Below are 72,089 nucleotides of genomic sequence, written 5' to 3'. Positions count from 1 at the left end.
GCTGGTAGCCCTCCGCCAAGAAGGTTGTTATCAGTGCCTGTTGATTGTCACTTTGTTTGCTAATTTAAAGGATTATGCACAATTTACTTGACGGTTTACCACAAAAACTTGGTTAACAGATTAGGTATGGGTCTTGGAAGAACGCTCTAAAGTTAGGTGTGGATCTGGATCAGAGGGCCAGATCCAGGATTTTTTGGACTTTCTCTAACAATGCGAGATGGGATTCAGAGAATAATTATGGCTCTTGAAAATAACCAGGCATGTTCAGGGGACTGGTAAAATATTTTTTCTAAGGTGGAGTGAATGTACATGCCCATAAATTAAAACCAATTGGAAACATGCACATCATCTTAAAGATTATATATGAGCCTCAGTTTGTAAAACTAGAAGGTAGCGGATACGAAAGTATTACTTCATTCACTCATGCCTTCAGTTGATAAAATAATTTGAAATAGGAAACTCTTTAATTATTCAATGAGATTTAATGATGTACCTACCACCACAGCACTTTGCTGATCCATTATTTTTTTGTTTTTATTGTCATTATTATTCTAATGCATTTCCTTGTGTGATCCCATTGTAAATGTGCCATTTATTTATTTGTTTTACTGCAATTCTGTGAGCCAAGCCCTGCAGTTGGTCCGTACAAGATTGGTATTAAACCCACATGATTACAAACCCAAAATTAAGACAAAATATATTGTGTACAACGATGACTCTTATCTTCTTTTATAAAAACTAGATAGAAGTATGCTATGTGTTCAGTGTGTATGTGTTGTAAAGGTGGGATAATTAGGACTTGGTAAATCCTATCAGATACTGTATTTCTAGTTCAATCAAACATAAAATAATTAAATTTACAGCTGAAATATGGAAATCCTGGAGCCAAATAAATGTCTACTTATCCTTTCATTAAAGTGAACTGAACTTTTAACTTTACATAATGCCATTGCTGGAATTTCATGTGATTTAACGTAGCGTAGGAAACAATGAAATACTCATCTGACCAATCTGCTGTTCACATGACTGTATCGATTGTGCTCACCCCTCATTGTCCAGATGGAATAGATGGACACCGGACATTAGGAGACAAGCTGGGTCTGGCTGGCAAGAGAGATATGGGTCAGGAGGAAGACTTCAGAACAGGTCTGTCTGTCTTCACTCACAGATCCAGGACAATCTTCCGATATTGAATAGATTTTATTTTACATCTTCATGGTACTCTCTCCATCATTTCGAAATTTGGCTGATGTGTAAAGCTAAAACAATGTAGCATTTCAGACATCTTAAAACAACCCAACTACACCCAAGCAAACTTCAGTGCTTCTGGTCATTTTACAGGCCTTCAAATTTTGTTTAAAGTTCACCTTTTTTCTTAAAATACTGATTAATTCATACCAGACATTGATTAGTTAAATTTTATCTGTAATTCCCATCACTTTCATGTTGAACAACTGTTGAGAGATTTGTCCTTGTATGAAGGTATAACGGTATCTGGAGATATTAATTTCCCCATGTGTTGTTACCAGAGCTAACCTTATAGTCTATAGCCAAATTTAGATGACATAAGATTTAACTTTGTTGCTCTTCCTCCACAGGTACCCTAAGAATATCAAATGAAGACCTCATCCACATCATCATTGACTTCCTCTCATACCTCAAACTTAAAGGTATGCTTATCATTTCTGTCTAAACTAACGTCAGCAGAGGCTCAGCACATGCACTCACCGAAGCTATTGTTTCCAACTGTTTTTTTGCTTTTGATGCCAAAATATGAAGAAATGCCTCGACTTACAACTCATCCTCGCAGGATATTAAATACAAAGATACCATTAACTTTGAGTAAGCTAAGGTGGAAATGAGAATCTATGAATGTGATCTGAACATGAACCCATCCAAATATATGGGCCAAATTCATCGTTATAAATCCAAATACAAAACATATAAAACTTCTAAAGGCTTACCAAGCTACAGAGGCTAAATGATCATTATTCTGAAGTGTTGGATTGGAAAACATACTACTATATAAAATATGTCATCAATATCGTTTAAAATCATTTTTCTGTGTGTTTTCTGGTGCGATACGCTCGTGTCAAGCGTAAAAAAATAGACTCGACGCCGAAATGATCGCTGCACAGCGCTAGACAGCCTTGGCGCAGTGCGGCGCTTCAGTGTCCGGTGTGACCTGCACAAAGGTTTAACGGAGTGGATGGGAGCCAGCTGTTATTTAAGGCTTGGCGCTGCGCTTAAGCATCACACCGGATGCTTCAGCATCCGGTGCTGAAGCATCCGGTGTGATCCCGGCGTTAGTAAATAACTCACAATGTGTTGCTTAAAATACGTCACATACAACATTGCTCTGATTGGTTGTAGATCTATCCAATTGAGACAAGAGGCCTTTTTTTTTCTGGTTCGGTTGAAACACAGCCCAATGGAGCGGTATCATACTCACATTCTGACTAGAATTGTGAGTATGACAACGTCAGGCTAACAATTAGGTGTTCCCTTAGTGTATTATTTGGCAGATATTGGTGATATTTGATTCTTAACTGACTTTTTAAACTTGAAACCTTATGTCTGATAGAAAAATACATGTCTAGAAAAAAACTAAGCAGACAACTGTGTATGTGTTACAGAGATGGGAGCTTTGGACACCCTGCATTCCTATGTGACATCAGATGAACTGACCAATCCCTAATGGTTCTGCATCCCTGGTACTCAGCTTCTAACACTCCTGCTACCCAAAAGGTCACCTTACTGTGGTTCCGTCAACATTCTGACACTACATTTGTCCTTGTACCAAAGATGTGATTCCTTAACTCTTCTTTAACTCTATTCCTCCCAATACAAATATCAAATGCTCCTGTGTAAATAAAAGTTGATCTCCACTGTAGATTAGTGTGCGCTTGCTGACTGTAGGTGCATCCTAGTAATAGGGACCTCTCATCAGAAACCTGCACTGTATAATTATCTAAATATCTGATTTAAAAGAATGGAGTCAAATAAACACATTTATTGCACTGGACTAACTTGAATTTCTTTCTCTTTATCATTTACACTTGCATAAAAACAAAATAAAACACATATTTTATCTTGTATTTCATGATGTAACATTTCTGAAATCCCCAATAAACAGTGAGGCTGTACAACAACAATGTAACATTTAAGAGAATGTTGCCCGCAAAATCTCAATGATATTTGTATCTCTATTGATACAAAAGTATCAATAACTACACGTTGTTCTCTCATAGAGTTGTTAAATATCTCAGTATAACAAAAACTAAACTGAATTCCTCGTTTGACGCTAAAAATTAAGAATTTTATCAACATCAAAACTTTAAGCTGTTGTGAGGGTGAAAATAAGATATCACATTAACCAAAGTAGAAGCAATGAAATGGCACTTACTTATAGCACTTTGTAGTTTTACTACATTTTTGAGGAAATTGTACTTTGTTGCTTCTTGTTGTTCTGGGTTTGTACCCTCGGTGTTGGATAAAAGCGGTAGCTAAATTAAATTTTACCGGGAGTGTGGTGTATAGGGCTCGAAAGGGCACATGATCTCCCTTCGCTTTTTCGCCTTGCCCTGTTAGCCTTTCTGTAAAATGAGCAGATCAAGGAAACGAAAAATGGACAATGAATGCCGAGTGTTTAACACGGAGTGGACAACAAACTACTTTTTCACTGAAGTCCAATCGAAGGCTGTATGCTTAATATGCCGAAAAACTGTAGCAGTTTTCAAGGAGTAGAACATCAGCCGTCACTTTGCTACGAAGCATGCTAACTATGCTAGCAAGCAGTCAGCGCAAGAACGGGCGGCTACGGCTCAGAGGTTGGCGGCTAATTTACGATTCAAGAGTCAACTACCAGGGCAAGTTTTTTGGTGGCAATCGAAATAGCAAAGGCTAGCAAGCCTTTTTCCAAAGGCGGGTTTTGTTAAATTTCCTTGCAAATAAATGCTTTGCTACTTGTTAAAGGCGAAATCCTTTCATGTAATGATTTTTCCATGTCATTTATATTAGTTCACAAAAACACCCATTGTGGCCCGCGAGTCAAAAAGTTTGCCCACCCCTGCCCTATCTGCATTTTTGTCAAATTACAAATAAAAAGTCTCTGTGACTTAAATGACAACATTTTTTCCATTCAACAACAAGAGTCTACTGCCATGACCTCTGAAAACATGTCACAACTTGAATCATTTAGACTTTTGGTGTGAATATGGCAAGTTAGACCTGATTTTGAGGCAGTAAAAGACAGAGCGCTATACTGCTGTCACTTTGTTGACACTAAACAGATGCTCATGTAAAACCTATTGTGTTGACACGGTCGCAATAACAAAACTTCTCAGCTACTAAGGACCATCGCAACAAATTATTCCAGCCTGTTTAAAGGTTTATGAAACTTTTTGGCTTCAATAAACACCAATAAATTCAAGGTGCAAAGGGAATTTATGACACATGACACACGGAGCTTCTCTTTCCAGCTTCTCCTTCCTCTTCTCCATTCTTACCACATCAAAGTAATTCATATCACATCAATACATGTTTCTGACCCTTGTTCCCCTTACCCGGAGTCCCTTTGCCTTGTCACCCGCGGATCTCCGACACATCATCATGGATTGCGATTTGTGGATTGCGTGTCGGAGGTCGCGGTGGAGGATCCAGAGTGGTGGATCGTAGTGGGAATGGCGGATCCTTTGTTGCGTTGGTTTCAGATAATGGTGGTGGACCACGACCGAGGAGGCAGCTGATGATGGATCCTAACTGGCGGCAGTGGACAATGACTGTGGACTATAGTGGCATCCGATTTTGATGGTGGATCTTTGTCGTTGCGTGTTCGTTTATCCTAAATATGAGAAGAGCCGAACTCGGTTTGGTTCAATCAAGTATTTATCTAGAAAGCAATGAAAGGTATGAACAGCAAAAACAATGGGCATCCAACACACTACCCTGGCACTATAGTAGCAACGGGGCAGTCTCCAGTAGCATCAGAACGTATCCAACAGCCAGCGTCTGTATATCTTATAACATTCCTTGGTTTTTCCTCCTCGAAGTGCACAGGCGAGTCCATGCCTCTTGGCACTGGAATCCAGGAATATTGTGTTTCTGCTTTATCAAAACAATCTTCTGTTTGTGTAACAACGAAACCAAAACAATGTCAACGACACTCTCACGTTTTTGTGAGCTAAGAGAGGAAATTCTGGTGTTTTTCCGGTCTTCAAAGTTGAAAAAAGCTGGCAAGTTTCTGTCTCTGATAGAAAATGATGAGTTTAATGCCACTGTTTGGTTTTTGAGCGACGTTTTCCACCATTTGAACCAACTCAACTTGGAGTTGCAGGGCAGGGATAAAACAGCCACAGAGCTTGTGGAGAAGCTTCATGCTTTTCAAAGGAAGCTCTTACTTTTCTCTCTTGATCTTTGTCCTGGGAAGATGCTCCACTTCCCCACATTGAGGAGTTCTGGCCTCCAAATTACAGAAATGAAGTCAGGCTTCATTGACCTTTTTCACGATTTAAGCATCCCCAGTGGAATTTGACATTTGTAAAGGATCCTTTCTCTGTGAAGGTTCAATCTGACTTTGCATTGAAAGGAAAGGAGCTTTTATCCTCTGTGAATGAGGGGTCTTTACAACTGGAAACCATTGACATTCATTCATCAGGTGACTTGCGGCAGTCAGGGCAGCAGGCAGGTTTTGAAAAAATGTTGACCCATGAAGTCAGCCGTGCGAGGTTTCCACACTTTTTGTTCTGACAATGTTTGGTTCAACATACACTTGTGAGTCATCATTCTCACACATGAATGCCATTAAACTCACAATCGCATAACCCTAACTGACCAGCATCTACATGACTGCATTGACTGACTTAATTGCTCTTGCCAAGTCAAAAAGATACCATTTCTCTCATTAGATGGCAAATTTAGGCACATTACATGCAAGTTAATAGGCATGTTAGTTAAGCAAGCAATTAAGGTTCATTTTTGTAACAGTATGATGTAATTATGATGTTATTCACCTCATTAATTGTCATGCATTGTTATGTTGTAATTCAATTCAGAGGCCTACTATGCAGTTTTGTTGTGTATTTGTTGGTGCACTTTGAAGTTGTTTGCCAGTTAAATTAATGAAATTCTAAACAACTGATACAGTTCATCTTAACTGAGTGAGGAAATTTGAAACACATTTCCTTGATAGAATACCATGCACTTTTAAGTTGTTGCAATTCTATTCAGTTCCATGCAATGCACTTTGTTGGTGGAGATACATTAGATTCTGCCTGTCACTCAAATCAGTTTAATCTTCAATATTGAGGATAATGACCAGTAAAGTTGTGTTGGTAGAGCTATGTTCAATGCATGTTTTTGTTAGTTAATTGCATTTCTCCAATTGTCTGTTAATATGGCTTGGTTATTGCTCACCTGGTTTGATTTTTGAATCCTTGGGCCTATCCGGCCTCTTGGGCATATGTTGTTAAGCTCTTACAAAATAGAATATATTGACTCTTTCAGTAGGTTGTAATTTCTTTCTTTGTTACCATGATTACTCATATCCTCTGGCCCCTGAATTTGCCTCAGTTTCAAGAGCCGGCCCCAGCTCCAAACTAATTGAAGAGCCCTGTTGTACTCTCTGGCCATCGAGCCTCTGGTCCATAAGCTAAAAAAGGTTTTAAAAGGTGTGTTTTTCCCTCAGTGCAGTGTATCTTTTAAATTATCAGTGTATGCAGATTATCTCATCGTCCCTGTAAATACACAAAAGACATTGATATTTTATCTGACACTGTAAATAACTTTGGTTTTATAGCTTCTGCAAAGGTGAACTGGGGAAAGAGCACTGGCTGCTGCAGGAGCCTGTCCTGTACGGGACCATTTTAGATCACCCCGATGGGCACAAGTCATCCTGTCCAGAGTGCTGCGTGGGTCTCCACGCTGGGCCAGGGGGTGGAGCTAGCCGGGCCTCGACTAGAAGACCCCACAGGGCTGGCCAAAAACTGGGGATTAAATCCAAAAGAATAATGGAGAGGGTACTTGACCACTGGAGGAGAAGACTGGCAGATCAGGACATTTTGCTTTTAAACTCTTTTAAAGATGATTTTATGTCCCCCAATGTGGAGGACCCTTTCCCCGCCACTTTCCTGGCACTGGACGTAAAAGATTGTTCTGGACCTCTGGTGGGGCCAGCTTGCCCGGTCTCCCTGGAGGGAGCTTCGGGTGGAAGCCTTTTTAGACTAATGGTAAAAACTAGGGCTGTCAATAGATAAAAAAAATTAACTTATTAATCTCACATTTTGAAATTCATTAATCTAGATTAATCGCGATTAAAAGTATGTTTTTGTTCTAAAGACTTAAATAAATAACAAGTAATCGCTGCAGGCAGCGTGTATTTTAGACACTTGTTTAATTGTTTTGTTTTTAAACACAAAACTACACACAGAGCTGTGTTTTAAAGAGGCTCAGGCCTATAACTCCAACCTATAAAGTGGAAGCCAGGTATTTAAATATCATGTATGATAAATTAAAAAAAATCCAGCTGAGAATATGCCCAATGTCCTTGGAAACAAAAACACTGCTTCTTTCTTCAGTGAAACATCCAGATTAGTAAAAAAAAGGTGTATTTGAGACACCATTGGTACTGTCATCTTTAACATTGAACAACACACACAACAGCATAACAAGTGGCCTTGGTAAACTGAACTGACATTCAAATCTGTCATTTTCATGTTTGTTTGCACTTTAGTGCAAACAAACATGAAAATGAAAACGGGAAGATTTCTGCTACTTTAACTGAATTGTGCCTAATGATTATTTGACTTTCAGACAATTGCTTAGACAGACAAGCATTTTCATATTTTCTGGAGCAAATGCTGCTCTCCTTTTCTGGACAATATGACCTGAGAGTGAGAACAGCCGCCCACAGGGCATTCTGGTAGCTGGGGTTGACAGGTGTTTCTTTGCTATTCCTGCAAGCTTCTCGTGTGTGTTGCCTCCCTGACCACTAGTTTAGTGGACAGTCCCCCATCTGCAATTTTGGCTCCGCTCTGTAACGGTCCAGAGCTTTGTCAATGGACTCCTCCTCCTCTTCTTCCTCTGAATCTGTATAAGAGGAGGCCAACAAGAAGGAAGACATCCTCTGCTTTTTTGGATCCTCTGTCTCTCTTCTCACAGGTGTAGAACGCATCACACCTTTGTCCCCTAGCATCAGGTTGCGCAGTAAAGCCCACACCTCACCTCTTTCCTCTTTCGGGAGGCAATTAATCCTGAGATCACAAAGTGTTGCAATCTTCAGCATCTTCAGATTGGTATTCTCTTTGCAATTGGCAAGGTCTGCAGTAAAGGTGTCTTTTAATTTCACCACGTAGATGGGATCATCATCAGATGACAGAGGAAAGAGTGGACTTGCCTGCATGGTTCAAATAGCTGCTCCAACTTCTCCACTTTAGCCGGCTCCGGTGCAGTGCTGAGCCAGGGTGGCAGAAAGCGGACCCTTGTTTCGCTGGATCCGTTTGATCATCTCCAAGGCAGAATTCCATCGGGTGGCAACACCTTGGCCTAGTGATTCTTGCTGCTGTCCTTGTGCAGTTTGCTGTGCTCTCAACTCTCGATCATTTGACGGGCTGTGTTTGAAGTGCCCATCAATCTTTCGACAATTAGCCAGGACGTTTTCAAAACGACTGTCTTTTAGGGCAACAGTGATGGTCCTTTGCAGACAGTGTGCCGCGCAGGGTAGATGTTGAAATGGAAGTAGCCTAGCAGCTGCCAACATGTTACGGGCACTATCAGTGCCTAAAGTGGTCAGTTGGCCACTTATCTCACATCTGTTTGAGAAGTCGAGGAATTCCTCTGCACAGTTATCCGCTGTATGTCGCGCCTCTGTTTTTCTTACTGCCAATGCAAAAGATCAATCAACCCAACAATTCCTCAGCTCTCACCATCTTCAACCCGGTCTCTCCTAGCTAACTGACTGCAGGCATGCGGCGGTTTGGTGTAAGGGGTCAACACACACCGGAAGTAAACAAAATATTTTAACGAAGTTAATGCAACTTTATCGCATTAATCTCGGCCACAATAATCTCATAGATCAACGTGTTGATCACGGCAGCACTGGTAAAAATACTTAATATTAATAAAGTCAATGGACGGAGTGACACTCCTTGGAGGAGCTATTTGGTGTAGTCCAAGAATCAGGACCTGAGTGGAGGTCGCTGTATAAACCTCCACTGAGTAAGAAACACGGAGACCTCCAGTGGAGGGTGCTCCACGGCATCATGCACTGCATGAAAAGAAGAGTTTATGTCAGTACATGTCTTAGGAAATTTCTGGAGAAATTTCGGTTAACGGCTGTTCACCGGAATCTGCAGGCAGCACAGAAAACTGTCGGGAAGTCACGCGGGTTTACCAGTTTCTGGCAGTTTTACAAGCCTGAGAATGGTGGGAGGTGACCCCCCCTGCTTCTAAGCCTAGGGGAGGCTTTCACATGCAAATGAAAATGCTCTGCGCTTTACAAATGCAAATCAGGATACTTTCCCTCAGAGTAGATAACACCTTTTTCTAAACTATCTGGCGTAAGTACACCAGGCTTAAAATACATGAAATGAAAAACATAAAACCTGAAATTGTAAATTTTTCTTAAAGGGGACATATTATGAAAAATACACATTTGTAGTGTTTCTACACGTTAATGTGGGTATCTGGCATGTCTACCGTGCCAAAAACTTGGAAAAAAACAACTCCCGCGATTTGTTGTGGTTCCTCTATGCAGTGTTAATTTCGTTGACGAAAACTATGACGAAAAATATTCGTTAACGATCTTTTTTCCATGACGAAGACGTAACGAAAACGGATCTTTGAAAATAAAAACTATGACTAAATCTATTTTAACTTTCGTTGACGAGACGAGACGAGACGAAAATGTTGGTGGTTGACTAAGTCACATAATATTTTAAACATCATCGTATCAGGCCGTCATGAAGTATCAGGAGCGGGCGAGTGAGTGTGTCTGTGTGTGTGTGTGTATGTGTGCGCCCCAGATAGCGCACCGGTCCCGAGGCTCGCCTCGAGGCTCCCCCGCCCCGCTCACTCGCTCAGAGAGACACAGTGAGATCAGAGCTCGTTCACATGAAGAAGCCCCTCACTGACTCACCGGCTGTTTTTTAACTATGGAAACAGTGAAAACACAGAGTTTCTCTGGTCTCAGCTGCTCAGAGATCAGCGCCGCAGCTTCTTGATCAGAGCAGAAGCTGCAGGTGGTTTGTACCGAGCTTAAGTTTCTGTGTCCGCCTCCAGCCTCACCTGCTCTCACTTTTAGTTTTCACATTTAAAACTAAATATATATTTTAAGCTATTAGGCTGCAGCTATATGTTTTTAGTTATTTCAAAATAGGGTACTTCTTATTTCATACATTTTCCACAAATATGGGGAGGACTCAAATAGCCCTACAAAGTTCTGTGTTTAATTTTATTTAACTTACTCTTTTGAAAGTAAAGGTTGCCGACCCCTGCTATAGACTTATGCTGTTAGGGATATCTAATGGACAACCTAAGTACTGCAAGCTAGACTATTATGCAGTTTTAGACACAACACAGGGTCCCTGGGCCTGAGAAGGGAAGAAAAGGAGTTTAATGTGGCAACTAAATGTGACTAAAACTAGACTAAAACTAAGAACGATAAAAATGACTAAATGTGACTAAAACTAATATGCATTTTCGTCAGAAGACTAAAGGCCAATGTATGCTTCTCCGTTTTGACGGACACGGACGGATAGGACCGCCCTCTCCAACGTGGAACGCCCTCTCCGGGCCTCTCCGCGGCTCATCGCAGAGCTTTTTGTGCAGCTCTCATTTTTCTAACTACACGTCGAAATGGCGGACAGCCCACGGAGAGCACTTGGCTGTGATTGGTCCACTAAAAACATAATTTCCGCCCAACGTCATTTCCGGACCTCTAACTTCCTGTTTCATTCCCTAAATCACAATAAACCTAAATCACATCTATGACTCTATGATTAATGTGACAAGTGTGTTAAGCCAGCGGCGTTGTCCGGCTGACGGTGGCTGGTTAGAGCACTTACAGCATGTGTGTACGGTCACATACTTTAATCCCACGGCTCTCATGACACTGTTTCTCAAACACCGTCAGGTTAGAAGCAAACACTTGGTAGTAGCTAGTATCGGGTGTCCGTGCTGACTGTGTGTGGAAGATGGGGGGGGGGGGGGGAGCTAGCTGCCTCCGTGTAGCTTCAAGCTGTTACAGCTGTTTAATTAGCAACGCAGTTTGGAAACAAGACTGGGGAACCGCTGCGCTAAGACACGATAACATAAGCATTATGACCCGCTGGGTGTCACTTTATTTCAGCAAAACGGTCGCGTCATCAACAGCCTTTTTCTGTTGTCATCGTTCACTGTGTGTGAGGAGCCGGGGGGACGTAAATAAACCAGCGTGGACTTCTTCTATATACCTCATGAGGTAGGCTTCTCTAAGCTCGACTTCCGTTGCGCCAACTACTGTTCTGGCGGTGAATTGTTTTCGGAACAAAAAGGCTCGTAGAACTATAAATCAAAAAGTGTCCGTCCGCTCCGTCCGTCCGTTCTACACCTCGGAGAAGCATACAGAGGCCTTAAGACTAAGACTAAATAAAAAATAGCTGCCAAAATTAACAGTGCCTCTATGTAAGAAACTATACGATAGAGTGCGTCGAATGGGAATTCGACGCAGCACCTAAAACAATGCAATCGTAGGCTAACCCGAGTCGTTGCTACTGTGTGTGTCGCCCAGTTGAAACAGCAGGTATAACTTAAAACAGCTGTTTGTGGAGCTTTGTTAGAAAATAGCACCGGAACGTGTTCCAGGACCCCCCGGTCTCCGGCTGCAGCCGACCGCCTCTCCTGTGATGCCCGGGCGGGGCGAAGCGGAGGAGGAGGAGGGGGGGAGAGAGCTGCGCCTTATAACTTTTGTGGCGCGTACAGATTTGCTCCACGCACCCCGAGCTGCACGAACCGTGCCGGTCACCAGCAGCTCGTTGCCGCCTCCGTCGCTCACTTTAAAATAGACTCATACCCCGGGTTTTAAGTGCATTTCGCCGCAAAAGTTGCAACAGTGTTAGCCTCCAAAGCTGTAGCCCCTCCACGATCTGTGTATGTGTGTGTGTGTGTGTGTGTGTGTGTGTGTGTGTGTGTGTGTGTGTGTTCATCGATGAAACTATTGCATGTTCGCTATGTGGCAGGAGGTCGGGATATCCGAGTTACCCTGAACGCAGCACAGCGATGTTGTTAGCAGCTGAACGAAGCAGCCCGGAGCTAAAGGCTGAATTATAGTCCTGCGACTGCAACCGCGGAAGGCCACGCAGCTGCATCGACGGACTCGTTTTGGTTTATACTTCTCTAACGTGCTGCGCGTGTTGCAACGCAATTCACGGCCAGAACACTAGGCGGAGTAACTTTTTTTTTTCAAAGACAAAACACACAAAGAAGAGACGTCTTCTTCTTCGTCGACTGTTTATTTACATCGCCACTCCGGCTCCTCATAGCCTATTTCTGGCGGACAAATCGGCCAGTCAGTGACGGGTTATACAAGTGGTCATACTTTCGGATCTCTTCTGCCAAGTGCTCATCTATTTGGTCCATATTCGTTCTTCTAAATCTTCCGTGATTTCCACGTATTGTGGGGCATGAAACCGGAAACTAGACTCCGGACGGGATGTAGTAAGCAGACCAATCACAGGCCTTGCGGGCTGCGTGAGGCTCGAGTCGCTTTGTCGTGTAGTTAAAAAATTGGCGGACGCACGCAAGCCCACAGAGGGCACGAAAGGGGCGTGTTGCGTGTCTTGTGTGTCTTGTGTGCATGCGTGCATGCGTGCAACCCGACTATAATTCGGCCTTCAAGCCTCCCCTGCTTGCTCGGCTTCATGTCCGCACACGGACCGTCAGTCCACGCGGAGGGGAACCCGGACTGAACCGGGTCTGGGTGAGGGGTTCCGGAGTGAGGACGTGACAACAACCGGACTGAGACGTCAAGAACCGTCAAATCGAACTAGCTCTCAGCGGCTAGCTGGTCTCTCATCGGGGCTTGAGAGTACAGCAGCGCATATTTTGTGTAATGCATGTATTTAAATAATGTACATCTTTATCAGAAGATGTAGTAGTTTGAAAATTGTAGCTTCAATGAAGAAACACAACAAACGTATACAGAAATATATGTGTAGGACAGTGACTTAAAATGATTTTAACAACATTAAATATGCTAAGGGGAGATTTAAGACGTGAAACTGGATGTGCGTGCGTATGTATGCGCTCAGAATATATGCCCTGAATGAATAAATATACACATACAATTATATAGTGTATACACACATATCTAATGTATGTATTTAAATAATGTACATCTTTATCAGAAGATGTAGTAGTTTGAAAATTGTAGCTTCAATGAAGAAACACAACAAACGGATACAGAAATATATGTGTAGGACAGTGACTTAAAATAGTTTTAACAACCTTAAATATGCTAAGGGGAGATTTAAGATGTGTCTGTGTCTGTGTGTGTGTGTGTGTCTGTGTGTGTGTGTCGGGGGCGGGGCGGTGAGAGGGGGGGTGGGTTGTTGGTGAGAGGGGGGCGGGGCGGTGAGGGGGGCGGGGGCACTCAAAACAGGTCAATCTGAGGAAGGCTGTTTAAGACGGGGTAAAAAGGGTGCTGTTTTAAATGATCCTTGTGGTATTTTGACCAAAAAATGTTACAGACATTTCATTAAGACCCCAAGGAGCCATGTCAACTGTGGTGAAATGGGCATAATATGTCCTCTTTAAGTAAGTAAGTGTGCTATAATGAATTACATTGTATACCACGAGCAAAATCAATGCTATGAAAAAAAATTGAAACACTGCACATTATTTCAGCATTTTATTATTATCCAAAACACAATCCTAAATCTCAACCACTGTACAGAGTGCCACTATTACAGTCACTTTTTTAATTGTGCTGGTTAAATGCACAGTGGATGTGTTAGGGTAACCCTAACCCTAACCACACATCTAACAGCAATCCGCTCAACAGGAAGAAATAATGCTGGATATGATGTGGCTGCCCTGTAAGCTCCAAACGTCTACTGGCTCTCCATAAAAATATCTTATTTTCCAAATTACTGGCAAATACAGCACCATATTAAAGGGCACATATTATGCCCATTTTACCACAGTTGATATGGTTCCCTTGGGTCTTAATGACAAAGGGATCGTGGAGGGGCTACAGCTCTGGAGGCTAACACCGCTGCAACTTTTGCGGCGAAATGCACTTGAAACCCGGGGTGTGAGTTTATTTAAAAGTGAGCGACGGAGGCTGCAATGAGCTGCTGTTGACCGTCACTGGTTCGTGCAACTCGGGGTGCGTGGAGCAAATCTGTACGGGCCTCAAAAGTTATAAAGCGCAGCTCTCTCCCCACCTATTCCTCCTCTGCTTCGCCGCCCGGGCATTGCAGGAGAGGCTGTCCGCTGAGCGAGTGCCCAAGCATGGGTACAATGCAGCCGGAGACCGGGGGGGGTCCTGGAACACGTTCCGGTGCTATTTTCTAACAAAGCTCCCCACAAACAGCTGTTTATCTATTTATACCTGCTGCTTCAACCGGAGGCGACACACACACACAGAAGCTACCACTCGGGTTAGCCTCCGAGAGCATTGTTCCTCCACACCAGACCCGAAATGGGATCTCTCCCACCACCTCCCAGTCCGATGCTTCCCGGGTGGGGTGCCACATGTCCCTGTAATACTGCTGTAAAAACGTGCACAAGCAACCATTCCAGAAAGTGCTGCAACTTTTTAAACACAAACCAGCAGCAAGCTAGCGTTAGCTCGCTGCTGCTACCCGTGAGCCGCCGGCTCTGCTCCTCTGCCAGACCTCCGCCTCCGGGGGAGGGGGTGCAAGGTCATGTAGCGAGCTGACTGTGATGTCAATTCAGGTCGTAATCCCATTCGACGCACGGCAGCGTATCGTTTCTGACATAGAGGAACCACAACAAATCGCAGGACTTGTTTTTTTCCAGAGTTTTGGGACAGTAGACATGCCTGATACCCAAATTAACGTGTAGAAGCACTACAAAAGTGGAATTTTCATAATATGTCCCCTTTAACATGTCGATGGCAAACTAAGCTGTTGACTCTGCTGAAATTTCCTCATAATTTGAACTTCTTATTAAACTTTCTCAGTATTCCATTAAAACCCTAAACACTTTTATCCAAAGCGACTCACAATATGTGCATTCAACTATGAGGGTACAAACACACAACAGCAAAAATCATGTAAGTACAATTACTTAACACCAGAAAGAATAAACGGGTCCTCAGTCACATACTTATCCCATATAAAAGTACAATTTAAAAGCTGTTATAACCACTGCTTTAAGATGAAAAGGACATTGGTGAAACTTTACTCTGAAAACCTCACGTCAGTCTTATACGTCATCACCTGATGGGCTCGTAAAATCACAGCCTCGGGAATTCAGCGTCAGTCTCCCGCAGACATGAGAGGATCGTGTTAAGGTTGTTCCATACGAGTGACTGTTTTCGGTGTAAATAACTTGCCGAAGTCGACACAACACTGTTTCCCTGGAGGAGAAGATGAGTGTGTAGCAAAGCCGTGGGCCCAGTGTGGAGGAGTCGAGGCGGAGAAGACGGGCGCACAGTCCCTAAATTAAGGTGAGACCCCGCTAGAGAGCGAAGCCATTGCTAACTGCCAAGCTAACTCTTAGATCTGAAAAACGTGTGAACAACTGTGGGATTAGAGCGAAAGTTGCTAAAAGTAGAATAAAGCATCGAGTGCTTTAGCGGAACTAGTGCATGTTTAAATATGTATGAACTACTTAAATCTAACAGTTTGTTCTCTCTAAGTTTTTTCATAAACGTGACTTTGATTTTTTTTTTGTCTCTTCAATCAATCAATCAATCAAATTTTATTTGTATAGCCCATATTCACAAATTACAATTCGTCTCATAGGGCTTTAACAGGGTGTGACATCCTCTGTCCTTAACCCTCAGCACGAATAAGGAAAAACTACTAAAAACCCTTTTAACAGGGTAAAAATACGTAGAAACCTCAGAGAGAGCCAGATGTGAGGGATCCCTCTCCCAGGACGGACAGAAGTGCAATAGATGCCACGTGCAGGAAAACATTATCAAGATTAAAGTCTTCAAGATTATTAAAGATTAAAGTCTCTAGCAGCATTTGATGAGGGTGGACATCCCGAAGGACAACCCCAACATGACATGCCAAGCAGTCCCGCTGCGATCACAGTCCATGGTCAGCAACCAGCAGGACCACGATCCACCATCCAGACCAGAATGCCACTCCAGTCCTCAGTCACCGTCCACCGCCACCCACCACGAGCTGCCGCCGCGGTCCTGGTCCAATGCCCGTACCCGATGCCAACGCGACACAGGGTCCGCCACCACCACCACGATCAGCCCACACGACACAGAATCCGCCACACTGGGTCCACCAACACGACCCCCGGTGCGCGATCAACAAACGGCAATCCATGGTGCGGCCACAGAGGCCCTGGATCTGCGGGTGATAAAGCAAAGGGATTCCGGGGAAGGGGGATAGGGATGGAGAAGAGGAAGGAGAAGCTGGAAAAAGAAGCTCCGTGTGTCATGTGTCATAAAATAGAACAAGTAACGTTCTGCCGCACTAATTAGCTCTAACTATAAGCTTTATCAAAAAGGAAGGTTTTGAGCCTACTCTTAAACAAACAGATGGTGTCTGCCTCCCGAACTGAAAGTGGTAGATTATTCCACAGCAGAGGAGCTTGATGGCTAAAAGCTCTGGCTCCTACTCTACTTTTAGAGACTTTAAGGACGACAAGTAGGCCTAAATTCTGGGAGTGGAGTGCTCTAGTGGGTTTATAAGGTACTAACAGCTCTTTAAGGTAAAAAGGCGCTATATTATTAAGGGACTTGAAGGTGAGGAGGAGAATTTTTAATTCTATTCTAGATTTAACTGGAAGCCAGTTAAATCAAAATAACACAGCTCTGATGAAAATGGCCGGCGGAGTGAGGGTATGATTAAAGAAGAGATGTGCTGTGCTGTTTAAAATACATTCTCCAGCTTTACTCTATCTGATCTCTTTCATCGTTCTGTTTTCACAGCCTGATTCCCCCACACAAGGAGGCAGTCACTGCACATTACGCCGAGACTCGCTGAAAGTCCGCATTTTCAGTGTGGATAAACAACGTCATTGTAAGTAAGTATCTGTTTAGGATTTTTTTTTGCTGTGGATCTTCCAACGTGATGCAGCGAGGCTATTTCCGTTTATTAATTATAAACTCATGTTACTCATGTTGTTTTCCAGCTGCCTGTACTACAGGGGTGTCCGAACTACAAGTTTTGCTCTATTTTTGAAGAAATTGTACTTTCTTTATTCTTGTTGTTCTGGGTTTGTACACTCGGGTAGGGGAGAGCGGGGTAATGTGAGACATTTTTTACATTTGCTCCCCTCTAGGCGAGCTAAAATTATATATCAGTAAAGTGTACACATTTCCCATTAATTCAGGATGTTTCCTAGCAATGGAAATGATCAGAATGTCTTCAGGACAAAGGGCAGTTAAAATATGATAAAAAGTGGTCTTGTTTCTAGCTTTACCCCAACTTAGGGGTGAAGGGAGACAGACCAGAGACATTGTTTCTCTGTCCAATTGGCAGGGACAGGGATATTGTTTTTCTCTGCGTATTCAAATGCCAGTTCACTGTATATTCTCTTTCCTCAGCTACTGCACCCCAGGCTACTGATTTTACTTCCCCTTTCTCTTTTTTCTTTATGAATCTTTTGAGGGTTGTCTTATCAATATTTCTATCCCTTCCAGCTTTTCTTCAGGACTTCTTACCTTGCATGACCTCAGCGGCTACACTCTCCATCTCTGGGAGGGGGGCTTGGCCCCAGGTTGTCTTCCTGGTGTAGTTTCTGGGCATTATGGCTTTTCTACAATGTTTATGGCATTAAAAATAAAACATATGTAATGTAATATTACACTAAAATATGTTTAAGACTAAACTTAACTTGTGCTACATGTCTCACTTTACCCCAGAGCATTTGTCTCACTTTACCCCACAGCCATCATTTTAGATAAAACAACATCTCTTAGCAATTCAGGCTAATCTTCAGCTAGCATCAATCACATGGTTTTATATGTTCGAAGTTCATAAACATGTATGATAAAAGTTTTTCTACCTGGATCAATTTTTTTGTACACAACAGTTGATTAAGTTCAAAGCAAGAAAATGTACTTTTCTTGCACAGACTTCTCCTTCATGGCAAGGGTGGAATGGGAGTGGCTTGAAAACATAATGATCACATGACCACAAATGTGTTCTGTTGCCTAGATACAGGGGGTGTCACACATTACCCCGGTCTCCCCTACCCTTGAATGCACTGATTGTAAATCGCTTTGGATAAAAGCGTCAGCTAAATGAATCGTAATGTAATGGACTATGGCCCACTGTAATGTACTTCTCAGTTTTGACACTAGATAGCACCCAACTCACCCCTGACCTGCCAGCTGTACCCTCAGAACGCCGCCATGCCCCCCCCCCCCCCCCCGCCCTAAGGGACGCGATTGAGGTGCACTGTCAACAGTCCGCTCCAGGGCAGGGGGGCGTGGCGGCGTGAGTGGCCCAGACCTTCAATTTTTTTTCTGTATGTGGCCCTCTGGATGAAAAGTTTGGACACCCCTGCTGTACTATGACGTACTAAGACCCACTATGAGCCAGTATGAAGGAGCTTCCAGTACATCAATACGGACCTTGCATCAGCATTGAGAAGAAAGAGGGTAAGATTCATTAGATTCATTAAATCATTTTTCAGTAACATGTGTAGGTGTATGTTGTCATTGAACTGTTCTAATTGTACTGATTGTGTTTACAGCTGATTGAAGCGGGACAGATGAATTGGATCCAAAGCCAGGAGCTCACCGACCTGTGTGCCACACTTCAAATAAGACTAGAAGCTACACCGGATCTCACAGCTACACACCACAGACATCTACACACTGGGGCAGATTCAGTCAGAGTCCCACAAAGAACGTATGACCCAGAGGCTGCAATAAGACATTTCAAGCTTCAACTGATTAGTTTTTCACTGTCTAGGCCAGTTGTGTTTGTACAATATTTGTGCTGTATGTAAACAAAGCTTTGACTCAACGTATACCTTGTTCATGTTTTTTTCCCTGTACAATATGTTCAGATATAACGTCAAGCATCCCATGAATGAATGTATAGTCTTAATTAACTGCAGTGCTTTTGGTAAAGGCTTACTAATAAATTATAATATAATTTTATTATATATATTATTTGTAACAACTATATATTAATTTTATTATTATTATTGTGTGGGAGGGGCTTACCCACATGTGTACTGCAATGACCCAGAGTGACCAATAGCAACACTTCTTGCAGCCAATCACGAGTGACTTTTCGTTTCAAGGGTCTGTGGTTTCCTCCAATGGTGAATCGAGAGAGGATCTTAGCAGCGGCTTTGCTCCGAGTCATATGCTAATTAGATCACACCTTGGCTCTGCGACCCCTCCCGCTGCTCTCCCCCTTTGTTCTTCAGACCCCCTCCCCGCGGTTCGTTTACTCCGCTCCCCTAAGGTTATCGTCGTGGAAGAACGCGGAACTCACGTTCTGTAAATAGTCACAAACTGCAGGGGATTAGGTGATTCCCAAAAGATTTCCTTTGTCTTTATCTATATCTATATGTCTTGTTATTAGGGCCCGAGCACTAACAGTAACTGACAGACGTGAGGCCCTATTGAAATTGTAAGAATTATTATTATTCAGGCAAATTAATTGGCTTTTTGAGGACTTTAACATGCTCAAATTCTTACGAAAATGTGCAGAAAGTTAGAAAGTAGTGAAAATGTACGTATTCTCGAGGAATTTTCAATGGGCATCGCAAAATGGCTCAATGGTGCACCCCGAGACTCCCCAAACGTGTTTGCATTGGCCCATCTTCACAAAAATCGATACACAGGTGTATCATGACCAGACAAACAAAAAAAGTATGTACGTGCAATTGGAGAAACGCAACAGGAAGCCTGCTATTTTGCATTTAGTGGCCATTTTGGCCATATTCCACATTTTTACTTTGAGGTACTTGTACCAGGGCAATATTTCCTCAGTCATTATTTATTTTTTTCAGGCAAAATGTATGCAACGCTTCAAATGTGCTCGCGCCCGCCCAGTGCTGCTTTGCAGTCCTAGAAATGTTTGTTCTGATTATCTTCAGTGATTCTTTTATTTATTTATTCATTGCCAAAATGTGTAATTTGAAATAATTTATTAGGTGGTTCAATGTGTGTTGTCAAAAATAGCCCCTAAAAGTGCATATCTGATAAGAGTCTTGGCCTGAAAACACTTTCATGCCAATATCCAATATTTAGTTCAAGTTTGCAGGTAAGTGTAACTGTGTATATTTTTGTATTCAAGGTATAGTCGGAAGAGATGTGTTTTTATTTTGCAACGGAAGATGTGCAGACTTTCTACTTTCCTGATGTCACCATGCACTAATTTGCATAATCAATGAGTCTACCTGTGTCCTGTGTGTACCCTCAATGGGCAAGGGGTGTGCAAGGGCCCGTGCAAGGTATTATATAAGAGGAGGTATTTTCTCAAATTGCACCTCTCACACACAAACACACACTTTAAAAAGTGCTACTACTTTAGTAATACTAAATGATCAAAATATTTGCAAAGTTGTTCTTTATACTAAATGTTTTTTCCCTCCTTAAAGATGGATGACCAACTGGGCAACCAGAATACCATCCCTGGGGTCTGTGGCTCAGGAGTTAAAGTGGGCTGTACACTAACCAGATGTTTGGCAGGTTGTTCCTAGTCAACCCCACTATTGCATAATAGACCTCAGATTTCCCCTAACGGCTATGCCAACACTGTGTGAGATATGTATGACAGAGAAAGTGTGTGTGGAGTGCGAGGTGATCAGTTGAATGGAAAAAATACTGTAAAGAACTAAAAGTGGTTATCAAGACTAGAAAAACGCTATATAAATAAGAACAATTTACTATTTATTGCTTTTTGACCTGTTACGATCCCGTCTGGAAAGTGGGCCCTGTGGCAATACCTCACTCGTCATAGTGTTGTTAGATAAATATATGACCAGCATTTAGTGTTTGTCCAAGGCTCTAGAAAAGGGCTATATGCTTCATATAAACTTAATTATGAACGCTGATAACCAATGATGCCCAGCATTTCCATGTTATGAGTTTTCACAAATGTGATTACCTGACACTGGGAGACCTCAGATGGAAACATAATCAGCTGAAACATGAAATAACTATCTGTCACTCACTGGGTCAAATCCACACACAAATAAAGACCACCATTTGTAGGAAGGACACAGCAGGTTGATACTATTGATGTTCCTCACAGCAGATCATGTTCATGACGTCAGCCATTGTTTTTGTGCTGTTTTCTTAGCCTCTAGTAAACAGGAGTCCTACCAGGCATTATGGGGAGCAAGATCGAAAGGGTTGCTGTTACTGATGGGGGATATAAGTAGCCTTGAACATTGCTGCGAAACACATGCTGTGACTGGACTGGTTGCTCTCACTGAAGCAGACATGGTAAGTAGAAAGAAGTGCATCTTTTTTTACCTTTTATTGTTACATTTCATTACATATTGTTCATAAAATCTGTGTTTTTGTCTTTCAAAATTGTGGCAGTGCAGATACGTCTAACTATTCTACCTTTTAGTTTTCTAAAGAGCTTTTTAAATAAAATAACATTTTGAATGTATCTACGTGTGATTGTTTGAATTCTATCATGTAGAATTGAACAAATCATTTAAGAAAATGTATGTATTTATTTGCCAAATAATTAGTTCACATAACAAATAATCCCTTCTCAAGTGTACTGTAATTAAAATTATTAAGTGTTTTAACAGGATAAAAGTGCTGCATTTACAGGTATAAGAAATTAAAACATGTGCCCAAAAAGCTTAAAGACGGCTCAAATGTTAGCAGGTGCTTAAAAGCCTCTTTTAATATTGCTGCTCTCAGACTCAGAGGAATCTACACAAATCGTTAGCATAAGTTATGTGTGTGCAGTCAATCCCTACAGGAAACTTCAGTGTAAAATATTAATTAGTTATAAATGAATAGTAGACATTTTTGTTAAAAACATTTATTTTTATTAATTTGTGCAGTTTGCACCTTATTGTTTTGTGTAGTGCGTTGTCCACACTGTATATCACACAAATGGTTTGATTGATTAAGCTTGACATACTCCAAAGATGTGAGTATTTTCCTTTTCAACAAACACCTAAAATCATATTCAACACTACAAACAAGTGTTAGCAAATTTTTAATTTTCCTTCCAGCTAAAAAAACGAGATATGTAAAGAGAGTTTTCGAGCTTTGGTGTAAGACAGTGGCTTTTTAAGCTATGGTGGAAGATTAGCAGTCTATTCTAACTGCGTGGTTAAGCCCCATGAAACAAATTGTGTTGTTTGAATATGGGTCATAAAAATTGAATTTATTAATTGTCTTAATACAGAAGGTAAAAGCCACAGTCGTCTGGACGTGTACTTTAGTCATCTCCCTTTTGGTGGACTCCTGTCATGCACATAAGGTAAAACTCAGCAGTCCCTTTTTATCCACCGCTTTCCTGTAAAATATTTTCTTCCCAAACAAACTGTCACCCTATCTCTCCCCTCAGCTGCACATCCACTGGGGTCCCCAGTCCATGATGTACTTGAAGGGCAAATGTAAGTAAACTGCAAAGCAGACTCGCTACTGTCCCTCCGATTTAAAACAAGTGAACTGAACTAAAATCAGATGATTATGTCTATATACAGTCAAATCTACAAGTCTAATCAAAACATATTTATCTTTTTAAATATATTAAAATACAATGAAGATACTGTAGATCCTGCTACAGCAGGTACAGATGTATCCGCAGTTAAAGCACTGCTGCACATTTGATACACAAATGTTAAACACTTTCCCCAAACTTGTATACATTCTGTAAATTTGAAATTATTGAAAATTCACAAGGGATTTTGCAAAAGTTTAAGACTGAAGAAATTGTCACATTAAGTTACTAATATGATTAAATATTATAAGAAAACATTATAAAATCAATAGTGACAGACAGTAGCTGTTAAACATCAGAGTTTTTATTTTAATCGTGAGCCGTCTGCTTTGTCACCAGTCAGTGTAAACTGTGCACTGAACAGTTCCATGTGTTTCCAAGGTCAGATCACAGCTTTATCTGAAGAACAAATTCATAGAATAAATTACACTTTGTCTCTGAAAGAGTCGCAGCTGCAATTAAAATGAAACACCCAATCAACCCAGATGGTCTCATGCCGTCTTTGTAAATGTGCATACACAAATATAATGTGTCACTGAAATAGACTCAGGTTTGGTGAAAAGCAAAGGGATTGATGTATTAATAGACCTTAGTATTGGAGGTGGACCATAGATTAGTCCACTATCAGCGCAGTACCTTCTCAGATTATTTCTGTTTTCTAACTCAGATGGCCGGAGGTTTGTATCAGAGGATGACAACAGTGTACAGAAGCAGGCTCTGCAGGGCTGGTATGCATTAATCAGAGGTAAAGTGACAAATCTTCATGCTTATAACAAACTTACTGAACAATTTTGTCTAGTTTTACATGGTCTGCAATTTATGTAAAGTTGCTAAACAATGAATTTACTACAACAGTAGAAACAGACGTATGTGCACAATCTTTTTTATAGATGTAGTAAGTCAACCAGCACCAAGTTTTCATGTGCGATAAACACTTCTATTACTATCACTAAATTTGTTTCAACCAATGCTTAAATGAAAAAGATAGTGTTCCCTCATCAATCTACACTCAGTACTCCATAATGACAAAGTGGATAAAAAAATTTTAAAACATTTTTAAATGTATTGTAAACTTAAATATCACTCAAGAATTAAGTCTCCTATATGTTTTCATCATCTTTGAGATAAATCCACCTGTTGTAAATTCACATTTTTATTGGATATGATGGGGAAAGACACACACCTGTCATACAGCTGCATACCAGAGCTGACACCAAGTCATGAGGAAGAATGAGCTGCCTGCAAGGTTCTGAGATGAGACTGTGTCAAAGCACAGATCAGCCGCAAGAATAAAAACCCTCACCTGTATTACAGCTTCATAAAAGCAGCAGTAACATGATCATATTTATTAAAGGAAGACACCTTGGGCAATCAGCACTCTTACTATAGCTGGCTGCCATATGGAGTAATCAAGGGAGAAGCCCCTAAGTAACAGAGTAGACCAAGAACCTGATAATTACTCTGACTAGGGTCCAGAGCATGCACACACTCACACAGGCGATAAGGAGGCAGTGGTGATAGATGCAGTGATGTCAGCTAACTCTGAAAGAGTGGGGTCAGCAGATTCCAGGAACAATGCAGAGCTCTGTCCAGAAGATCGCAGTCCTAGTATCAGCTAAGAATATGCACAGAAACCTTCAGGCTCCCAGGTCTCTGTAGAGGACCCAAGCTTGAAGGACACACATCAGTTGTTCTGTGTGATGAATATGATTGTGGCAGTAGACCATGCCACGGGGCTCTCCCACACACAGCCAGACACAAGGGTGTTGCTTTTTGGCATCTTTATGAAATAAAACAACTCATTTTAAATCTAAGGATTAATCAGCTAACAGCTCTCACCTGTGCTGATTGATCCTCTGGTACAGGGGAAAGGGGCTCTCTCAGCCCCTCACCTCCACAACGATATATGGAATAATGTACTTTTGTAGTCTGAACTAATGTTAGTTAATTATATTAAAACAAATAATGATGTGTGAACTGTTTCAGATAACATTTCTGGGTGTAATTGTGTGTGTGTGTGTGTGTGTGTGTGTGTGTGTGTGTGTATATGTGTGTGTGTGTGTGTAGGCACCCAGAGGCTGCAGTCCCTTGAGCTCAGTAAACCCAGTCACTTGGTGAGCTCAGACAAACTCCTCATCCACTCCCTCAAGAAGAGATGAGACATCATAGGTCACTGTCTATACACTGAATAAATAATGAAAGGTCTTTGCATCTTTATTGTGTCCAAAAGTCTCACTGCAGTGTGTCATTTTGTCCTCTAGGTGACAGCAGTACACTGTAGAAAACCTGTCCACGGAGTGATGTAGGTCACATGTGCTTTTATGCTGATGAATGGTATTAAAGAAGAGGGTACTAATGTGCAGTGTTTGAGTTATGTATGATAGAGAAAGTGCTGCACAATCAGTGGATATAAATAGTCTACACACCCCTGTTAAAATGAAAGATTTTTGTGATGTAAATAAATGAGAAAAAGATAAATCCTGTCTGAACTTGTTCCACCTTTAATGTGACCTATAACCTGAACAATTCAAATGAAAAAACAAACTGAAATCTTTTAGGTGGAAAAATAGTAGGATTTTCCTGACATTCTCTTAGTTGCATCTTACAGCAAGAGCCATGGTCCGCAGAGAGCTTCCAAAGCATCAGAGGGATCTCATTGTTGAAAGGTTTCAGTCAGGAGAAGGGTAAAAAAGAATTTCCAAGGCATTAGATTTACCAAGGAACACATTGAAGACTATCATCATCAAGTGGAGAAAATATGGCACAACAGTGACACTACCAAGTACTGGACATCCCTCCAAAATTGATGAAAAGACGAGAAGAAAACTGGTCAGGGAGGCTTCCAAGAGCCCTACAGCAACATTAAAGGAGCTGCAGGAATTTCTGGCAAAGACCGGCTGTGGAACTACATGTGACAACAATCTTCCGTATTCTTCGTATGTTTGGGCTATGGGCAGAGGTGTAAAGGCGTTCAAAAGAATGCGTTCATTCCAACAGCGAGGCACACCTTCCGGTAGCGATCTTTTCCGTATTTTTTCAGGAAATGCCTTTTCAAAAGAAAAGAAAACTTTTCAAAATAAATGTATCAAAACTTTGATTTGTTGTGCCCTTTGTTTGCAGGTTATGAATAAATAAACAGGCAAAATTATCAATAATAAAACAAAATTAAAAAAAACATTTATTTTAGTAATTGATACATATGAAGTACAGTTTAAGGCAAGGGTTAGTGATGGATAAAGTTTTCTTTCAAAAACAAGTTAAGTCTTTCAGTCTCACTTTCAACCTTAGAACTGAAATCACCTGAACTATGAACTAGTTCAGAATTAAAATGGTGAACTATGAACATGAACTATTCATGTTTACTTGTATGAACTGAACTTTGAACTAGTTCATGAGAGGTGTGAACTTGCACAGCACTGGTGGTAGATGCTGCATAGAGTGGATGGTGGAGTCGATGCAAGCCGCCAGTGCCGAGTTACGAGAGCTAGAGAAGGATGATATTGCGGACTACCAACAAGCTGCGGACGAACAGCAAGCGGAAGCATCAAACTTTCCGGCAGTTGAGATTAAAGAAGATGAAGAAAACCTGTGGTTACATCTCAACAAGCAGTTTGCCTTCAAACACAAAAGAGGCAACAGCAATATAACGCTTAAACTCAACAAGAAGTTTGTAGACTAGTGCTCTAAAGGTTGGCCAGAAGAACCAAAAGTTTAAATATACAGTGGGACAGCGGTTTTTTAACTTTTTTATTTTAGCTGTCATGTGGTTCATGTCTTGACATCTCCTCCCAAAAGTTCTTAAATGTTGTGTTGACATGTTAAATGTTTAATTTTTGACATGTTTAATGTCATTGCACTTATATTTGTAAAGATTAAAAATAACTGTTTTTGGATTGGATTTATGACCTCTTGTCCTTTTTTGCACTGTATAGGAGCCCCCCCATCAAGTTGTTGGAAGTAACTAAGTAACTTTTACTTAAAGTACATTTTAAATTAACTACTTCTTACTTTTACTTGAGTAGATTTGTAGATGGGTACTTTTACTTGTACTTAAGTAAAATTTCATCAAAGTAAAGGTACTTTTACTTGAGTACAATATTTCAGTACTTTTTACACCTCTGGCTATGGGGTAGGGTGGCAAGACAGAAGCCTTTTCTTACCAAGAAAAACATCCAAGCCCGGAAAAATTCTCCACATTTTTCCGGGCTTGGAAAAAGTCTCCAAAAAGCATGTGGGAAAATGTGTTATGGTCTGATGAAACAAAGGTTGAACTTTTGGGCTATAATTCCAAAAGCTACGTTGGCACAAAAACAACACTGCACATCACCCAAATAACACCATACCCACAGTGAAGCATGGTGGTGTATTACTTCAGCTGGTACAGGGGCCTTAGTCAAGGTGGAGGGAATTATGAACAATTAAAAAATACCAGTCAGTTTTGACACAAAACCTTCGGGCTTCTGTTAGAAAGCTGAAGATGAAGAGTAATTTCATCTATCACCATGACAACGACACAAAGCATACTTCCAAATCAATAAAAGCATGGCTACTCCAAAAGAAGATTAATGTTTTGGAATGACCTAGCCAGACCCCAGACCTGAATCCAATTGAACATCTGTGGGGTGATCTTAAGAGGGCTGTGCACAGGAGATGCCCTCGCAGTCTGAAAGGTTTGGAGCACTTTTGCAAAGAAGAGTGGGCAAATATTGCCACGTCAAGATGTGCCAATGCTAAAAGACTCCTACCCCAAAAGACTGAGTGCTGTGATACAATCAAAAGGTGCCTCAACAAAGTATTAGTTTAAGGGTGTGCACACCTATGTGACCAGGTTATTGTAAGTTTTTTATTTTTTATTTTGCCGCCTAAAAAACTTCAGTTTGTTTTTCAACTGAATTGTTCACGTAATAGGTAAAATTGAAGGTGAAAAAAGTTCGGACAGGATTTATCTTTGTCTCATTTGTTTACATCACAAAAACCTTGCATTTTAACAGGGGTGTGTAGACTTTTTATATCAACTGTAGATGCACTGTAAGGATGGGTGGATTGAAAAAATGAAAATAAACATTATTAAACAAATACACAAATTGTAAGCATCATGTTTATGCTCTTTAAGAGCAGTTGTTACTATCATTATAATGTTAATGATATTTAAAGAGGTAATGATGTGATTACGATAGCAGAGGGAGAGAGGGAGAAAGGAGTGTTCAGGGCATGATTGGAGTTCCCCCAGCAGTCTAGACCTATTGCAGCATAACTAAGGGATGTTCAGGACTCACCTGATTCAGCCCTAACTATAGGCTTTATCAAAAAGGAACGTTTTAAGTTTAACCTTAAATGCAGAGATGGTGCCTGCCTCACACAGCCAGAGTTGGAGCTAGCTCCACAGGAGAGGAGCCTGGTAGCTGAAGGCTCTACCTTTCAGTCTACTTATTCAGAATCTAGGAACCAAACATGAGCCTCTATTTAGAGAGTGAAGTGATGTTTTTGGATAACAGGTTGACATGAGCTCTTTAATATATGATTGGGCTTAATCTTTGAGGGCTTTTTATGGAAGGAGCCAAATTTGGAATTCTATTCTGAATTACACAGGGAGCCAATTATGCTAAAGCTAAGACAGGAGTTATATGTTACCTTCTTTTGGTTCCTGTCATCACTTGTCATTTTGGACTAACTGGAGACTTTTCACAGACCTACTCGGACATACTGATAATAAACTAATTTGGTGTTTTACATACATAGAAGAAAAGGCATGAAAAATGCAAGCTTTCAAGTTGCTATATGTCAATATTTTGTCTTACTTTGACTTTAATGCATTAGGTCTAATTCAAGAATGATGGACAGCTCAGCATAGGAAGGATACAAACAGTATAATTAAACAAACTGATTGAAAAATTGAAAAACAATTTCTACTGTGGAATGAGGTACCTTGTTCTCCATTGAATAGCTCTATGTGCTCTGTAGCTGCATCAAACACTTTTATTAAATTAAATTAACAACAGAAGCAATACTGGGCTTAACGTATACACATCTTCCAGAGTCCAAATGGGCCCTGGCAGCAAATCTATAGTTAATCTGGATCAGTTGTTTTAGCTTTTAACATTGAATAATCTTACTATCGTAGTTTGTGACAGCTAATCACCCGGTTGGCAAGATTAACACTGCGGTTGTGGATCTTCAATCCCAGTCTTATTCATTGAGCATGCTGAAGTGTCCTAGGCCCATGGATGCACTGTATGAATGTGTGTTTAAATAAGTGAAGGGCAAACAACTGTGTTTAATAACTGTGTTATTAAAGCTTTATACTGACCTGTGGACCTCTACAATGTTAAGGTAATTCTATGTGAATTGGGTGATGAACACTCTATGTGTAATCGCTGATGTCATTGCTGTAAAATCTCTTCACAACCTCTACCACTCAAAGCCCCATTTTCCCCATCCTTATAAACAGTTTATATTAGCCCCAGTTTAACAAAAAGCAGCAAAGCTTGGTTTAGCTCATCCTGTAATGGATATCTCCTCTGTTTTCTATTCATGTGATTCTTTAGGGCTTCCTGCAATTCCAGACAATGTTCATAAACATTTTAAATAATAGGACACTCAGTCTAAAATCCCTACTCAGCCATCAAATTAATAATGAACTGTTTCTAACTGAAACCTGGCTGCAACGAGATGAATATGTAGGTTTAAATGAAGCAACACCCCGCATCCATATTAATACTCATATTCCTCAAGCATAGGCAGAGGTGAAGGTGTCGCAGCAATCTTTAAATCTGACTTATCTATCAACCCTCGACCTTAACGTAGTTACAACTCATTTAAAAGTCTCATCATCAGCTTCATAGATCCATTTTCAAAATCAAAAAAAATAGTTCATCTAGTTATTATATATCGTTCACCTAGCCCTTACTCAGAATTTGTATCTGAATTCTCAGAATCTCTATCAAAACGAGTTCTAAGGACAGATAAAGTAATTTATAGTAGGTGATTTCAACACTGGGGTAGATGTTGCCAATGTCTTAGCTCAGCATAGACTTAATTCATAGAATTAATTAGTTTAATTCAACATGGGAATTAACCACCTCACTGTTTCCATCACAGTCTTTATCTTGTTCTGACAAACCCTATTCTGTCTGACCATTTTTTAAATACATTTGAACTTAAAGTTTTTTAGTACACTGATTCTGGACAATTCTATCATAGTTGGTGTTCATCAGATAATATTGTAAACAAATCTAAGTAAATTATTCCTCTGACAATAACTTCACATCCAAGTGTCAGTACAATAAATGAAAGTTATTAGAACTTCACTCCCACACTAGTTGATAACTTTGTTAATTGTACAGCAGCCTCATTAAAAAACACCCTTGACACTCTCTGCCCTGATGAAAAAAAAAAGAAAGTAAATCAGAGGAGATTAGTTCCATTGTATAATTCCCAAACACATGCTTAAAAATAGACCTTCAACCAACTTGTCTATTAGACCCTATCCAGACTATATTTTTAAGGAATTTCTTCCTCCAGACTGGATTATTGTAATTCTTCATCATCAGGATGTCCCAGTAAGTCTGTGAAGAAGCCTCCAGTTGATTCAAAGTGGAGACAGGATCTAGAAGAGATCACTATAATACTGTCTTAGCTTCTCTGTATTGGCTCCGTGTAAATTAAGAATATATTTCTAAATCCTGCTCCTTACATACAAAGCCCTTAATAATTAAGCCCCATCTTACTTAAAGAACTCATAACAATGCATTGTACCAATAGATCACTTTCGCTCCCATAATACAGGTTCTCTTGTGGTTCCTAGAATCTGTAAGAGTAGAACAGGAGGTAGAGCTTTCAGCTACCAGGCTCCTCTCCTGTGGAACCAGCTTCCAATCTGGGTTCGGGAGGCAGACACCGATTCTACATTAACGTTTTTCTTTGATAAATCCTATAATTAAGGCTGGAGTCCTGAACCGTCCCTTAGTTATGCTGCTTATAGGCCTATGTCCAATCCATGGACATTATTTAATTTATGACGCAGTGTTGTGTCACTTATATGGAGAGAGCAGAAATTTTCAATTTTGTTGTGTACAGGTAAAATGAGTAAAGAAATAAAGTATGAACTAAAATTGCTATCTTGCAGTTGTACAAATATGCTAACCAATCAAGCTGCAGTTCTCGTCCATGTCTCTCCAGGCTCATTTAATATATGAAGACTTTAAGAATGTAATTAATAAAGAGGTTGTTATTTAATCTTGGAGTGAAATGAAATAAATAATTGAGAATAAGTAGAAAAAGAAAAAGGCAAAGGGTAAGAATGACAGAAACAACATTATCCTCTTTATACCTTGTAATGATTTATTACCTTACATGATAATTATAATAATTATGTAATCATCATATTTCATCTCAAATGACATTAATAGATAAGTTACAGAATCCCATAGAAACCACCTGTGTGAAGTTCAGTGCAGTGTTAGTTTTGCTGTGATCCATCATCATCTCTGTGGACACAAACATCTGCACTGAGGTGCTTCAGCTGCACATCACAGAGGTCATGACATCCAATTTGACACAAATATCCTTACTTCAGAAAGGCACTTCATTTGTTTACTCCATCACAGTACCAATCATTAGGGAACAGTCAGTTTTTTTTTTATAGTTTATCCAGATTCAGATGAGGGTTAGGGTTAGGGTTAACCCCCGCTTATAGAATTAGGTGTCACACAATGTAGACAGTAGCTAAGACCTAGATGAGCTTACAAGGAAGGAAAGGTGGCAACATAATAAAAGCCTAAGAAGAACAGTAGGATACAGTGACAGGAGCTGGTTAAGTACAGCTGCTAATGAAAATCCAACTACAATCTGACACCTTCAAACTAATCAGAGTCTTAATAAAATTACCATTGTCTTGTTTTGCATTTACATTGGATGACTGATGCAGGAAGTGCTCAGCTAAATGGCAAATACTTTGCATATAGCTGAGCAGTTTATAATTATCAAAATTACTTGTAATTTGGCACGTAAATGCTTTTAATATAAAGCAGTAGGGAATGTTCAGTATTCATTAATAGTAAGTGGATACAGATTGTAGTACAAATATAGTTACTGTACACCTGGCAACAGGTGGTTGGTTAAGAAACACCTCAGCTAACAGCTTCTTAACAGACTTCGTTATTTTCATAATCTAATAATAATAAATTAAATGTATGAATATGAGATTAAAGATACGATTTGAAGCTAGATAAGCACTTCCCTTCCATTCTTTGAGCTGGTATAAACATATCCTGGGTCTGTGTATTTGCCTCCACTCACTGTGTAGTTGGGAAACACTATTGGACTGTTCCCTTAATGATTGACTTTGTGTCTATTAAGAAACCGTACTCTAACTATTCAAGATGGTTTGACTTCACAAGATTTCCAAAAGAATAATATAAGGTTTTTAAACAACATTGATTCTGGGTCCTTACCTTAATGTAAGGTCTAAGAGCAAGAGCCACTTAATTTTCATTACCCTTCTCATTTCACTTGATATTATTGTATTGGTGCATATTTCCAAACAACTCACAATTAATCATATCACCAACATTGCCACACACTGAGGCTGGGACCTTCAGGTCTACAGGTGGTCTGGTCAGATTTGCCCAGACTCAGTTGTTTTTCTCTCCATTATCTCGATCCTTGTTAGTCAGGAAAAAAATGTAACTCACATAACCTGTCAGGGCATTATAGCATGTAAACGTTGGAATGATGGACATGCACACCTTCAGATGGGAAACCACTCCAAGATTTCCATGATTAACATGGAACATGTAAACATACATTCATTACAAATGATAGAAGAAATTTAATTGAACTAGAACTGGGAAACACTGGTCTCTGAAAAATACCATCTTTACTGACACTTCATGTTAACACACTTGCACAGTGTTCATCTTTGTCGCATCTCCTCATGTAGTTTAAAATGACAAGAATAAGAAAAATACTCTCAATATTATACATATTATAAAATCTTCTCTTACAGAAAAACATCTCCCTGCTAATGAAATCTCCCTTGTTTCATAATCTTACATTTACATTAACATATATTAAAGTGAAAAATAATATGTTATACGTGTGTGTGTGTGTGTGTTAACTACTGCTGACATCAAACCTCTGCCAAAATGTATTCTGGTCAGACAAACTTGATTTATTTCTCCTGGCACTGAACAGCATCCACAGCAGCTCTGTTTACCAGGAAAGCTGATGATTCGAACAGAGTTGTAAAATAGCAGTAGACAGTTAAATGAGGCTGTACTGTAAACACACGGAAACACACAGACTCATGCAAACTGTAACCCCTGATCCAAGTAAGGCCAGTTTGGCAATTCGTTGTCTGCGACTGGAGAGAAACAATGCCTAACCTTAAATGTGGTGAGTGATGTTGTGTGCCATTTGTCAGGTTAGCTGTGAAGTATATGGAATGGGTTCAACAGGAGTTCAATGTGTGTTCACTGGCCCAATATACAAATGTCACCTGTAAAACAAGAGATTAAAACACCAATATTTGTATCTTTCATGGGTTGAAGATCAAGTTTTGTGGTTTTTGAAAAATGTTTCCGCTGTAAAAGCTGTTGATGAATTAAACTGTGGCAATATCATTTTTGCTTTAAACATCAGATAACAAATAACAGGTCTCACTAACTGCTTCACTCTCTTACAAGGGACATGAATAGTTAACACGTTTTTTGAAGACAATCAAAGAAACATTTTTGTTGGAGTCGTTATTTCTATGAGTGGACTTGAACAAAATGTGTCCATCTCTTCCAGGCTTTTTGCCATTTTAATGTCACAATAAATTATTTGTATTTGTATAAATAGCGCTATTGTAGGATGCACACGCACACACACACACACACACACACACACACACACACACACACACACACACACACACACACACACACACACACACACACACACACACACACACACACACACACACACACACACACACACACACACACACACACACGTGACTCAATTTGTGCTTCATACATTCATATGGTGCATCCATGTGAAACACATGCACATCAGTCACACAATGTCGGCACAGCCGTCAGGGGCAATTTGGGGTTCAGTATCTTGCCCGAGGACACTTCGGCATGCAGAAATGGGGGAGAATGGAACCGCGACGTGATTAGAGGATGACCCGCTCTACCTCTTGAGCCACAGCCGCCTCATTATATTTTATAGATGTCTTGGTACAAATGTAGCTGTGAACAAGGTATCCCATCAACAAAACAGGATCAGTGACATACAGTGCTGTGAAAATGTATTTGCCCCCTTCCAGATTTGTTATTTTTTGGCATATTTGTCACACTTAAATGATTCAGATCATCAAACAAATTTTATTTTAGACAAAGATAACTCAAGTAAATACAAAATGCAGTTTTTAAATCATTATTTCACTTATTAAGGTAAAAAAGCTATCCAAACCTACCTGGTCCTTTGTGGAAAAATAATTACCCACTGAACATAATAACTTGTTGTGCCACCCTTGGCGGCAACAACTGCAATCAAGCATTTGCGATAACTACAGAATAGTTTTAATTCAGCCACATTGTAGGGTTTTATAGTATAAACGGCTTTTTTAAGGTCATGCCACAGCATCTCAATGGGATTTACGTCCGGACTTTGACTAGGCCACTCCAAAACCTTCCTTTTTATTTTTTTTTGCCATTCAGAGGCGGACATGCTGGTGTGTTTCGGATCATTGTCCTGCTGCATAACCCAAGTGCGCTTGAGCATGAGGTCACAAACTGATGGCCAGACATGGTCCTTCAGGCTTTTCTGGTAGAGAGCAGAAATCATGGTTCCATCAATTATGGCAAGTCGTCAAGGTCCTGAAGCTGCAAAGCAGCACCAGACCATCAAACTACCACCACCATGTTTGACTGTTGGTATGAAGTTGTTTTTATGAAATGCTGTGATGATCAGCAGCGGCTTTCGCCGTGGAACTCTCCCATGGATGCCATTTTTGCCCAGTCTCTTTCTTATTGTTGAATCACGAACACTGACCGTGGCCTGGAGTTCCTTAGATGTTGTTCTCGGGTCTTATATTACCTCCTGGATGAGTCGTCGATGCGCTCTTGGAGTAATTTTGGTAGGCCGGCTACTCCTGGGAAGATTCACCACTGTTCCCAGTCTTCTCCATATGTGGATAATGGCTCTCACCGTGGTTCACTGAAGTACCCAAAACCTTAGAAATGGCTTCGTAACCCTTTCCAGACTGATATATGTCAATTACTTTGTTTCTCATCTGTTTTTGAATTTCTTTAGATCGCGGCATGATGTGTTGCTTTTTGAGATCTTTTACTCTACTTCGCTTTGTCAGACAGTTTCTATTTAAGTGATTGCTTTATTCAACAGGTCTGGCAGTAATCAGGCCTGGGTGTGGCTAGTGAAATTGAATTCAGCTTTCCAAAAAGTGTTGTTAATTACAATTCATTCATGATTTATCATGGGGGGCAATTACTTTTTCACATAGGGCCAGGTAGGTTTGGATAACTTTTTTCCCTTAATAAATGAAATCATCATTTAAAAACTGCATGTTATATTTACTCGGGTTATCTTTGTCTAATATAAAAATTGGTTTAATGATCTGAAACATTTAAGTGTGACAAATATACAAAACCATAAGAAACCAGGAAGGGGGCAAATACTTTTTCACAGCACTGTATAACTCAGTGGGCACTAGACCGGCTTTAATCACTGATGAGCAACTTAGTTAACATAGTATGCGCTTAAAGGGGACATATTATGAAAATTCCACTTTTGTAGTAATTTGGGTATCTGGCATGTCTACCGTCCCAAAAACGGCATGTCTACCGTCCCCTCTATGTCAGAAACGATACGCTAGAGTGCGTCGAATGGGATTACGACCCGCATTGACGTCACAGTAGTCTCGCTACATGCCTACATACTTAAAGTAAATTAAATGTTATGGTGAAGCCTTACTTTAAGATTATGATTCTGTCACACCACAGGTGGTGTTATCTGTAAAAAAAATACTTATGACTTATATCCTGATCTTGACACCCTCTCCTAATGGTTGATGTGTATGTTATTGGAGTTTATTTGACATTCTCTCCTCCTCCCCAAACTGTTTACAGAAAATAATAAAGAATCGTTTTATGAGTCACAGCGAATATGTTTCTATATTTGTACGCCAGACTGTAAATGCTTATTGCTATATATATTATCTATTTCAATTATCATTCAGTAATTTGCACTGTTACTAAAACCCATGAGATGTATCATGTATAATATTCTATAACAAATGATTTAGTGAAAAAAATTATGAAAATAATTACAAAATAGTTTAAAAGAGAGAAACAAATTTGAAGTTTGCACATCGCTTTTGAAAAGTTTGAATCTTTTTCAGATTTTCTCCTGTGTGGTCTATATTTTTTGTGTATTGTAAGGTATACTACTTTTTGGGGCATTCATTTACCATTATAATTACTGAGACCATTGGTAGAGCCTGGGCTCATACACTAAGCACATCCATCTGCATTTTTGGTAGATTCAGCAATGCAAAGAGTGGAAAGACTGGGGATGCACTCTTGCTCTCATAGCTAAAAAACTATCTTTGCTCTGAGCAACCCATCTCCAATCAGCCTGCCAATTTATCAACATTTGTACTGCTGCCTTCAGGTGCTGCAGGGATTTAATTCACTGAAGGAGAATGTTTTCATACGGTTTAAAGCAGCTGTGGAATACAGATACTATAGGAAGAACTCTGAAGGTGCACTCTGACTTACTGGCTATAATCACATTAAACTTGTATTTTGCATTCAACTAAGCTAGAATATTTTTGGTACAAATCACCAGATTGCCAATGGAGAAACTCAAAAACACCAACAATTCACTTTACACCACCTCATCTGAATGAATGGTGCACTTGTGGTACCAAAATACCATCAAGACAAGCAAAGGATATTGAATGGGCTATGTGTGTTGTTCCCACTGTTGCCATTAAAATGGGCATTGATCAAATCGTAATGTTTGGTTATTGTCTTGTTGTACTCAACAATCAGACAACAAGTACCGTATGTTAGCCTTTACGGCATCCATGTTTCCGTTGCTTAACAGCGGTGTTGTCACGACGTTACTAGTGACAACACCGTAACAACCAATTGAGTACCAAGCACAGCAGCAGAACTTTTGGGTGGAGATGATTTCCTAAATATGTTGAGATCAAACTGAGCTTTGGCTTTAACAAGAATATTTAAAATTATTTCTTGATTATGCTGCCCTCTATAAGTATACTGACCAGTTAATACATATGGCATTTAAATCATTTCCCTAGAGTGGATTTTTCTTTACTTGCAGAAAAAGACAATGCAGCTGTGTACATACCATCAGCCACATGTAGCATAAATATAAAAAGACGATGCTTGAAGCAAAGAAAGAAGCTGCGGTGTGTGATGTTGTTAGTGAGTCTAACTATAAGACTTGGGTTTCAGCCTCTTCAAAAAGATGATCAGCATGAGTCAACAGGAAACAACTGTCAGAGGGGCTGCTGCTGAGTTTGACATCTGGTTGACAAGGAGCACAGTTAGCTGTTGTTGAAATGGATACAGCTGTGGTTGCAACATCCCAAAGTCCTCACTGTTATTGTGTAGCTGTCATCATGATTACAGTGTTATTATGTTACCGTCTTCTCTCATGCTCTCCTGACTGATGCTGGCTGTGTTCTCGTTGTGAATGGACGTCATCATAAAGCTGTCACTGAAGGATGCTCCAACACTATTGGGCAATGAGATGCTCTGTGGGAGGGGCCTCATCACGGAGGAGGGGTGCTGCCTATTCACAGGTAAGTCTCTGTTGAGGTTGGTGTTGTTACTGTTGTTTAGTCTGTGGGAGTCGCAGGGTGTCAGACAGTCATTCTCCAGAATGATGTCGCCATCATCATCTTCGTCATCACTGTCACCCTCTGCAATACTGTTGCTATGGTAATAACACATGACATGAAAATAATGGTTATATAATCAATCTTGCAGATACAGTGTGTTACGGACATTAAGCAGTTTGTTTTGTGCAAAAAAGCAAATTAAATTTGCTTATGAAAAATTCAGTCCAGAGGTAATTAATGCATGTCTGCTGAAACTCCTTAGCATTTGAAATAACGTATAAAAAATGACATGTATTCAAACACATTTTTAAAATAGCAACAACAGTTGTGTTGGGGTAGAGATCCTGAGTGCTGACCATGTGGTAGAGTCCACATAAAGATCAATAAAAACTGAGGCCTGGAGGCCAGGCTGAAACAAGTTCTACCAGTTCCCACATTCCAATGGACCCTAAAAGTGCTCCTCTGAGTGGGGGAGCAGACATCTCCAGCAGGCGTAGGAGTCTCCCCCTGGTGTTGGAAAATGTCCTGAGGATCCTTTGGGGACCCTTGCTGATTTCTAAGCCCCGCCTACTGAGAGTTGAACCCTGACATTCCATTTGCTGACACATGAGCCCCCCTCAAGGAGGCTGGCCCCCCTCTGAGGTTAATAAATACAGGAGAGCCCCTCAAATCGTCTCCATCTCCCTGCTCTCTGAACACTTCAACAGACCGTTCCCGGTCTAGCTAGATGATTTAGTTGCTAAAGGGGGCAACAACCACAAAAGTTTGTTTTATTTTCATTTTCTTTTATCTTAAGTCGACGTCTTATTTTGAAAGACTATTTTTGTTTTTTACTTGAAAAGGCCGCGCACAGGAAGCTCACTCCCAGGCCGAGATCATAGACTTTCTTTTCCACGATCCCCAAAACAACGCCATAGCTGTTCATCCCTGCAGAAGGACAAGGCATCATTCTGTCGAAGAAGACGAACAAGGGCTAATTCCGTTCAAATAGCACGAGAAGAATTCGCTATTCCGGACCAGCCGACGCCCGCTGCCACAGAAGAACCAGCGCCACCGAGCTCGAGCGGCCACGACGATCATTCACTGGACTTTCGGAGAATCCGCGCACCACGCGCATTCCACACCACGAGGGTCGTAGTATGAGGCTTTATTGTTTGGGCAGAGACTAGTTTAATACTTAGCGTGTCAATTTATTTGAGTGTATGTTTGTTTGAAGACCGCTGAGTCTATTTTCAGTCCGTGTAAAACACGGCGAAACGAGACGTCACTTCTGGTTCCTTGTTTACCGTGTTGAGGTGTTTTAAAGAGCCTCGCACCGTGACGGAGCGTTTCCGGCAGCACTGTTATCGTCCGACTAGGTTTGCAGAGACTTTACATATCAAAAGATCGGTATACAATGCAAATTTGGATACCGAGTGGTAAAGTCCCTGTAAACTTGTCTCTGACGGTGTTTTTTTGAGAGTTTCTCTGATCACTCCTGGCAAGTTTTATCTTCCTCTCTCTCTCTCTCTCTCTCTTCCCTCCTAAACCTGCTTTTACACACGTCCTGACCTCCATTCACACACTTCACGTTACCTAGGTAAATCTAGATTTACAGAGCCTGAACGCAGCTCGACGCCCTTTGGCGCCAAAACCACGAGATAAGAATCTCTTTGTCTGAAATTGCCTTTGTGTAACTCAAGTTAAACTACCGCCATTTTTCATCGGCCTCATGGCGTCGCTGAGGTCATAAACCTCCATTTTGAATTACTTGAACGTAACATCATCTTGAATTCGGCCAGACTACGTCACCACGTGACTGCGTCATTACGCCATTGCCACTCCCCCTTCTCTTTCTTATACACACACTCACGCCGACACGCACACAGATACCCTCAGTATTACATGTGTGCTTCTAAATTGTGATAAGTGCTGCTGCTGATATTGTCATCTTTGAAATATTGGAGTTTGTTAAATGAAGAATCACTGAATAACATTAACTATATTTCCCTTTTTAATAAATCCTTTTGTAATTAAAGTATCTGTATTCTGTGATTATTTGTGCATATGTATATGAATACAGTTGGATAACTATAGCATGTGCTCGAACGTAAAACCCCTCATTGTTTATTATATAATCTTTCATATTTAATATTGAGATTATTAATTTAACTTTTATCACTTGAGACTGATCTTTAAAGATTGACTTGTTGGTCCCTGTAACCAGGGTTGTGCCCCGCGACGATAAGTAATAATTACAGATTGTATTATTCTTAATTGATAATTTTATTGTTTTCAATAATTATTTAACTATTCTTAATTGATAACCGTATCATTTCTAATATTTGTTTTACTGTTCTTAATTAATAGCTTTATATATATATATTTTTTTAATAAATATTTTTTTTAATAATCATATAATGATTATTACATAATAAACAGTTGCTAGTCACCATTAGACTGATATTCATACATTTTCTCACTCAATAAGTGATCCTGCAAGGTGCTTTAAAAATCTTTGAGACGTTGAAGCAGAGAAAATTGGGTTTCATTTGACTCTGATCAGAGTCACTGAAGAATTCAAATACATTGTATGTCATTCTACATAAATGCTATCTATCTGTTTGCTGTCAATTTGTTTCGTACAGTATATTTTTGTTAATCTTGACTACTTTGCCCATTTTCACTTTTGCTTTTGGCTAAATTGCCACTACAATCCAGTCTCAAAATGGACTTAGTGCTGCTTTAAATGTTTTTACCACATTCAATTCTCTGAAAACACTGCAAACTCTTTAGTCCATCTATGGGAATTTCCTTCTTGCAACTTTGGCAAAACGGCAACCTACAGTATTTTTTTCAGTCATTCTGCCCTGTCCATATCATACCTTGCAGTAATAGGGTTGCTCTGAGAGGCAGGGCTTGGTGAGTCATGTGACAAAGCCGAACCAGTAGATCCAACTGAGCCTACAGAACCAGAGTTCCCCATCGAGGTCTTACTCCCACGATGCACAACGTTGTTCCTCTGGTTAGCTGGTTTCACAGTCACAATTAGGTTGTGACTGTTGGCCACCATCATGTCTGTAACCTGAAATGACAGGCAGAGTGTCTTAACACTGGAAGGGGAGTACATAATCTGATCAATAGTTTGATTATTGCCCAAAGAAGACAAAGTTAATCACATAAATTTGAAAAGGATTACACTTTGAATAATTTTCTTCCTGTTGCTCTTTTATTCTCTTTTGATAAAGTATTAAGTTCACTTCCCCTTTTTAATTTAGCTTTCCTGGCTGTATGGCATGTATTATTTTATACAGACCCATGTTAAATAAAAATACAGACTTCAAGGCTCCAAGTGGCAAAAGCAAATAGCCAAATGAAGTGTATTCACTGTTGAATGTACATACCTCTGAATCAGTAAAGCTACATTTAGACAAAAAAGACTATAAATGTGGTCTTAAATGTAGTTTGACCATGTTTATTTAAAGTTAAAATAATTATACTGATTTGTTGTGAGACAAGCCAAGACTTAAAAATTCTTTAGTCAGGTTAAACTGTGTATATGCTATGGACTATTTCTCAGTAGAATACGCATTAGGTAGTCCTGCAAAGTCTTTTCACTCCTCTTCCTTTGTGTGTTAGCAATTTTTTGGGGTTTTAAAATTAAACAAAAACAAGTAAGCAGATTTTCACAAAACTTTTTGGAAGAATGTGATATGAGTCAAAGAAGAATTTATTAAACTGTTGTGTCAAGTAATTTTTCTTTGGAATGGATGGTGTTTTTCAATTTTTTCACAATTTCCCCAGAGAATAATTGATGGATGTTGATGAAAAAAACAGGCATATAGAGGACTAATGTCTACTACTGTGTAAAATTTGGGGCAGGTTGACAGAATTTAAAGGGATTAGTAGAGGTGTGCGCTCTTTGTAATTTTCTTAGAAATTATTAAATCTGTCTCATAAGCAGCTTTGGAGACAGCAAACACAAACTATAAAAAAACATTATTGTGACAAATTTTAACTTTTGCTTTGGTTTGGGAATTCTCTTCTGCATTTACCTGATCCAAAGATTTCCCTGCTACATCGATGCCGTTCACCTCAAGGATCTCGTCATTAACTCCAAGCAGTCCTGTGCTCTCTGCTAGCCCACCACGTACCAGACGCGATATGAACACGCCCGGAACCTACATAACAGAGAAACAGTTTCACATGTTTAATCTTCTATATAATAGCATCATATTCAATTTATCTTCAACTTAGTTAGCTTGCAAGATGGAATTATATCCTTATGAGTTAGGAAGTTTGAAATTAAGTAACTGATCTCACCTTCTCTACACCCTGTGGGGTCACTCTCACGCTCACCCCATCACGAATGTAGAAGCCTAGTGGTTTGTGGGTACCATGTTTATGAAGTCGTACACGTCGGTGAGTCTCAGGTAAAATGTCCACATCAATGATGGAAGAAATCTGTCTGAAGTTTTTAGGGAGGCCAATCATAAGACCTGGTTTGTTCTTTGAGTGGGTGGAGCCTGAACTTGTGGTGCGCAGCCCAGTTAAACCCAGCCCCTTTTTACGCCTCTGGAGGGAGTTGCTGGCAAATATGACAGGTTCATCCTCTGGAAAAAAAACAAAACATACAAGGGCAAAGAGAACACTTCATTATATATATTTAGATCTGCTGTGAATCAGTATTATGATTACTCTTCTATACTCTAGTTTACTCTAGATAGTTCTGTAATCACTCATATCTTAGAATATGTCTATTTATCTGGGTTATTAAAAAATCTTCTTGCAGTATATTTTCACACTAAAATGGTGTTCAATCAATCAAATTTTATTTGTATAGCCCATATTCACAAATTACAATTCGTCTCATAGGGCTTTAACAGGGTGTGACATTCTTTGCCCTTAACCCTCAGCAAGAGTAAGGAAAAACTACTAAAAACCCTTTTAACAGGGTAAAAATACGTAGAAAGCTCAGAGAGAGCCTCCCAGGACGGACAGAAGTGCAATAGATGCCACGTGCAGGAAAACATCATCAAAATTAAAGTCTTCAAGATAAAAGATTAAAGTCTCTAGCAGAATTTGATGAGGGTAAACATCCCGAAGGAAAACCCCAACATGACATGCCAAGCAGTCCCGCTGCAATGAACCAGTTACTTTAAAAATGTACTTGTATTCACTCACACATCTAACCTGAATTACTAAGTGTAATTCAAATATTGAGACCTTGTGTATGTAACTCTTGATTAGAGATTGCTTCACATATTTTTATCTTTGCAGAGTAGGTTATGGTTGTTGACCCTGTCACTTGTCAATAGTCAACTGATTTCCACAAAACTGTGTAAGGATAGGACATGGACTAAGAACCCATTCAATATTGCGGGAGATCTGAACAAAGAGGCAGATCCCAATTTTTTTTTTTACATTGTTTTTTGTTTTACATTTTCACAGCTTTCCCAGGGACTAAGGCATCCTCTGATATCCTTATCTGGAACTGCGTTCACGCCTGGAACTCAGGATATTTGGGGTTAAAACATTGTCTTAATTACCTTATTTCGAGTTGAATTTAAATGCCAACGCTGAAGGAGACCACAGGAGCAGTATGGAGGCATTTTATATTTACTTCAATTGTATTGTATTTGGCTGCAACAGAGTTTAACCCTGAAACTCTCTGAAGTGTTTTGTGGACTCAAACAGTTCACCAACCCCTCCATCGACATAGTGTTGAGTTTATTTTTGGGTGAAATATCCCTTTAAGCTGCTAAACTAAAGACACACTGAGAGTGGACCCTCTCTGATTAATTAGTCTCAAAACTTGCAAACAAAACGCCACACATTCACAAGGCTCACTTAAGTTTTGAAGCTATGGAGAAGAGGACACTGGTTGCTGTCTTCGCTCGTTTTTATTGGTCACTTTCAACATGTGCAATCTCTAGCCAGGATAACAGCCATGATCACAATGCTCCTACGCATACTGCAGTTTTTAATACATAAACAATCACATCAAATCAACAGATCTCTGGAAAGTTTTTCATTTTGAATATCTGTTTTGAATCATTAAAAGTAACAAATGGATTATAGATATTTCCTAGTAAGATTTCCATTGCAGATGAAATATCTAATTGTGGATATTTGGAATGTAAAATACATCATTTCATCTATCTTCGGAAGAATTTAGTTGTGAATATCGCTATATAAATACTAGAGATGAGCCGGATACTCGGCTGAAACGAGTATCCGCTACGGATAAAGCACTTTTGCCGAGCACGAGTATTATACGAGTAATACGAGTCAATATCTGTGCTCGGACTGAATGAAAATCCTCACACAGCGTCACAGCGCTCCTCCCCTTCACACTCCGCTCTGCTCACTCACTCACAGAACAGCTCTCTGTCTCTCAGTCACTCAGGTTCGCGGGCCTTTTCCGTTAACGTTTAGGGTTTCTTCAGCTTGAAGTTTGTTTTTATTTCAGTTTGTACTTACTTATTAACCAGTAGAGTTCTGTTAAACGTGGGTTCGTTCAGACGTGGTGCTGGTAGAAAGCGACTCGCGTTGCGTCTCTGCCTGTCGGAGATTTTTTTTTTTTATTTAAATTTTTTTTACTTCACGCATTGAGTGTCTGACTACTCTCTAGCGTCTCTCTCTCTCTCTCTCTCTCTCTCTCTCTCTCTCTCTCTAGTTTTTTTTTTTTTTTAAACCGTCAGTGGGCTCTAACCATGCTGATGCTGTCCTGTAATAGTTTTCTTATCAGCAATAAATATAACAGTTTCTGATCAACCCATATCAATTGCATGCTTTCAAGACAACCCGGCCTACTTCCGGGTTAAATCACACCCACTTCCGGGTTAGGCCCTGCCCACTCCGAGTACGGATACGGATACAGATAATTCATATGGTTAACAGATACCGATACAGATAATGCTGTACTCGCTCATCCCTAATAAATACAGACCATTTAGAATTCCATGCGAAGCAGTATTGCTTTTGCAGATACTGCTCTGTGCACTTCTATCACATGCATGCACATGGTTTAAAATAAGTGCAGTTTTTGGAACTAATTAATTGGAATAAAAAATTGATTTGAATTTATGGGAACCTATAGTAGTCATTCAAAGAGAGTTGAGGAAGAGGGAAACACCAAATGAGTAATGTCAAAGTGATAAAGGGAAAACCTTTGTCCACCGTTACATTCAATTATTTTAATCAAACAATGTCAGAGGGAGAATTCCCCAAAAAAATCTAATACAAATTAACACAACCTCTGCAACAACTCAGGAATCAAAGATTTTTAAATGCGTCTGTTTAACATAAGATCAATATCTTCAAATGCTATTTTAGTAAAATAACTAATCTCAGATAAAAAAATATTTGTATTATCATACAGTGTCAAAATTGAAGATTTAACAGTACTTCCGCGCAATCCAATTCTATCAGACCATAATTTAATAACCTTCAACTTTTCATTATCAGAATATATGCCACTAATAAAAAACTCATTTTCCAGATGTCTACCTGATTTCGCTGTAGCTAAATTTAAGGAAATAATTCCGATTACATTTAAACCTGTATTATCCGTCGATATAAACAACAAATTCATCAATAACCCTAACTCCACTGAGATTGACCATATCGTAGATAGCTCTGCAGACTCATTATGATTAACAGTAGATTCAATAGCGCCTCTAAAAAAGAAACTCTGTGGTATAATTCCAAGACACATGAGTTAAAACAAGTATCAAGAAAACTAGAAAGGAAGTGGTGCTCCGGCAACTGTGTTGAATATTTCCTAGACTGGAAGAGTAGTGTTAAAGCATATAAGAAGGCCCTCCACAAAGAAAGAGCTGCCTACTATTCAAAACTAAAAGAAGAGAATAAAAACAACCCCAGGTTTCTCTTCAGCACTGTAGCCAGGCTGACATATAGTCACACCTCCACCGAACCCAGTACTCCTCGATCCCTAAATAGCAATATCTTTATGACCTTCTTTAATGATACAATTCTAACTATAGAAATAAAATCAACCATCTCCTGCCCTCAATTGGCACTAACACCCTATCAGGAAAATAAATCTCAAGAAAGGCTGAGAATCTTACCAAATATTTAGACAGCTTTTCTCTGATCACCCTTGAAGAGCTGACCAAAATAATATCATGTTCTAAACCAACAACTTGTATCTTAGATCCCGTTCCTACAAAATTACCTAAAGAAATTCTGCCCTAAAGTGAAAGTACGTTACAGAACACAATCCATCTGTCATTATCATCAGGATATGTACCACAGTCTTTTAAAATAGCTGTAATCAAGTCCTTCTCAAAAAACCCAACCTAGACCCGGAGGTTTTAGCCAATTACAGACCAATATCTAATCTCCAGTTCCTGTCCACACTCCTTGAAAAAGTTGTAGCCAATCAGCTGTCAGAGTTTCTCCACGAAAATAATACATACGAAGACTTTCAGTCGGGTTTAGAGCTAATCATAGTACAGAGACAGCCAGGGCAAAAGTCTCTAATGACCTTCTTATAGCTTCAGATCAGGGATTTGTGTCTGTCCTCCTTCTGTTAGAGCAGGGGTTCTGTCGGGCCCCCCCCAAAGCTGGTTAGGGGTAGTTGCCCCCTCCCCCCCCCGAATAACGAATATGGCACCGTTATACCTTAAAGAGCTGTTAGTAACTTATCAACCCACGAGAGCACTGCGCTCCCAGAATTCATGCAACTTGTCGTCCGTAAAGTCTCTAAAAGTAGAGTAGGAGCTAGAGCTTTCAGCTATCAAGCCCCTCTCCTGTGGAATCATCTCCCAGTTTCAGTTCGGGAGGCAGACACCATCTGTACGTTTAAGAGTAGGCTTAAAGCTTCCTTTACGATAAAGCTTTTAGTTAGAGCTGGTACAGGCTTGCCTTCGACCTGCTCTTTATTATGCTTCTATAGGTCTAGAGCAGGGGTTTTCAACTGGTTTTGTCCCAGGGACCACCATTCTGACTAGAAAGTAATCCGCGGCCACTGATGTGCCTACGCGCGCAAATGCCTACGTGTGTGTGTGTGTGTGTGTGTGTGTGTGTGTGTGTGTGTGTGTGTGTGTGTGTGTGTGTGTGTGTGTGTGTGCGTGCAAGTGGATAGAAGGAAGTTTTAACATTTGGTTTTCCATGTTGGTTTTATTTAAAAACCTCAAACAAAACTACAAAAATTTGTAAAATACAAAAAAACTATGGATTTTCAGTGCTTAAGAATTTAAAACAAAATTAAAATGCAGTTTGTAGTTGTACTGCATCTCAGAACCATATGTACGTCAATATATAACGTTCATGACTTAAATGTACAGACATGTAACTGACGTGTTGAGAGAACGTTAAAGTAACGGTGATCAATAATAATCAACATAAACTTAAATTGAACCTCATGATCACCAGCAGCAAATCCCACCTACTGAGTGAGTAGTACTTCTGTGTGTGTGTGTCTAGAGCTCTCCTAAGAAATTGTTTCTCAACCAGCGAACGTGGTAAAGTTGACTGTTATTGCAATTAATTGTTTTGGCTATTATGGCAATTTATCTTTCTTATTACAAAGTATTTTTTTCCGCTCTTTTGCTTTATTTAATATTTTCATTATTAATTCTGCTCTTTTGGGCCTTCTTTTTGGGAAAATAAAAATTTCCATCATACAGACTACATCTCCAAGACCTCCTGAGAGTTTTTCTACCTAGCTCAACCGCTCTACTACATCTACCTTTAACACACATGCACAGGGGAAAACTACTGGCAGTTTCTAGCCCAAAGCCGGTTTCAAGGTTCCCCTCATCACCTTTATATTATTTTAGACATATTTTTCTTATTTTAATAAGGCCCCCTGGTGGTGCCGTCGCGGACCACCAGGGAGCCGCGGACCCCTAGTTGAAAACCCCTGGTCTAGAGGGTCGGGTGACACATGACACACAGAGCTTCTCTTTCCAGCTTCTCCTTCCTCTTCTCAATCGTTATCACATAAAAGTAATTCATATCTCATCAATACATGTTACTGACTTGACTTCTTCCCCGGAGTCCCTTTGCCTTATCTTCCGCGTATCAGAGAAAGTAAAGGTGGATCCAGTATGGCGGATTCTGTATCGTGCTGGCTGATCGTGATAATAAAGGCGGATCCTTTATCGTGTTGGCATCTGATAATGGTGGTGAACCACGAACGGGGTGGCAGCTGATGATGGATCCTAATGGCGGCAGTGGACAATGACTGTGGACTATAGCGGCATCTGATCTTGACGGTGGATCATGCTGGCTGGCTGCTGACCATAGACTATGATTGTAGCAGGACTGCTGTGACGTCCTGTCATTTTAGTTTGTTAATTTCAGTCTCATCAGGGTATTTTCTGTTTCCTGTTTTATTTTGTAGTATCTGTCCCTTGTGTGTGGTTTCTATCTTCACCTCCTTTCGGTGATTGTCTTCCCAGTCCTCATGTGTTTCACCTGTGGTTAATTGTTCCTGCCTTCCCTCTGTGTCTATTTAAGCCTCTGTGTTCCCCAAGCCCTTTGTCGGTTTGTACTCGTTGTCTACTCGTTGTTGTGCTACACGTTTCTACACGTAGACTTCTATAGGTTTGTTTGTTTCCTGCTGTCTCGACCCTTTTATTATATTAAATACCTTTTTGTTTGTAACCTCTGCATCCTGGGTCCATCTCCTCCACCAAACCGTAACAGAACAAACCGACCAAACTATGGACACAGCAGAGGTAAATTATTTTTTGAAAAAGTTTATTATTTTGAGTTTTTGGTGTACGAGCTGGAGGATGGATCCTCAGACCCTGCAGAGACCCTGAGGGAGATCTTGGTGGTGAAGGCCTGGCTTAAAGATCGCCCTTGGGTGAGCCACACCGTGCCATACCTTCCGGAGGTGCAGGAGAGGTTGAGGAAGCTGCGCAGCCATGCAGTCCCAACCTCTAACCCGTTTTATGGAACCCGCCTGGCTTTTGGTGGACCCCGCAGCCTGCAGCAGAGGTCTGCGGTTGCTGGCAGAGGTCGGAGCAGTGCCCCCACATCTCTAAGGCCAGCTCGCAGGCACCGCCCTCCAGCCCCAGCCGTAGTCCTGTACGCTGGAAGCGGAGGGGCCTTTTGGGGACCCCGCAACCTCAAGGGGTTTCCTGTGGCGGGTTGTGGACGTTGGAGAGGGGGGATCCCCAGCAGAAGCCAATCCCTCCAGCAGCATGCTCACAGGGACCAGCCACCTCCAGTCCCGACTGGGTCGCAGTCCCCTGTTCCGCGCCGGAGGCTCTCAGCTGACGTCCCCTGTGTTTTGGCGTCAGAGATCCTCGCGGTGCCAGCTCCGCACCCAGCTCCAGTCCCCGCTCCAGTGCCAGCTCCGCGCCGGAGGCTCTCGGCTGACGTCCCCTGTGTTTCGGCGTCGGAGATCCTCGCGGTGCCAGCTCCGCACCCAGCTCCAGTCCCCGCTCCAGTGCCAGCTCCGCGCCGGAGGCTCTCGGCTGACGTCCCCTGTGTTTCGGCGTCGGAGATCCTCGCGGTGCCAGCTCCGCACCCAGCTCCAGTCCCTGCTCCGCGCCGGAGGCTCTCGGCTGACGTCCCCTGTGTTTCGGCGTCGGAGATCCTCGCGGTGCCAGCTCCGCACCCAGCTCCAGTCCCTGCTCCAGTCCCTGCTCCAGTGCCTGCTCCGCGCCGGATGCTCTCGGCTGACGTCCCCTGTGTTTCGGCATCGGAGATCCTCGCGGTGCCAGCTCCAGTCCCTGCTCCGCGGCGGAGGTTCCCGTCTGATGTCTGTCTTTCTCCAACGTCAGTGGTCCTCACAGCGGCGTCTGCTCCAGCACCTGCTCTAGTCCCTGCTCCAGTACCTGCTCCGCGCCGGAGGCTCTCGGCTGACGTCCCCTGTGTTTCGGCGTCGGAGATCCTTGCGGTGCCAGCTCCAGTTCTTGCCCCAGGTCCGGGGTTGAGGTCGGAGCTCTTGCCCTCTGCCCCTGACTGGTCTTCGGGCCACTTGCTCGAGGAGCTCCCGTGTTGGGCTCCTGACCCCCCTTCCGAGCCTCAGAACTCTGACTTTGAGCGGCCACGGCGCTGCCCTCCCGAGCCTCAGAACTCTGTCCCGGAGCGGCCAAGGCGCCGCCCTCCCGAGCCTCAGAACTCTGTCCCGGAGCGGCCAGGGCGCCACCCTCCTGAGGAGCTCCCGTGCTTCGTGCCTGTCCGGCCTCTGGGGCGTCCACCTGAGACATTGTGCCAGGTTCCTGAGCGGCCGCGGTGCCGTCGGCCTGAGACCCTGGGCACCTCCCGGATTCCCTCCTCCGGTTCCCCCCTCCTCCCACCCGTCTCGGTTATGGACCGTCTGGAATCCGGTCCTTGAGGGGGGGGTACTGTGACGTCCTGTCATTTTAGTTTGTTAATTTCAGTCTCATCAGGGTATTTTCTATTTCCTGTTTTATTTTGTAGTATCTGTCCCTTGTGTGTGGTTTCTATATTCACTTCCTTTCGGTGATTGTCTTCCCAGTCCTCACGTGTTTCACCTGTGGTTAATTGTTCCTGCCTTCCCTCTGTCTATTTAAGCCTCTGTGTTCCCCAAGCCCTTTGTCGGTTTGTACTCGTTGTCTACTCGTTGTTGTGCTACACGTTTCTACACGTAGACTTCTATAGGTTTGTTTGTTTCCTGCTGTCTCGACCAGCTTCCTCGTTCCTTGTTCTCCGTGCGCCTTGTCGCCAGAGTTACTTGTGTTAGTGTTCCTGTTTTGTTTTTGTCTTGTTTAAAGCCTTTTATTATATTAAATACCTTTTTGTTTGTAACCTCTGCATCCTGGGTCCATCTCCTCCACCAAACCGTAACAACTGCTTGATATATAGTATTTCTCCTCAGATACTTGACCGTTACTGACAATAATCCATCAGTTCATTGACCTTAAATTATGCTTCAAAATGTTTACCCTTATCAATGCTGCTAAAACCTGTATCTTGGTGATGTTCTCCTGTACACTTGACATATATTGCACTTCTGTCTCTCCTGTGAGAGGGATCCCTCACAGGTGGCTCTCTTTGAGGTTTCTAGGTTATTTTTACCCTGTTAAAAGGGTTTTTTAGTAGTTTTTCCTTACTCTTGTTGAGGGTTAAGGTCAGAGGATGTCACACCATGTTAAAGCCCTATGAGACAAATTGTGATTTGTATATATGGGCTAGACAAATTAAATTTGATTGATATGAGAAGGCTCTCCACAAAGCAAGAGCTGCCTACTACCCCCCTAGGCCTACCGGGGCGGTGTGGCCTAGGGGGTAGTGTGGTTGTTTTCCAACAAGAAGTTGCCGGTTCAATCCCCACTCTTCCCCATTTGCATGACGAAGTGTCCTTGATAATGAACCCCTAAATGGCCCCTCATAAATGTTGAGTGTACTAATTGTAAGTACAAAAGCGTCAGCCAAATAACATGTAATGTACTCCAAATTAACAGTAGAAAAGAAAAACAACCCCACGATTCTCCTCAGCACTGTAGCCATGCTGACAGAGGTTCCTTTTTACACGTGGCACCTATTGTAATTCTGTCCGTCCTGGAAGAGGGATCCCTCACATGTGGCTCTCTCTGAGGTTTCTACCTTCTTTTTACCCTGTTAAATTCATTTCAAGGACATATTTTCATCATAAATTACCACAACTTATACTTATGCAAATTATTATATATAATTTGGTTTTCAAATAACTTAATTAATACAAATAAAAAGTGGTGTGCTCTTGTCTGCATTCACATGCTAAATGCAGTATAATGTCAAGAACATTTCCACAGACCTTGTTCCTTACCTCACTGCTGCTCACACTCTCCCTTCTAAAGGACCCATATTATTAAAATTTCACTTTTGTAGTGCTACATGTTATTTGGGGTATCTGGCATGTCTATCGCCCAAAAACTCTAGAAAAAAACAACTCCCGCGATTTGTTGTGGTTCCCCTATGTCCAAAACGATACGCTAGAGTGCGTCCAATGGGATTAAGACAGAAAAGTACGTAATTTCACACCATACCCATGTAGGGAGTCTCGCTACATTGCCTTGGAGCACCCCCCACCATCATCTCACCGGCTCTGGGGAGAGACGGTCCGGCTCCCCAGCTAGCGTTAGCTCGCGAGTTAACGCGAGCTAACGCTGGAGCCCGAGCTGACACTGCCGACACTGTGCATTAGGGTAAAGCTCGGATCCTGTGGAAAGCGTTTAGTGTCCCGGGGGCCTCCGCCTCGACGATCGGCATGTTATATGCGGCTACCTAGCTGTCTGAGGAATTAGCTCACTAGCGTTTGCTCGCAAACCCGGAGCTCAAGGTAAGCAACTAGTTAACACGCGGCAAAAGCGACGGGGGGAGCGGCGTTGACATGGTGCGATCTGGGCTGTCTGAGGCGGCCACGTTTGCTGATCCCAGCCGCTATGCCGCTGCCTCGGAAGTCCCCGCATCACACCTTGTCACCGCCGCTTCCCCGGCTACATCTTCATTTCATAGAGGCGATGGGAGGCAGCGCCGCGCATCACTAGACACGCTTCCACTGGTAAGAGACCCCGTGTTTTCACTCACAATTCAACTCGCCTCCATCTCTGAAGCACAATGAATCACTTTGGGGGTTTGTTGTTGTTGTTTTTTTACCTGGCGTTACTGTTGTTATTATTGACGTGTCTTCACCGTGAACGTGCTTGGTGTGTTAGCCACAGCTACGTCTGCTCTGGGGGCAGATGAGTGAGGCGTCGGCTGCTTTTGACGCAAGGCTCCATGTGTGTTCAGTGAAACCTCCACATCTAGCGGACTAAGCTGGATCTCCGGTGTTAGCTGGGAAGCTAGCCGAGGGGGAAAGCTAACCAGCCGGGGAGCGGAGTGAGAGGCAGAGGTCTGTCGGAGGAGCAGAGCCGGCGGCCGGGGTAAGTTAGCTCCGGGGTGACGGATCTCCGGATCTCCGGTGTTGGCTGGGAAGCTAGCCGAGGGGGAAAGCTAACCAGCCGGGGAGCGGGGTGAGAGGCGGAGGTCTGTCGGAGGAGCAGAGCCGGCGGCCGGGGTAAGTTAGCTCCGGAGCTCTGCCGTTAGCTCGCGAGCTAGCGCAGGCTACTGCACTCCACTGCTAACTGGAGCTATGGGCAGTGGGAGCTGGAGCTGCGGGCCTGTGCTGGGGCTCTCGCAGCCAGGCTTCGGCCCGCCTGACTCTGGTTCAAAACAATATGGTTGCAAGATTGTATCTTCGTCTCCAGTAGCCATATTTCTACAGAGGTAATGGATATCTAAAAATCTGGGCGCTTGTATCTCATGAAGGAGGGAGGAGGGGTGAGGGCACTCAAAACAGGTCAATCTGAGGAGGGCTGTTTTAGACTTGGTAAAAAGGTGCTGTTTTAAATGATCCTTGTGGTGTTTTGACCAAAATATGTTACAGACATTTCATTAAGACCCCAAGGAACCATATCAACTGTGGTAAAATGGGCATACGATCGGTCCTTTAACACAAGGACTGTTTTCATCTAATAATTGCTTGCTTAATAAGTTGCTACGACTGCATAAAAGCTGACCCAGCCAGTCTGCGCCTTCAGACAGATTCTTCTTCCATCCCAGTTCAAATTAAAAGTCCGCCATGATCAGTGGGATAGCCTTATAGTAACCAAACAAAGAAACATTTAAAAGTACACCCCAAACAAAGGGATGGAGAAACAACTATTGAAAGGGATTGGGTGATGTCTTAATGAAATTTGATCAAAACTCAAAAACAGGACATAAGCGATTAGCTTAAATCCCTTTTTCATATTTCCCACCACAGGTACATGAAGTATAAAACATTCTTTATTTCTCAAGCTATAAGGGTTTTCCACACTTTTTGCACTGCAGTTTATGGCAGTGTTATAAATGGAGTAAGAGGTTTCCAAAATTAGTCCACTCCTTTGTTAAATCTAGACTAGATTATTGTAACTCCTTATTATCAGGCTCCATGTGTCCCGACAAGAACCAGGAAAAGAGATCACATTTCTATTGTATTAGCTTCACTGGCTTCCTCCTAAATTTAGAATGGAATTAAAATTCTCCTACTTACCTATAAAGCTTTATGATATGGCAGCTCATAATACCATATCACCCCCATAGAGCACTGCACTCCTAGAATTCAGGCTTACTTTTCATTAGGTCTCCAAAAGTAGAGTGGGAGCCAGAGCCTTCAGCTATCAAGCTCCTCTTCTGTGGAATAATCTCCCAGTTTCAGTTCAGGAGGCAGATACCCTCTGTACATTTAGGAGTAGGCCTAAAACCTTCCATTTGATAAAGTTTATAGTAAGAACTGGTTCTGCTATGTCTTGGACAAGCTCTAAATTATCCCGCTATAGGCTTAAAATGATATATGACACATGGAGCTTTTCTTTCCTCTTCTCCATCACATTATTAAATGGTAAATGGATTTGTATTTATATAGCGCTTTTCTAGTCTTGATGACCACTCAAAGCTATTTACAGTATGAGGGGCAATTCGGGGGTTCAGCATCTTGCCCAAGGACACTTCGGCATGCGGTTAGGGAAGACTGGGGATCGAACTGCCGACCTTCAGGTTGGAGGACGACTGCTCTACCAATTAGCCACAGCCGCCCACTTTTTTTTATTTTTTAAGACTTCTTATTTATACTTTATCTTTTGCAATGGTTAAAGATGTTGGTTTAGATACATTTTTAGTTAATAACTGAGCCCTAATGTCAGTAATACCCATCGACTTGCTAGCCTTTGTAAACTATCTAAATAAATTCTGCCCATGCCAGTTGATGAAAAACACTTTCTGTGATGTAACTGATCAGGATGTGACCAGAACTGCAGGGTATATGGCCTAACCTCATGAACAGATCAGAAGCCGGCTGCAAATAGATGACGATCATGACGTCACACATTCAATTATCGTAATTTGCTTTTATTTAGTTTGACAAGTGAAGGGGGCTTCTCTGCTGGAGACAAACACACTCATCACACACCAGTCTTTCAGTCAAACATGCTGTTTCACTCCCTGCATGTGCATGTGTGTGTGGGTGTACATTAGCTCATCCTGAAAAGCAGTATCGACTAATGCAAAGAAAACAACACACTAATGCACACAATTCAGATACATACATAAACCCCTCCATTTGGAGAGTGTTTCCAGAGATCTCACCGGAAAGGGCTGGACTAAACCCTGAAGGTACAGACCCTGCTAAGCACCCACAAACTTCACACATGTGCTCACAGTAAATTGATAAAAAAATATTTCCTTTTCCTTATCCCTTAATGGAGTGTTATACTCAAACTTTGAGCAACATTATGTTGCTGCTCCTAAATGGCTGGCCATAACTTGGAATGTTTAGAATGGCCTCATCTGAAAAAAATGTCCCACCCATGAACCTCCATTTTAGACAAGCTCTTACTTTTTCTCTGGTCCAAACATGAGTGCAAAAGGTTAATTGAATATAATGTTTTAAAGGGCCCATATTTTACACCTTTCTGGGATTTAATTTGAAGTATTTGTACCCCTAAGCTGATATATCAGTGGTTTAAAGTCGAAAAAACTGCTGCAATGTGTATTTCCATGTCCTCTATTCTGTCTCTCTCTGGAGCTGCAGACAGAACAGGCTATTTTTGCCTGCCTCTTGAGCCCCTCTTCTGATTGGCTGACGTGCAGTCATTTGAGTGACACACGATCAGGCCAATAACGGTCTCATTCTGGTGCATTTACGATGGTAAACACAGCTGGAAGACATGTTATGTTTGGATACAGCTATAGAAAACCAGCCACATATTTACAGTCGGTTGCAATAGGATGTTTCTGAACGGTAAGTAACACCTTCCTCATGTTTGTTATAGGTTTAGCAGGACAATCGGCCAATGTAGGAGTAACATAATGAGTTACAGTATGGAGTTTCAGTACGGAGTAACGTCTACGTTACTCCATACTGGTACTGGCTTGGTGGGGCTGAGAGACGAGTGAGATCCCAAATGCCATCATACGGAGAGGAAGTACAAAACGATATGCTTCGATAACATATTTCTTAGAATGGATGAGTGACAAAGCATAAGCCCAGAAAATAAATTTTACACAATATGGGCCATTTAAGTACCCTGTGTAAGTTGGGCAAGTAGGGAGGGTATCGGGGGGGTCATGTCAGTGGAATGCAGGGGGCTTGTTTGTGAGCCCCACTGCCATGGGAAAAAACTGTTCAGGAGGCGCGTGGTTTTGGACGTGATAGCCCGGAACCTTTTTCCGGATGGGAGTCTCTGAAATAGGTGGTGACCGGGATGGTAAGGATCAGCAATGATCTTGCCTGCTCTCTTACTGGTCCTGGAGAGGAACAGGTCTAGGAGAGCCGGCAGGTCGCAGCCGTTGACCTTCTCGACTGACCAGATGATCCGCTTCAGTCTGCCTTTGTCCTTGGCAGTGGAGGCAGCAAACCAGACGGTAATTTATAAGGTGAGGATGGACTCAATGATGGCTGCGTAGAACTCGACCATCACTTTTTGAAGGGTTCCTCCTGAAGTCTGCTACCATCTCTAAAGTTTTTAAAGCATTCAGCTCCAGGTAGTTCTGGCTGCAACAGGAAGCCAGGCTGTCAACTTCCTCTTTGTAGGCCGCCTCGTCCCAATTGGATATTAATCCAATTAGGGTTGTGTCGTCTGCAAACTTCAGGAGTTTGACTGAGGGGTGGCTGGAGGTGCAGTTGTTGGTGTATAGGGAGAAGAGTAGAGGGGAGGGAACACAACCTTGTGGTGCTCCAGTGCTGATGGTCCGGGGCTCAGAGACAAGCTTGCCCAGCCTCACGCGCCGCTTCCTGTCTGTCAGTAAGTCAATGATGCAGGTGGGCTCAGGCACGCTCAGCTGTGTTAACTTGTCTCAGAGAAGAGCTGGGGCGATGGTGTTGAATACGGAGCTGAAGTCCACAAACAGGATCCTGGCGTAGGTGCCGGAGGAGTCAAGGTGCTGGAGGATGAAGTGGAGTCCCATGTTGACTGTGTCGTCTACAGACCTGTTGGCTCTGTAGGCAAACTGCAGTGGGTCAAGGAGCTGGCTGGTTATGGCCTTGAGGTGGGTCAGTACGAGGCGCTCAAAGGTCCTCATTACTACATATTGTTTTTTGTGTTACGTAATTCAGCAACAGATGTTGGTTGTGCATTCTCAATGCACTTAACTCATATTGTGACATGGTTATGTTTCAGATGATTCGGAAATGTTTCCACACAACTGATCATTGCCATCGTTTATTTGCAATCTTGTTCAGAACCAGCCCCAGCCACAGATTCTCCATTATTTGAGCTGTCTTCTGTTAAAGTATAGACTTGGTTGTTCTGTTGGTATTAAAATTGTAAATTTCATAAGTTAGGTTCATTAGAGCCAGTATCAGTCCAGGTGTTGAATTAACTCTGATCATAAAATATCTCAGATACAGGAGTAGCCATCTTGCAGCAGTGATTATTGAGTGGAGCTGTGGGATCACGTATGCTCAACCAATGCGAGTCAGTCTCAGCTGTCAATTATACCATTTCACCATATTTTCATAGCATCAACTGACTAATTAAGAGGGAACTTACAAGAAAACTTAACCTTTGAACATACATCAGTACAATAAAAATGATGGGAACTATCTTTGACTTTTACTTTATTGCTGTAATGTCTACTATGTATATGGTCTATGATTTAAAACATGGCAATTAAAAAGTCCAGATTCTTGTAGTTGTTGATATCAAAAACTATGTGCATTAATACAGGTTCAATAGTTAGTTCTGTTATTATTATAATTTTTTTCTCAATCTAGTTACCATGATCTCCAGAATATACAGTGCATCCGCAAAATGTTCAGACCCTTTAAAGTTTTCTACATTTTGTTATGTTTCAGACTCATCTTAAAGTGCATTCAATTCATTCTGTTCTCATCAATGTTCAAAAACACTCCCAAATGATAAAGCAAAAACTAGTTTTTTGGAATGTTTTGTAAATCTAGTAAAAATAAAAGAGTGAAATATCCTTTTATTTATAAGACCCTTTGTTATAACTCTTGCAACTGAGCTCTGGTGCCTCCTACTTCTATCAATGGTCGTTAAGATGCTTCTACAACTTGATTGGAGTCCACTTGTGTCTAATTGAATTCAATGGACATAACTAGGAAAAGCACTGATCTTTCTATATAAGGTCTCACAGTTGATGGTATATGTGAGAGTGAAAGCCAAGCCCCGAGGTCACGAAAATTGTCTGTAGATCTGCAAGACAGGATTGTACTAAGGACCTTTCTCCAGCATTGAAAATGCCCAAGAGCATGGCAGTCTCCATCATTCTCAGATGGAAAAGTTTTTTAACCACCATCAATCTTCCTAAATCTGTCCGCCCAGCCAAACTGACTAATTGAGGAAGAAGGGTTACCAAGAACCCAATGGTCATTATGAATGAGAGTTCCGTTGTGAAGGTGGGAGAACCTTACAGATGGACAACCATCAGTGCAGCCCTCCACTCATCAGGCCTTTATAGTAGAGTTGCCAGATAGATGCCATTTGTTACTAAAAGGTACATGACAGCCCACTGGGAGTTTGTCAAAAAGCACCTTAACAACTTTCAGACGACAAGAAGCAAAATCCTGTGGTCTGATGAAAAGAAGATTGAACTATTTGGCTACAATTTTCAAATGCTTGTGAAGGAAGCCAAGCACTTATCATCCCCTCATAAATACCATACCTACAGTCAAACAGTGTGGTCGAGGCATTATGCTGAGGGGGATGTTCTATTCTGTCAGCATCCTGAATTAGAACAGTTCCTCCTCCCATTTCGCTCATATCAATGGCCAATTTGAATGGCTGCTCAAAATTCAGTTCTGCAAGCACAAGGGCGTAAGTGATTAGGGTTTTAGGCTGCGGAAAAGCATGTTGACAAGTGTCAGACCACACAAAACGCACTTTGTGACACAAAATGTCTGTTAACAGCGCCGCAACGGCAGAAAAGTTTCTACAGAACCCACTTTAACAGTGTTGTCAAACCCAATCACAGAGAAGGCTAAATTTTAAACTGGGACTGTGTCGAGGGCCAAAAAGGGTCGACATTTATTAAACAGGATAGACAGGATACTGGATAAAGTGCAAAAAAAAACATATTTAGGTAGGCTACATTCTTCTTTTATGTACATGTGCCAGAACCATATGTTTGACATCTTTTTTGGGCTGCCAGTTCATTAATGTTTGGGGTTAGGTTCTGTGCTGTGGAAAGGTTAGGCTTAGGGAAAAACGGTCCCCATCCAAAATGGTTGAGCTTGAATGATTCTGCCAAGATGAATGGGAGAAACTTCCAAAAGAAAGGTATGCAAGTGTGACAACCCTGGAGTTGTCTGCTGTGTTTGTGTTCTGTTTCAGGCTCCTGTAGGCGGAGTCAGCCCTCAGTCATCAGCAGTGATGTGGCGCACCTGGGGGACCACTACTTAAGAGACCTGCAGACTGGGCTCTGCTCTCTCTCACTCACCGGGTCGATCTCCATATGGACATGTGGAGGAGTTCTCTTTGTATTTTTGGTGTTTGTAATATTAGTTATGTAAAATAAATGCTATATCTTCAGAACTTGTGCTATTCCGGGTTTTCTTGTTGCACACCTGAGCCAAGGTGTAACACAAGGCTTGTAGAATCCTTCACAAGAAGACGTGAGGCTTTCATTGTTGCCAAAGGTGCTTTAAAGTACTAAGTGAAGGATCTGAATACTATTTTATTTTAATACATTTACAAAAAACTCAAAAATCTTCTTTTTGCTTTGTCATTGTGGATTATTGTGTTTAGATTGATGAGAAAAATAACTGAGTCCATTTTTTGATGATTCTGAAACATAAAATGTGGAAAACTTGAAAGGGTCTGAAAACTTTCTGAATGCACTGAAATAATTTGTCACATTCAGTAAGAATAAGCAAAGACAGTCACTCCTTGGCAAAGTTAGTGTCTGACTGGCCCTTCAACTCAATATTTTGTGACCATTTATCATAATATCATTGAACAAGGTACATAAAATACAGAAATGAAACCTGCTGTTAAGTTAGTATTAGCTAGGTTAGGTAGAAATATGTCTGGCTGCGTATACACGCTTAGAGCAGTGGTTCTCAAACTTTTTCTGTCATGCCCCACTTTGGGTCTAGAATATTTGTCATGCACCACCCTCTCCCCAGCCCCAACAAAATTGGCCAAGTTTAATATGTGTATTTGCATAACATACACATGAACATTAAATCCACATTACTTTCAGGAATTTCTGATGCGCATATAAAAAAAGATTTTTCAAACAACTTTTTGTGACCTTTGTCGCTTTTTTCAAAGAATAGTGCCATAACTTTGCTTAAATTCAACTTAATTGTAGTACTTTTGGGAACAATTATCACTACATTCCTCCATTAGTCTATAGTTTTTCAATAATAGAGAACATTTATTCAATAATAATCACTTTGTTACAAAGATGATAAAGCTCAACCAAAAATAACACATGGTGTAATGTTTCTAAGTGTCTTCTTAATTTGTTGGGTCTCATATAGTTTTCAGACATAAAATACACACTGGTCTCTCTTCATGTCCTACCCCATTGACTGTGAACCCAAGAGCAAGACAGGCTTCATTGTACTTTCTTTTCAACTTGTTTTTTGAAAACCGTCTCTTGTTTGTCCCTGACCGGCTGCTTCACGTAAACGAGCTCTGATCTCACTATGTGTGTCTCTGAGCGAGTGAGCGGGGCGGGGGGCGGAGTCCCGGGGCCTGAGAGTGTGCCCTGTACAGGGAGCCACTGCAGAGGGGCTGAAGAGCCGCGGGCGGCTACGGCGAAAGAGCGATTTGTTTACTGCTCCGCCGTTAAAGAGATGCAGACGTGAAAACATTGGTTCGGCTATAATATTAGTTCCGCCTCACATCCCCCCCCGGTCGTGCGCCCCACCTGTTATGCCTCCACGCCCCACCAGTGGGGCGCGCCACACAGTTTGAGATTCACTGGCTTAGAGAGTGATTTATTGATTGAGTGTAATATAATGCTATGATTGTGGATAGTGGTGTAGGACCAAGATCGAGGTGGCAGCTGATGGTTGATCACGATGGTGGATCATTATAGCGGCAGTGGATCATGACGATGAATTGTGGATTATGTTGGCATCTGATTGTGATGGTGTATCCTGATCGTGGTGGCAGCTTATCGTTGACTATTAATTTCAACCATACTGCTAGATCTACAATATGCCGACGGGGACGAAGGCATACTGAGGCCGCCTGCTACTGTCCCAGCCACAGAGACGCGGGGGCTGATGATGCTTCTAACATGTGACAGATAAAAAAAATTAAATAAAAAAAAAAAAAAGAACAAATATCTCCTTGTGAAAAAGCAGAGACATACATGAAGACAAGAGAGTTTGTGGTGATAAGAACTGACACCAGTATTAATGTGCTGTAAACAAAATCACTTGATCTCCACAGCGGAAAATGAATCGATACATTCTGCCTCTGCCTGGAGCACCACCCCTTACCTGAATCCTGCGGAAGATTTGTTGCTATGTGCGTCTGAGTAGAGAACCACCGACTGTGTTGTGCATGTGTGAAACGAAAACTCAGGAGAAAGATGGGGCCCTAATTCTGCAGAGATCTTCTGCAGGACATGTCTGAAAACAGCTCAGGAAATATTTTGGAATCTCTGTGTACCGTGTTCACTTATTAATTACATTATTGAAGGGGTCAGAGATGTTGAGATGTAGAGACAGAAGTGTTTATAGACTCTTTCCTCCAGCTAAATTCATGTGGCACTAGATGCATAGCCTGTACCAAGTTGAAACACTTTGGAGGTGCAGTACCAGCTGAAACAACACTGTGTGCTCGCGAAAATAGTCATATCTGGCAAGTGGCACCAAACTCAAAGACAGAAACGGCGATGCCAAGCTAGACTTTTCTTCTCTTGATGGCATCTGAAGGTCGGTGGTCAGTGATTGAATCCCTAGCTCCTCCATTCTGTATTTCTTGGGGAAGATACTGAACTCCAAATTACTCCTCGGCTTTGCCTCTAGCGTATGAAAGTTGTGTATGTGTGTTTAAAAATGGGGGGATGTGGCTTACTGCAAAGCCCTTGTAAAGGTGACCAATGAGACTGAAAAAAATGATATGATAATAAAGTCCATTCACTATCTTACCTTTCTTGGTTATAATAATACGGAGCAGTGGATTGGCTGACGAGACAGCTTTCTGGAAGTTATCATCGTTGTTGATTGGAAGGAGGTCCCCATGGATGTCAGCATATCCCAGGAGCACATCAACACCAGGTATATGATGGATGGTCTGGAGGAGGCGATAGAACTCCTGGTAGTCACCTTGGCCATTTTTCTTTAGAGCGAAGCGACGGTATTCTGCCTCAAACTGCAGAAAGTGAACAACACATTCATTAAGTGTTAGTTTTCCTCAGATATTTCTCAGACAAACTGGATTGATATTATTATTTTTACTTTAATTTATTTTTGACATTTTAAGTGTGTGTGGCTGCTGTCACCACTAATATCAAAGGGGTTAGGGGTTAAGGTTAATTAGGGGTTAAAATGTTGTGCCTTTCACAGAAGTATTCTCACATGAATACAACCATATCATCAGGAACAACATATGATTGTAAATTAAAAAAATGCAGTTCTCCATTCTTGCTCAGCATCATGTTTTAGTTCAGGTGAAGGCTGTGGCATTATGCCCATTGAGGCATTATTATAATAATTTGCATTACATGAGTCAAGTGTGTTCTACTAATGTTGACATAAATCATTCCCCAAAATATCAAACACCCCATCTTGTCCTTCCCAATCTTATTTTTCTTACATTTTGGTTGTGAGGTTCATTTCTATTTCTTTTGTGCTGCGTAACATGGGCTAATATATATAATCTAAGCTAGTAGCTGGCAGACTATAATCAAAGACTAAATCCATAAATTAATCATGGATTTTTTTAATAATTAATTAATCATATATAATCTGAGCTAGTAGCTGGCAGGCCAGACTATAATCAAAGGCTGAATCAATAAATGAATCATTCATTTTTTTAATAATTAAACGAATACAAATAAACTGCTATCTCAATGACAGTCATCAAATTGTTTTGTGCTTTCAGGCCGCTAAACAACATAATTTACACCATATTTTATGCCTAAATGTCCAATGTTATCCCCCTGCCTGGAGCCGTGTTTACATTCACGCGCGCACACCCCTCACAAGCTCTATGCTGTAGCCTAAGGGGCACGTGACGGCATCTGCGATACTCATAAGTAACTGCAGTGCTGCTACCGGAACTAGCAATGCTCCAGCGCACACCCTTGGGAGAGAGCTTGTGTGCAGTGTGTGATTTGAACGTGTGAACGCTGAGGAGGATATTGGAGGACATTCTGCCTAAAAACCTGGTGTAAATGCCGCGTTTTCCAGTCGGATTTGAATGTTGGGGCTTACGGACAGGAGGATGACACCACAAGAGGCATGATATGTTTTGGTTCTGTTGTTTTTTACGTTTGAAGATGTGGTCGCCAGTTACTTCAATTATATTGCATTTTGCTGCAACACTATTTACTACGGTGGCCCTGAGAGCTAAACGAACAGCAACTTAAGAAAACACATGCAAGTTGACAAAACACAAGCAAAGTAAGAAAACATCTCATCAATTTCACAACACAACACATTACAGAAACGCCCTGCAAATAGACAAACGCCCTGCAAATAGACAAACGCATATAGACCTATTTCACGGCCAAACTGGCAAAAAAGTATGAAGGAAAATTACTATGAAAGAAGAAATAAGTACCAGAATTACTTGCAAAGTAAATGTATTCCCGTTCAACATAACAATGCCTGAACATAACAGTACACAGAACTGTGTGTGCGTATCTGTAGACCTGGTTGAGAAGGAATACAGGCGACAGCTAGCTGGCCCTGCACTGAGGCAAAGACTGTATCCCTGGACTTACAGCAGTTGGAATAAAATAACTGTGCCTTCTAGTCAATAAGGATGCTTTTGTTTATCAAACAGTTACCAAGTATGAGTTCAATAAATGATTCTTTCAGCATAGAGAAAAAAGGATGTTCCAAAAAAAATGGCCAGAGAAGTGATGTTAGTGATGGTTCCATGCTGATTTATATCCATACGAATTGTTGGGGGGGTGGGGGGACTCTGCAGCGCGGACATTTCCTCAAAGCACATTTACTGGAGAGCAAGTTATCGCGAAGTCGCCACCTAATCCATTTCAAGTCTTAATCAAATTTAAGACTTTTTAAGGCCTAAAATTCCGATTATTAAATTTAAGACTTTTTAAGACCCCGCGGTCTCCCCTTCTTTGGGAGTGGGATAATGCACAATGTCTTCCATGATGCCAGTACCCTCCCCAGTCCCAAACTCAGATTGAAAACATATTGAAGGTGCTCCCCCAGTTCAGCAGCACAGGCCTGGAGCATTCTTGGACACACCTCATCTGGGCCATCTGCCTGGCTGGGACGGAGCCTTCTCAGCTGTCCCTATAATCATATTAACTTCAAATTGAGCATTGTATAAGTTCAGGTAGGCCACAAAGTCAAACTCAGCTCATCTGATAGCTACAGCAGCTTATCTAAAAGCCACCCATATCAGTTAATGGCATAGCTGATTCCCTTTAATTAATTCATTGGCAAAGCTCCAACAAGGCGCCTTATTTAAGCTACTTCAACCTGCCCACCCATGCTACTTCCTCTTCAATCTATTTTGCAACCCACCTCCAACCTAGCTCATCCCTTTTCACACTGTTTAAGTTATTCAGTGTAATTTCTGTTGTCACTGATGCCCGCTGTGTTCTGTTTCTTTTGGGGGTCTTGCTGCCGCTCCCCCTACCTTAAGCATTCCATATAGGCAAGGTTAATGGCAAAAATGTTCCCAGAAAAAATAAAGGTAGACAACTCTAACAAGAGTACAACTCTAATAATTTAAAGCCTGCATAAATTGGATTAAATGTGATGGAAGAAACATGACACAGCTGAAATTTTCACATTTGGTGCCTATTTTTTTTTTATTACATTTTCTGAAATTAACTGTTGCATTAAAACAGGGTTGGGGAATGTCCAGCCTCCGTGTCCTATGCGGGTTGCAAGATTGTTTGATCCTGCCCTTTGGGAAATTCATGAATACAAAAGAACACATGCACTTGCGACCAAAAATCAGTGAAGTGCGACAATATTTATTTGCTTTACATTATCACAGCACACAAACTGTACTGCAAAGCGCTTTGAGTGGTCATCAAGACTATAAAAACGCAATATAAATACAGACGATTTACCATTTACATACAAACAAACACACTGAAAGCTTGGTGATGATGTATGCATGTGTGGGAGAGAGGGAGAGAGACAGGGAGTGACGAATTATAATATTACTAGTGCTGTCAGTTAAATGCGTTATTAACGGCGTTAACGCAAACCCATTTTAACGCCGTCAATTTTTTTCTCGCGAGATTAACGCAGAGCTGCCAACTCTCACGCTTTCGCCGTGTGACACACGCTTTTGCATGTTGGTGGTTGACTAAGTCACAATGATTTTTTTAAAACATCATCGTATCAGGCCGTCATTAAGTGTGTGTGTGTGTGTGTGTGCCCAGATAGCGCTCAGAGAGACACAGATCAGAGTTCGTTCACTTAAGCAGCCGCTCAGTGACTGACTGACTGCATCTTAACTGCTCAGAGATCAGAGCCTCAGCTTCTTGTTGGTTTTCTACCGAGCGTCAGTATCTGTGTTCGCCTCCAGTCTGACCTGCTCTTGCTTTTTGTCTTAATATTTCGCCAACTAAAACATATATTTTTAAGCTATTAGACTGCAGCTATATGTTTTTATTTATTTCAAAATAGTGTACTTCTTATTTCATAAACTTTCCACAAATATGAGGAGGACTCAAATAGTCTTACAAAGTTCTGTGTTTAATTTATTTCAAAGTAGGCCGACTATTGCCTGTGTGTTTTGTTTGTTTGTTATTTTTTTGCTTGTCTGTTTGACAGGCCTGACTGTTATGTTCACAGCAAACTTGAAAAAAAGAGAATATTGAGCCATGGTTTAACTGCACTATAGGTCCTTGTTTACCTGAAATGTGCACTTTATAATTGTATTTTGTACCGCCCTGTTTGGCAATGTTGTTTTTCAATAAAATAAAACATTTGCATAAAGCAAGCCATTAAAACGAAAAAAAAATGATGGAGAAAAAATAAATGAAGGGACATTTAGAATAGATACAAATTTGCGATTAATCGCGATTAATTTTGAGTTAACTATGACATAAATGCGATTAATCGCGATTAAATATTTTAATCGTTTGACAGCACTAAATATTACACAATACAATTTCTCTTATTTGTCTACTTCTGGATACATTCATAAGCACACACACACACACACAAACACCCCTCTCTCATACAGAGACACACACATACACACACACACACACACACACAATGTTAAATAATAAAGCCAAGACCTCAGAATGAAAGCATAAAAACAGTGAATGCATGATTTTATGTTCTAATGCTGTCGTCCTGCTGACGATATTCATCAAGTTTACTCTGAAAAAACTTGAGTGGCTTATTAATGTGACTCATGGTACTGTTTTTGTAAGTCTTTCCTTAATTTGTTGTGTCTCATACTATCAGATGCCAGAGTTTTCTGATATAAAATACACACTGGTCGCTCCTCATCTCCAACCGGATTCACTGTGAACCGAAGAGCAAAATAGGATTCGTCATACTTTATTTTCAACTTGATTTTTGAACACTGTGTATTGTTTGTCTCGGAAGCATCGCTTGTTTCCCTTTTCGTCCCTATCAAATCTGTCCATTTCATCCATGTAGCTGACCGAAAACTATAGATACAGTGAAGCACGATTTGTTTACTATTCTGCCCTGAAAAATCATCATCACAACACGAGTTCCGCTAGCCTGGATGCCAGACGAACTTAGCCCCGCCCACAACATTTGAGGTCGGGAAGTTTGGTCTGGAGTCGCTCCGTTGGGGAGAAATTATGCCCGAAAAGAAACTGTTCGGACCAATCGGATTGGCAGGGCGGGCTTTATACGATGATGGACAGATGATTAACAGTAACCTAATCAACCACGTCATCAAATTGCGCTTGGGTTGAATTCGTTTTCAACAAACATGCCTGCCGCTGGAGAGCTGAGATGTGTAGATGCTGCCATTGAGTCTGTTTTAGAAGACATCGACAGCGCATTCATTTTGAAAGGGGAACAGAGAACGCGGAGGCGACGCCAAAGCGCCGCGCTAATCCCTATCGCGTCGGCGCTTGGCTGTTCACACCGGACACTGGAGTGACGCTGAACCGCCGGGCAGCGCTAATAATATCACCCGTTGATCCAGTACTATTCAAGCATATACTTACTTGTTGCTCCAACATTAAGCAGCAGCGTCCCAACATTTGTCTTTTTTGGTGTTGTCTTTATACAACATGTTCCGAGGATCATACAACTTTCTGGAGGCACCTAAATTATTCACAAGTGCAACCAATGTAAAAAAGTAAGTCTGGAGCCCTGGTGTGATATGTGTTAATGATTTTGTATGGGCCTCTAAGGAAGTTATGAACTATTTAAATGGCCCTTGATAGAAAATGGATTCCCGCCCCTGCATTAATATGTTACATAACACATAACAAGAGTTTACTCACTGAACAAACTGGATATCAGCTCCTCTGTGTCTGTTGTTACTGAAGAACAAGCCTTAATCCTGGTGAACAAAAAACTAAATTAAACAAACCATCAGTTAAGGTGTAAGAACCTTCTCCACTGACGAATAACAACAGAATAAGAGTAAATGTAAGAGAACTGAGTGAAGAAAATGTAAATAAAGCTCCACTCTCAAGCAGTCTTTTGTTACACGTATATCGCCCATGTTGATATTCCGATGACATATACATTTTCGATATATCGTGCAGCCCTATAGGAAACTCAAGCCTAGTTAATTTTTCAACATTTTGAAAAATAAGTTTAGATTGGCAATATTTTTTATATTTTCACTTGTCATTAAGATGTACATGCTGATATTACTAATAATATCACAAGATTTGTTCCTGGTGAGTCAGTTTCTCTTCTGTCTTTTCAATTAGACAAAAATGTATGGCAAAAACAAAGTATCTGATACTGTACCACCAAAACAGATTGAGGACCGCACTTCTGTTTTCCCTGGTAGCTTTCAATAGCTTTACCCAGGTAGTGGAAGAACCAAAGTTACTTTGGAAACCCAGCCTTTCAAAATAAGAAAGCTTCATCAGGTAAAGAAGGTGAAGCCAGAAAGTGATAGAAACCGGGGTTGAAAAGTCTGTTTCCACATCAACAAGACACAGTTGCCACATAGAGCTTATGGCCAAGTATAAATTTACATGCTCCACACTGAGAGTACTGAATCAAGCTATTTTCAGACAGACCGGCTGGTAAAATCTGGAGAATTGGCTACAGAGTTTACCCGCAGTTTGCCTTTCACACATGCACGGCAGGAGGTTCTCTGCACAGAAGGGTTCAAGGGAGAGGGGGGCCGGGGCACTCAAAACCGGTCTATCTGAGGAGGGCTGTTTTAGACAGGGTAAAAAGGGTGCTGTTTTAAATGATCCTTGTGGCATTTTGACCACAATATGTTACAGACATTTCATTAAGACCCCAAGGAACCATATCAACTGTGGTAAAATCGGCATACGATGGGTCCTTTAACAGTGCTGCGGAGATCAAATGATTTTATTGACCTCCTGAGATGGGCAGAGAACATCACCTCCACCATCAAGAAGGCCCAGCAGAGGATGTTCTTCCTGCGTCATCTGAACAAATTCAACATGCCACGGAAAGTAATGGTCGAGTTCTACACAGCCTTCATTGGGTCCATCCTCACCTCATCAATTACCGTCTGGTTCGCCGACTCCACTGTCAAGGACAAGGGCAGACTGCAGCGGATCAATCGGTTAGTTGAGAAGGTCATCGGCTGCGACCTGCCGGCTCTCCTAGACCTGTTCCACTCCAGGACCAGTAAGAGAAGAGGCAAGATCATTGCTGATCCTTCCCACCCCAGTCACCACCTATTTCAGAGACTCCCATCCGTAAAAAGGTTCCGGGCTAACAACACACAAACTTTGCGCCACCTGAACACATTTGTCCCCATGGCAGTGGGGCTCACAAGCAAGCCCCCTGCATCACACTGACTCTGCCCCCCCCCCGACATAATTTATATATTATAGGCACTACTCCGAAACCAATCACTGCACCTTAGCACCGCACGTGCCCATAACTTATGTTCTTACTGTATATATTGTTTTACGTCCGATTGTTATATGTACAATGCACAAACCACATCAAGGCAATTTCCTGTGTGTAAATATACCTGGCAAATAAAATAATTCTGATTCTAATTCTGATTTGCTGGTGTCTTCTACGCGTACCAGGAGGCCAGGCAAGTCTGCAAAAACTGCGACATTTGCCTTCACACATACACCTCATTCAGACAAAAATGAAGGAACTGCAGAGTGCAGTGCATGTCTGCAAGCCGGGTGAGAGTTCTGAGGCAGGGAAACCCCATTAAATGCCTGTTTGAGAACTATAAGGTGTTATAGCTTCATCCATCTTTTTACATTTTACTTCAGATTCCATCTATTCGTCTAGATTTATAGTTAGATTCATGTTCAAATTTGTTTAAGTCTGTATGTAATGATGGGTTACTATAAATATCTTAAACGACTCTACCAAGTTTTAAATGTCTGACTCCAACCACTCCTGACCACTTATGTAATCATGATGCTGTTACAGAGATATACAATAAATGATATGTCTATATATAAAATGTACTGTACTGGGGGTGCGGAACTGAGTGGCGCGGTGGAAACAGCAGGCTCGGCTGTGGCTGGGTAGTGGTTAGGATGTGGCAGCCTGCTCCCGGTGCAGGCAACACCCAGGCCGCCTGTCAGTTCCACCACACGACAAACAGAACGTCATCTCCCCTGAATTACAGCTGTGGGGCGCTAAGTCGTAAGTGTGTTTGCTTGAAGAGAGAGACACCACGGCGGATGATTGCACGACAGCAGACGGTTATGTCGGTCGTGTCGATACACTCGTACACCATTAAACCAGACCCATATCCTCTCGTTACCGCTTAAATTAACGATACATACATGCCCGTTTGATTGGTACTCACTTTGCTCTTGACCTCCACCACACTGTCGTTGACTTTTAACGGCGTCCGCTGCTGCTGCTGCTGCTGCTGCTTTGACATACTGCTCCCCGGCTGGCTGGTTGGCTGAGGCACTGCGGATAAAACCATCAACTAGAATTTTGCTTGTTGTTCCCCCCTCTGTCGTCGGGTAAAATAAAAAACAACATTCAGAACGTAAAACAGGTGGCGGTAGCTGGTGCGCTTGTTATTCTCATGTCGACACAGACAGCAGTCGTTCCAGTATGTGTGTCTCGTGCAGTCCGATGTCAGAGTGGCTGTTTTGTCCCCTTGCGATAAAGACACTAAACAACAGAGCGCGAGCTCGCGACAGGTGGAGTCCGGTAAATCCAGTTCGGAATGTGAGGTGCCAGTGAAACCCGTTCTACTCCACCCACCTGCCCGGACTGGACGACACAACCAGCGGGGGCGGGACATACCATTGTTACTGTACGTTCCTTCTCAGGGTTGGGTCAGACTATTTTCAAACCTTGTCACTCAAAAGAAATGGCACGCCAATGTTTCTGATTAACAACACAATGCATTTGATTGTCGAGGTGGTGTCCTCTAAATGGTGTGGGCTTTGTAAATAATTGGCAAAAGCTTTGGAGGAAACCTGGTCTTGTTAGGAGAGACGGCGTTCATCCCACTTGGGATGGAGCATCTCTCTTATCTAGGAATATTACCCAGTCTATTACATGACAACCCAGGGTTGGGACCAGGAAACAGAGCTGCAGTGTTAAACACTTATCTGCGCTCCCTCTGGATCAGTCATACAACCACAAACCCATAGAGATTGTGTCTGTCAGCCGTCCGATTGAATTATTAAAATTAAACAATAACAGAGCGAGAATTCCACACAAAAATCTAATACAAATTAACACAACCTCTGCAACAACTCAGGAAACAAAGACTTTAAAATGTTGTCTTTTAAACATGAGATCTCTGTCATCAAAGGCTGCTTTAGTTAATGAACTAGTCTCAGATTACAACATTGATTTATTGTCCCTAACTGAGACGTGGCTGCATCCTGATGAATATGTCAGCCTAAATGAATCTTCTAACCCCAGTCATATAAATTCACACGTTGCCAGAGAATTCGTCCAAGGAGGTGGAGTTGTTGCTATTTTTTAACTCCAGTCTATTAATTCATCCTAAACCTAAACTAAGCCACAACTCATTTGAATGTCAATCCAAGAAACACCAGCATCCAATCATACTTGCTGTAGTTTACCGTGCTCCTGGGGCTTTTACAGAGTTTATCAAAGTGCTAGTCCTAAAGACCGATAAAATTATTATTGTTGGTGACTTTAATATTCATGTTGACAATACTAAAGATAGCCTCAATAGCATTTATTTCGATACTACCCTCAATTCAGATGGTGTGTACACCAACCTACTCATTGTTGTAACCAAACACTTGACCTTGTATTATCATACAGTGTCAAAATTGAACATTTAACAGTACTTTTGCGCAATCCAATTCTATCAGACCATAATTTAATAACCTTCCATTTTTCATTATCTGAATATATGCCACTAATAAAAAACTAATTTTCTAGATGTCTACCTGATAGTGCTGTGGCTACATTTAAGGAAATAATTCCGATTACATTTAAACCCGTATTATCCGTCGATATAAACAACAAATTCATTAAAAACCCGAGCTCCACTGAGATTTACCATCTCGTCGATAGCTCTGCAGACTCATTACGATTAACAGTAGACAGCGCCTCTAAAAAAGAAACATGTAAAAGATAGTAAATTAGCTCTGTGGTACAATTCCAAGACACATGAGTTAAAACAAGTATCAAGAAAACTAGAAAGGAAGTGGCGCTCCAGCATCCGTGTTGAAAATCTCATAGCCTGGAAGAGTAGTGTTTAAGCATATAAGAAGGCCCTCAACAAAGCAAGAGCTGTTTACTATTCAAAACTAATAGAAGAGAATAAAGACAACCCCAATTTTCTCTTCAGCACTGTAGCCAGGCTGACAGAGAGTGTCACCTCCACCAAACCCAGTATTCCTCGATCCCTAAATAGCAATATCTTTATGATCTTTTTTAATGATAAATTTCGAACTATTAGAAATAAAATTAACCATCTCCTTCCCTCAATTGGCACTAATACCCTACCAAAAACAGAAATCTCAGAAACGGCTGAGAATCCTACCCATTATTTATCACCCGTGATCAGTTCCCCAAAATAATCTCAGGTTCTAAACCAACAACCTGTATCTAAAGTCCCATTCCT

The 72,089-nt window shown here is 41.4% G+C and overlaps 2 protein-coding genes across 3 annotated transcripts in view; one reads left to right on the top strand and one right to left on the bottom strand.

Moving 5' to 3' along the window:
* Window positions 1-2,698, top strand: part of gal (galanin/GMAP prepropeptide) — a 15,263-nt gene extending 12,565 nt beyond the window's left edge. The window contains exons 4-6 of the mRNA XM_053427554.1: window positions 1,060-1,146; window positions 1,599-1,670; window positions 2,637-2,698. Coding sequence (XP_053283529.1) covers window positions 1,060-1,146; window positions 1,599-1,670; window positions 2,637-2,698 — 221 coding nt within the window. The remainder of the gene's footprint in view (window positions 1-1,059; window positions 1,147-1,598; window positions 1,671-2,636) is intronic.
* Window positions 2,699-31,170: 28,472 nt separating this feature from the next.
* pard6a (par-6 family cell polarity regulator alpha) lies at window positions 31,171-70,219 on the bottom strand. 2 transcript variants are annotated; one of them, XM_053426748.1, is made up of 7 exons: window positions 69,825-69,949; window positions 68,532-68,715; window positions 61,805-62,027; window positions 42,040-42,329; window positions 41,772-41,897; window positions 40,602-40,801; window positions 31,171-37,832 (listed from the first exon to the last, which is right to left on the bottom strand). In XM_053426748.1, the coding sequence occupies exons 2-7, from the start codon at window positions 68,685-68,687 to the stop codon at window positions 37,520-37,522; spliced, it is 1,308 nt and encodes a 435-aa protein (XP_053282723.1). In that variant the 5' UTR covers window positions 68,688-68,715; window positions 69,825-69,949; the 3' UTR covers window positions 31,171-37,519. The 2 variants fall into 2 exon arrangements, with proteins under 2 accessions (XP_053282723.1, XP_053282724.1); XM_053426749.1 differs by lacking the exon at window positions 68,532-68,715 and having other exon boundaries at window positions 69,825-70,219.
* Window positions 70,220-72,089: the final 1,870 nt, after the last annotated feature.

The sequence above is a fragment of the Pleuronectes platessa genome, chromosome 7, assembly GCF_947347685.1.
Source record: "Pleuronectes platessa chromosome 7, fPlePla1.1, whole genome shotgun sequence".
In the NCBI taxonomy this organism is placed as follows: Eukaryota; Metazoa; Chordata; class Actinopteri; order Pleuronectiformes; family Pleuronectidae; genus Pleuronectes; species Pleuronectes platessa.
The sequence above is the reverse complement of the archived record's forward strand: the minus strand, read 5'-3'. Positions and strand labels throughout refer to the sequence as shown.

Bases quoted from the DNA above. Each gene is read 5' to 3' on its own strand.
- pard6a (XM_053426748.1), bottom strand. From the start codon at position 68,687: ATGATCTTGCCTCTTCTCTTACTGGTCCTGGAGTGGAACAGGTCTAGG. The intron at 42,330-61,804 runs GTAAGATAGTGA...TTTTTTTTCCAG, and splicing joins TATTATTATAACCAAGAAAG to AGGATGAACCTGTCATATTT. The intron at 37,833-40,601 runs GTATGATATGGA...TTATTACCATAG, and splicing joins AGCAACCCTATTACTGCAAG to CAACAGTATTGCAGAGGGTG.